The sequence below is a fragment of the Mytilus californianus genome, unplaced genomic scaffold (assembly GCF_021869535.1).
Source record: "Mytilus californianus isolate M0D057914Y unplaced genomic scaffold, xbMytCali1.0.p SCAF_1, whole genome shotgun sequence".
In the NCBI taxonomy this organism is placed as follows: domain Eukaryota; kingdom Metazoa; phylum Mollusca; class Bivalvia; order Mytilida; family Mytilidae; genus Mytilus; species Mytilus californianus.
In genome coordinates this window covers 11,164,996-11,230,560 of record NW_026262581.1, presented here as the reverse complement: position 1 = coordinate 11,230,560, position 65,565 = coordinate 11,164,996, and the positions used below count along the sequence as shown (strand labels likewise).

General features: G+C 32.3%; 2 protein-coding genes across 2 annotated transcripts; one reads left to right on the top strand and one right to left on the bottom strand.

Moving 5' to 3' along the window:
- The first annotated feature begins 4,967 nt into the window (after nucleotides 1-4,967).
- On the top strand, nucleotides 4,968-32,789 carry LOC127698634 (histidine ammonia-lyase-like). Its single transcript, XM_052202233.1, has 22 exons — nucleotides 4,968-5,230; nucleotides 9,404-9,470; nucleotides 9,583-9,613; nucleotides 11,065-11,139; nucleotides 13,893-13,965; nucleotides 14,930-14,996; nucleotides 15,863-15,900; nucleotides 16,288-16,413; nucleotides 17,742-17,881; nucleotides 19,528-19,575; nucleotides 20,611-20,662; nucleotides 21,078-21,173; nucleotides 21,586-21,681; nucleotides 22,062-22,120; nucleotides 23,404-23,484; nucleotides 24,497-24,562; nucleotides 25,526-25,604; nucleotides 26,254-26,340; nucleotides 28,750-28,884; nucleotides 29,428-29,536; nucleotides 32,018-32,087; nucleotides 32,509-32,789. The coding sequence occupies exons 1-22, from the start codon at nucleotides 4,999-5,001 to the stop codon at nucleotides 32,653-32,655; spliced, it is 1,974 nt and encodes a 657-aa protein (XP_052058193.1). The 5' UTR covers nucleotides 4,968-4,998; the 3' UTR covers nucleotides 32,656-32,789.
- A 3,590-nt stretch (nucleotides 32,790-36,379) lies between these two features.
- On the bottom strand, nucleotides 36,380-44,534 carry LOC127698567 (uncharacterized). Its single transcript, XM_052202109.1, has 3 exons — nucleotides 44,362-44,534; nucleotides 38,537-38,797; nucleotides 36,380-37,992 (listed from the first exon to the last, which is right to left on the bottom strand). Exons 1-3 carry the CDS (start codon nucleotides 44,417-44,419, stop codon nucleotides 37,808-37,810), a joined length of 504 nt encoding a protein of 167 aa, XP_052058069.1. The 5' UTR covers nucleotides 44,420-44,534; the 3' UTR covers nucleotides 36,380-37,807.
- Between the last annotated feature and the right edge of the window lie 21,031 nt (nucleotides 44,535-65,565).

Genomic DNA, 65,565 nt, shown 5'->3' with positions numbered 1-65,565 from the left:
GTCTCAGGTTAGAATTTCCACTTCAGAGTTGATTTAGTGTATGACATATGGCTTAGGTCCTTTCTTGGAAGTTGTTACGACATGTCAACCGTGGATTTGACGGTAGATACTAATGAAAATAAAATGTTTATTACAAGTTGCAAATGTTTGGGTTAAGAATTATAAGGTTTAAACACATTTTTCTATAGGTTATTGATGTTGCCGGAGTGATTGATTAGTGATTTTAGTTTACGCCGAATCAGCACATAAAGGCTCAGATGGTGTGTAAACTGAGTCGCTGACTCAAAAACTTTACATAAAATCCTTTTGTTCAGTTTGTGAGTTAATGGCCCCAGTTTACATATCAATATTCTCTAGAAAATGTGTTTAAGTCAATAATTACGTTATCGGACAGACACCTTATACTTAATAGCATTTTTTTGGTGTCAAGTGAACAGCTATATCGAAGTCACCTGGGACTATCATACTTTAGTATAATAGTTCCAGAAGTAACTTAGTAATTTTAAACCAGAGGAGACTGAACTTTGAGCACCTACATGCTACCTGGGTTGTACATGGTAACTTATCCCCGGCTTAGTATATTTCTAGGATTTTGATTGGTTAACGCACGTCGTTACAAAACCCATAGCCCCTGGGTGTTGCTAACCCATATCCCCGGACGTTGCTACCCATTACAACGGGGAATTTCACGCGCGTTTTCCTTAATTCCATGGTTGTTCCTTATGAAATATCGAATTCTGTAGATTTTCCATGATGTCTGTATAATTAAATACTTAATCCACTAACGATTTTATCTTATTACCTTGCACTCATTTTAGTAAATGCATCACTATGCAGCCACATTGTCAATGAATGGTACTACTGACCTAGCTATGCAAATGTCCCACGTTGACGTCACACCCTTTATGATGTAACTCTCACAACATTGCGCGCCAAATTCGACCCATTTCAGTTTCTCTGTCTCTACTTTAAAAACGTCTTATATTTGTCTACCTGTAGGGTTCTACCAAAGGTAGAACCCTACACCCCGTTAAAAATATGTCAAATTCCCAAATTTCAATAAAAGATATTTAAAAAATGAAAAAAACGTTGCTTTCACGTTTCACTTTGTGGTCGAATTTCTCTAAAAATCGCCAGATTTAGACTAAAACCGGGGATAAATTCGTTATCTACGTTCATATCCGTAGAAATGGATATTTTAACACCCTTCAGTACCCTGTACACCCTTCGGCTGCGCCTCAGGGTGTACTTGGATACTTCAGGGTGTTAAAATATCCATATCTACGGATATGAACGTAGATAACTTATATTATTACGTCCACCAACAGTCCCAAAGACTATATGAATAGGTATCATAGTGATCTCAGGACAGCCTTGAGTCGACATGGCGCTTCTCTAAGGTATGAACTGTGTTGTAAAGAGTATAGTACGCGGATATTCATATAGTATGTATGAAAAATGGATCTTTTTTCCTTTATATATTCTTAATGTATTTATACATATCCGATGATTTCAGTGTCGAATTGACCTCCATCACCATTTTTCTGACTGCCAACTGACGAGTGATGTTAACATGGTTAAGTCCTGTTGTAATTGTTCGTAGTCGACTCGTCTCTGGGTGATACTACGAAGTACAAACGACTGGCATCAGGGAAAAGTCGTATGGAAGATGAAATGTTGTTTCTTATATCGTTGAATTACAACAAAAACATAAGAGGTCCTACCACGTTTCCTTGTTGTACACCTGATTTCACGTGTACTGAAGGCGATTCCTCTCCTTTCACAGGACTGTCTGCTGTATTATTCTTAGTCATGATTTCACCCATCCATTGATCCATAATACTAAAATTTCCTAAACAGTCTTGTATGTGACACGGTGTTAATGCCTTGCTTAAGTCTAATAATAATATCAATAAGTCTACTTGTTGTTCGTTGTCTAGACGTGTAATTTCTTTTATTGTTATCTACTGCGATACGCATGACCCCTCTGTTTAAATCCATGTTAAAATAGTAGCTCCTAGGTTTAAAGATGAAGAGGTCTAGATGCTTGCACCTAAGTATGTTCATTTTTTCTTATGTTTACCCGACGGTACCGTATGCGTGAGTATGTGTGCACACATGAACAGCCAAAATTAAATTGAAAATTAATTTTGCCTATTTATGTGTAGGGTATTGTTATATGTATAGCTATATATCCTTTTATGCTTATGATCAGTTATAATTTTATTGGGTATCCATAGTGCCAGTTGAAAATACATTAGGTTGTTGCTTAACTTGTGCGTCGTTTAATATTTCAAGGACGAGAAGAGAGACGCTCAATACGGGAAATTACCAATTTTGCTGTACAAGTTAGTGATGATGAGCTTATTATCAATTACTAGGCAAATGAGCTTATGGGTAATCTTGAGAGTTGGGCACACAAAGGAACTTCTCTAAATACAGAAAAAAAATTATACTTTTAGTTTTGGGACGAACTGTACTATTGACACCACAAGACACCAATCGTGCGTGTTGTGTGTGTGTGTGTGTGTTCTTTAAAACATTTTTAAGCAGGGAAGCTAAAAAAAAGCTTGTAAGTACATCTTTTTGAAAATTAGTTAAAAATAAAATATAAACAACACTTATTATAACTTTGTTTCTTGTTCCTGTATGTTATAGGAAAAACGTTTGTAATTGTTACAGTTGAAAAAAAGTGTGTCCCGAGAGAGAAAAAACTGACCTCTCTCTTCCTCCACACACATGGTAAATGGTTTGTGCCTTAGATTTGTTTCTTTCCCGAAGATTGCAATGACTCCATCTAAACTGGCAGATTTTAATTACAATGTCTCTTAACTTTAACAGATAGTCGGTCACTTTCTAAATACTATTTGTGCAAATGTAAGAAATCTTTAAGCATTGCTTTGTACTTGGTTATGTAGACCATTTCTTCAAGAATTTAGCTGTGCATGTTTGAAGACAAGAGACACATAGTTAAGAACAAATTACCACTAAGCACTGAAACAATACACCCACTGAAACAATACACCTTCATTGTTTTATCCACAATAATGTTCAAATTTCCCCGCATGATCTCTAAAAAATCGATGTCGAAAGAGTTATTTCCCAACCTCCCAATCAATTAATTTCTGATACGTCATTATCTACCTATTTTCGCTTGTTATCCTTGTACCTTTATAAAAATTTCTGGTATCTCCATTGAATTTTTGGTAGAGTAAAACTATTCCAGTTAAAAAAAAATCTGGTAAAAATGCACAAACGAGTTACAGACATTTAATAGTTATCTCCCTTACGCCAGACATAAGCAAGACCCTTAATTACCCCCTCGTATCTTATTTACCTATGTCGAAGACCGATAAGCTTATGTTATATGTATGCATTCTTCACATGTGTTTCACTTATGCTCCACTTCTGTTAATAATATAATCATTTACTGATAAGGGCAGGTTTATTCTGGATGGACATGAAATGACGTTTAATATACACTGAATATAAAAAAATATAAATAAGATAATTTATTAAGTAAACAATAAGTATACATGCAAGTATTCTCTGACCAAATACATTCATTTTTAATCATGAAGAAGAAAATGTGGTATCATTGCCAGTGATACAAATATCCATGAAAGATAAAAACAAACAAAAAACAAACAAACAAAAAATTAAAAAAAAACAAACAAACAAAAACGACAAGGATGATAACATATACATGTCACTTTACGGCCTTCAGCAATGAACAAATCTCAAAAACCGTATTATAAGCTACAAAAGACATCAGGATAAGAAAACGTGAAACAATTCATAAGAGAAAAATAACGATTAAAGCTAATACTATTGAACGGAAAATAAATATATCAGATTGATTATAAGTACTAAAACAACTGACAAAATGACATAAGTCAAAAATTACCAATCGAAGAGTACTCGCAGTTACTGAAAGCTAGTCCAATGCCCAATTACCACTAATAAATAGAATATGTTCTCATGACCCCAGACTAAATATCAATCAACATACCTCCAATGGATGTAAAGACCCCAAAAGCAGCCTGGAAAAATCACGAACTGTGCAATGTTAATGTCAAAATGTAAGTACCAACATGGTGCAGGATCAAACGTGTTTACATAAGTGGATAACTACATGATTAGTTATGTCAAAATGTAAGTATCAACATAGTGCAGCATTTCAAATTAAAGATTTATGTGTAATTATTTACATTGAGGCTTAATTATTTGAGTTTCTGTTAATTTGGCGTTCCATACAGGAGGGTCTGGGTGGGAGGTCCTTTATTTCTTTTTTCTTTATAGTTTCGAATTTTTTTCTCTCTTCTTCATTCATTTTGCCTATAATATTATTCTCTTTTCTATATATTTTACCACCCCATTATTCTCTATTCTCTTATTTTTTCCTTTTCTGCACGTTTTGCCGATAATTCTGTATTCTGTAAATACAGTCCTGACCTTCATAAAGTATGTGTTTCGATAACAATTTACACAACGCAAAGAGAAACTAAAAGTGTTCATAACAAGTTGTATGCGATTTTTTACTTATAATTTTAGGGACGTATTACAATTATTACACAGCCGATTTTCGTTATTTCAATGCATTACATTTTAAATATAAAAATCGATCAATAATTATAATAGGTACATCCTTTGGTGTTTTTTTTTGTATTGTTAGGTTGTTGTCTCATTGAAGTTAAATCGAAATCTCCCTATAATCATCACATTTACAAGGAAACACAACTTCCAGTTATGATATATTTCACCGAAAGAAGTATTCCTTAAAGATAAACTCAGTGCCACATATTGATTGTTCACGTAGAAATACAAAATATAATTCGCTTTCCTTGGTCGTATTTTGACTTAGCATATAATTTGATCTTGTCTCGATAACAGTTTAGTTAACAAGATAAACCACGAGTCCAGAACCTCACACCTGATACACTATAAACCGGTCAAACAGTCAACACTCTTATCGGATAAAGATAGAACTTCAAAATAATGAAACTATCTGCTCGAGTGAGAGGAGATTGGTTTGCTGTACCATGCAAAGGGGCCGAGAGTGTAAAATGGCTGGGAGAGGAGACATTAAGGAGATACTACAAAGCCAAGAGTTCCTCGGGTCATGCTATAGAAAAAGTATTCGAAGTGAGAAAAGCCAAAGGAGGGGCAATTTTAGATCAAGATGACGCCATTAAACATGTACTGGATGACAATGATTTTGTTACTGTGGGTCAGTGTCTTAATTAATGATAATAATGATAATTATAATAATGATGATGAATATCATAATGATAAAACTACTTATAGTAATGATTACAGCATATTTTATTGCTTCGCAAAGAAACATCTTGTCTAATCTAATACGAAATCATAACTACGAATATTGAAATTACGAGAAGCATTAAAAAATACAGCAAACTACATTTGATTTGTTGTATAATTAGTAAGCCTCAAAAAATGTAAGTGGACTAAGGAGTAACCTCGTTGTCAATTTTGTTGCGCGTACATGTGCCCGCCCATTTTCAATTCTCCGAAAATTAGTAATTAACAGTCAATATTGTGACTTGGTATGCAGGTTCAAACATGCATCTCTACCACCTGAGGTTACATTATCTATAGGTTGATCAGTTCCTGAACACCGTGAAGTCTTTAGTCAACAGCATGCATCTCTACCACCCGAGGTTACATTATCTATAGGTTGATCAGTTCCTGAACACCGTGAAGTCTTCAGTCATCAGCATGCATCTCTACCACCCGAGGTTACATTATCTATAGGTTGATCAGTTCCTGAACACCGTGAAGTCTTTAGTCATCAGCATGCATCTCTACCACCTGAGGTTACATTATCTATAGGTTGATCAGTTCCTGAACACCGTGAAGTCTTCAGTCAACAGCATGCATCTCTACCACCCGAGGTTACATTATCTATAGGTTGATCAGTTCCTGAACACCGTGAAGTCTTCAGTCATCAGCATGCATCTCTACCACCCGAGGTTACATTATCTATAGGTTGATCAGTTCCTGAACACCGTGAAGTCTTCAGTCAACAGCATGCATCTCTACCACCCGAGGTTACATTATCTATAGATTGATCAGTTCCTGAACACCGTGAAGTCTTTAGTCATCAGCATGCATCTCTACCACCTGAGGTTACATTATCTATAGGTTGATCAGTTCCTGAACACCGTGAAGTCTTTAGTCATCAGCATGCATCTCTACCACCCGAGGTTACATTATCTATAGATTGATCAGTTCCTGAACACCGTGAAGTCTTTAGTCATCAGCATGCATCTCTACCACCCGAGGTTACATTATCTATAGGTTGATCAGTTCCTGAACACCGTGAAGTCTTCAGTCATCAGCATGCATCTCTACCACCCGAGGTTACATTATCTATAGATTGATCAGTTCCTGAACACCGTGAAGTCTTCAGTCATCAGCATGCATCTCTACCACCCGAGGTTACATTATCTATAGGTTGATCAGTTCCTGAACACCGTGAAGTCTTTAGTCATCAGCATGCATCTCTACCACCTGAGGTTTCATTATCTATAGGTTGATCAGTTCCTGAACACCGTGAAGTCTTTAGTCATCAGCATGCATCTCTACCACCCGAGGTTACATTATCTATAGATTGATCAGTTCCTGAACACCGTGAAGTCTTTAGTCATCAGCATGCATCTCTACCACCCGAGGTTACATTATCTATAGGTTGATCAGTTCCTGAACACCGTGAAGTCTTCAGTCATCAGCATGCATCTCTACCACCCGAGGTTACATTATCTATAGATTGATCAGTTCCTGAACACCGTGAAGTCTTTAGTCATCAGCATGCATTTCTACCACCCGAGGTTACATTATCTATAGGTTGATCAGTTCCTGAACACCGTGAAGTCTTCAGTCATCGAATTGTATAAGACAAAACCATTTACGGACTCATATTTCACATTCTTTTGTCTTTGATTAACTTTTACATTCGATTTCAGATTTTGAACTTAAGAGATGGACCTTTCAAACCTTTTTTATATGATTTTTACAGTATTTTTTAATGTAGTTTTGTTTCACAACTTTCCCATGTTACGACTCTGCCTCATCGAGAAACCCTGCCACATTCATTGAGTGCCTGTCCCAAGTCAGGAGCCTATAGTCAAGTGACTGTCGCTGGTTGCCGTTTGTCACTGTTATTGTTATCCGTTTTCCTTTTTCCGTTTTAAAATGTTATTTGTTTATATCAGACAGTTGGTTCTCTTTTAAATTGTTTCACAGTTTGTTATATCGGAACCTTATATAGTTGATGAGTTTTGTTCGGCCGAACGGTGACCTATAACAGTTCACACCTATGTCATTTTGTCCATAGGGATAGCTGTCTCATTGAACATCATATCACGTTTCTTAATTTTTATATGTCACTTTAATAAAGCCAGTATCTGTTTGGTTCGACAACTTCAAACCCAAAGTAGGTCACTATGACGCAATTGATTTGTGTGATATGAATTTTAATTTAGATATAAAGAAGATGTGGGTATTCGCCAATAAGACAACAACTCACCGACACAAATAACCAAAAGATATCAAGAGGCATACCGTCTTCAATAACAGACAGTTGTATTTACAAAATGTCAAGCTCTAAATCGTCTTATAAAGTTGTGAATAAATTACTAGCAAATAGAAACTATCAAAGCCTGTGATAAGCTATATGCACCCGAGTAAAAAGTATTATTTCTTATGCAGCAAAAATACTGCAATTGCTGATTGGTTAAATACCACGATGCAAATAACACCCCACCCTTGTTCACCCCGGGATAAATAAAATTTTGCCAAAAAATTAAAAAACAAAAAATTTGCCAAAATAAAGAAAAAAAATAAAATGTAAAAAAAAATTAAAAAAAATAGATAAATAAAATGTCAAAAAAAAAAACAATATATAAAAAATAAATAAATTTGAGGACAAACATTTGTAAATTTTTTTTTTTTTTTAAATTTAAAAAACAATTTTTTTTTTCTGAATTTCCCAAAAATAAAAAAAAAAAGGACTTGACAATACGCAGCAACATCAACGTTGAAAAAATGTTACACTGGAAATTTTTCATTAGCATTTTTCAATTTTACATCCCGGTTTAAAAATGATTATTAAATTGGTTGCAATGAATTATATTGATTTCCCAGTGAAATAAAAACCGATAATTTCACATGTGAAATAAACGTGGTTATTTCACTCCTCTGACGTCATACAACAATAGGCGTTGTCAAGACGTCGATAATGTCGGATCAAAACAAATTGTGAATGCGTAGAAAAAGATATAGTTCCTTACGTTTTCTACTTTAATTTCATAAAAAAGCCATTTGCCAATGTAATAAAAAGAATAACCAATCAAAGAATTCAAATATCGAAAAATATTCAACTCGTGACCGAACAACACTGATAATTAACTCATGCGCTACGCGCATTCGTGAATTAATGTGTTGTTCGGTCACTCGTTGAATATTTTTCTCTATTTGAATTCTTCGATTAGTTATTCTATAAGTAAAGGAATTGTTCATAAGAAATAAATTCGTTATTTTGGTGTAATCAGGGGTGTACGGAATTTTACACCGTTGTTGAAAATAAACGTATTTACTATTTTGGTATTTAGCTATATTTTGCCTCCGAATGACCTTAGATCTACTCCGAATCACCTTTTGACGTCAGGCAACAATCACTTTTTAATTGTGACGTCAAATGTTTTGAATTATGATGTCAAAGTTTACGGGAACCTGTGTGATTTTACGTAATGGCGGACAAATTTGCATACAAGTGTAAATACGTCTATTCATACACCTATTCGACTGCGCCTCAGGGTGTATGAATTTTCAACAACGGTGTAAAATTCTGTACACCCCTGATTACACCAAGATAACTAATAATATTCCCTGAGCTAAACGTCGCGTGTTTTTTACACGTATGTCTGAAGTTTAATTGGTTTTGGTAAATAATAGTCATCAAATACATTGTTTTCTCTTGGAATATGGAATAACATACTGTCTTTTGTTTAGGTAAATATGTAGTTTAGCTGAATGCTCAAAAACTGATATTCACTTCGGCCACTGACCTCAATGAATACCAGTTTTTAAAGGCAAAAAAACCCACATATTTACCTCATCAAAAGACAGAAATTGTATAATATTATTCCGAATAAGAAATGCTTACAGTTAAAGAAAGCTCGACGCCTGAGGTCAGAGCAATCTCGGACTAACCGAAGGCAAGCTCAAGTACTTTTCATGCTGATATAAAATCATGCTATCATACACTCTAATATTGGTGACTGTAACTTCATAGAACACATTAAAAGGTTTTTAATGCAATGACATTGTAGATTCAAACTATAGATTTTTCTTATATCTGATTTCCACTATGTTTTTTTAGTTCTGGACAGTGATATGTCCAGTCCAGTGACAGGTCCAGCAGAACCTGTGTACGTTGAAGAAAAAATGTATCCTTCATTATGAATAAACAAAATCTGCAATATAAATTGGTTTAAAAAGATTTTTTCTAAGTTGCAATATCAAAATATCAACGAGAGAATTCTCCTTAACACATTCAAGACCAGAAGCCAGCGTGGAGACAGCGAGAGAGGTGAGTCTTTTTATATATATATCTAATGTTATCATCTTCATTTCGAACATTTAACAGCATTTCATTTCTTACCCCATGCATATGCATAGAATTATGTTTATTAAAAAGATTTAAGCATTTTGTAAATTCTCTGCAGTTCCGCCCTTTTGACATTTCTCGTGTAGTCTTCTTGCATGGGTATCCTTTTCCATTATTTGAATTTTATAACCATTAAACTTATTAGGAGCATTAGCTTTCAGATTGACTATCATTACGTTAGGTACTTTTTGGGGAAACTCTGAAATAATTGCGTGGTAGTATTTGGCAAGAACTAAAAGTATGCTGTATTTAATGCTTACCTGCCAAACAATAGGTTTATATTTTCCAATTAATGGGAAATTTATTAAATATTCTTTCTGAGAATCGTTAAGCTGATTTAACTCATATTTGACTGGAAGATTCCGGGTAAGGTACTATTTCAATGATTTAGTGCCCATTGGTAACCAATATGGCCTGCAGAGGGGATTAAGTTTAAAACGAGATAGTATATTCTTGCTAATATATACTTATTTTTAGAACCAATTACCACCCTAAGAACAGTTTCACCATAATTAAATGTTTTTTGTGAGCTTGTCACCGAATACTGTTAATGTGAAGTTGATTTGCCTAAAAGTATTGCCACTATAAATAAACTTAGTTTTTCATTATACATTATTTTACAGCTAAGGGAATTTCGTTTACAGAGACAACTTCAAACATGCGGTGTATATACATATACAGCAGGAAAAAAACTGGAGAACTTTGTAACATTGGAAGCTTAAGATTATTCGATTCCAAAGGGTGGTTAATGGTTAAACGTCAAGCGGGTTACCTTCCAACCATATTCAAGTAGAGAACATGTTAATGTGATATGTACATGCATCTTGCTTTGTACTAAATTCACACGTTTAGATGGATTTCGTATGTGCCATCTAACTAGGTAACAGTCCATAGGATATATATCGTTCGTGAACTGAATTTTTGACGGGGAAGCAGAAAATACCAGTTTGATGTCATAGATACTGACCTATTGTTATTACTTTAAAGCCAATTGCAAAATCCATGTGGTACTGTTGATCCCTTAGTTGCTACTTGATCAAATTACACTGCTTGTACACGAATCTTTTTGTTAAAAAAATGTGCATAGACTTTTATTATCAAATCCGATTAAAAAATACCAACACCACAAGAAAGTTCTATTCGAAGTTCTTGTCAAAACTTTAATGCAACAATGGCAATCAATATTGTTCTAATTTGAGATGGGGCTCCGCTTTATAATGTACTATAAATACAAGAGAATAATAACACATACGCTATCGTCATTGCAGGCACAGGCAGGTCTTTCATATTTTAATACACTATAGGTACTGAATGAAACACTTAATCAAATGAACTTTCACTCTTAGCTAAACCTTTTTTGTTTGTTTTTGTAGTATTTATCTTTGGATGGTAACAGCTTGTCACTGGATGACTTGGTCAGACTTGGAAAAGGACATTACTTAATAAAGGTGACTTTTCATAATGATATTTACATCTAGATCATCGTAGATATAAGAAGATGTGGTATGAGTGCCAATGAGACAACTCTCCATCCAAGTCAAAATTTATAAAAGTAAACCATTATAGGTCACAGTACGGTCTTCAACACGGAGCCTTGGCTCACACCGAACAGTAAGCTATAAAGGGCCCCAAAAAATTACTAGTGTAAAACTATTCAAACGGGAAAACCAACGGTCTAATCTATATAAAAAACGAGAAACGAGAAACACTTATGAACCACATCAACAAACGACAACTACTGAACATCAGATTCCTGACTTAGGACAGGTGCAAACAAATGCAGCGGGTTTAAACGTTTTAATGGTACCAAACCTTCACCCTTTTTCTGAAACAATAGTGTAACATCACAACATAGAAAGACACACTATAAAATATCAACTGAAATAGCTTAACTCAATCAAAGGACATATTAACACCATTGAACATACACTGAACAAATAAATTTGACCTATGACACAATGTAAATACAAAATAAATAAACTAAGGGAAGAATAATAAAAGTAACATATTATATAGGTAAGAAATGTTAAACAATTAAAGAAAAACAATATGCTCGAACAAAAATACCATCCATTTGCAATAACTTTAAACACAGGTAAATGAAAATAATTTTGTTGTTAGGTATACGTGTACAGTACCAATAGAGAAAGGAAATATTTTTACAAAATAAATAATTTAGAATACAAAATAAATAAACTAAGGGAAGAATAATAAAAGTAACATGTTATATAGGTAAGAAATGTTAAACAATAAAAGAAAAACAATATGATCGAACAAAAATACCATCCATATGCAATAACTTTAAACACAGGTAAATGAAAATAATTTTGTTGTTAGGTATACGTGTACAGTACCAATAGAGAAAGGAAATACTTTTACAAAATAAATATTTTTTGATGTTCATAGTACGAAGTAAAAATTTATAGTTATACCAAACACTTATCAAAGCTGGTATATAGACCAGATATAACCCTGAATAACATTAAATAACAAAAAAGCAATACAATTAGTATCAACAGGTCAAATAAACAAGAAAGTACGATTTGAGAGTACTCGCAGTTACTGACAGCTAGTTAAAAGCCAAAACAGTTAATAATAAAAAATCATGCATCAGAGACTAAAATCAACTAAAACACATCCCAGGGATTTAGTATTTTAACGTCATGGACAGTCAAAGAAGACATGACTAGTACAATGCCAAAAATAAATGTATCGACAGACAGTAGGATAGTTAGGAGTTTAACCTCTTTATAGATCTAAACGAACGTGGGTGTGTCTTTATACATCCCACTTGAAAAAAATACAAATTTAGTTATGTTTTAATTTGCTGATGACAAAATCGAAATTAGTGCCAATGTAAACTATATTCAAAGATCTAATTACAACATTGGTAAGATAACCTTTACTAATGAGCCTGTTTAAAGGTTCGATGAGTTTACACGGATCACATAGTGATTTCCACGCTTTAAGTACAATATTACCGTAAAATTTAGGATGTGAAATACCGTTTTTAATCAGTTTTCTACAAGTACAGCCAAATTTACTAATCAAATCTTTGTATCTATGAAAGAACTTCGTAAAAGTTTTACGTAATTTATGGTAACGAAATCCTTGATTTAATAATTTACCAGTGATGCATTGATTACGTTCGTTAAAATCTATGACATCACTATACACACGGGCATAACGAACGAGTTGGGATATATATACACCGTATGATGGAGCCAAAGGAACATCGCCGTCTAAAAAAGGAAATTTAACAATAGGGAATGAAAAATCGTCTCTTTTGTCGTAAATTTTCGTATGGAGTTTTCCTTTAGAGATTGAAATGTCCAAATCCAGAAAAGGACAACTACTGCTGTTTATGTTAGATTTAGTTAAAGTAAGTTCTATTGGGTAAATTTCGGTAGTATATTTAGAGAATTCTGGATTATTTAACGAAAAAATATCATCTAGATAACGGAAGGTATTGTTGAATGTATCAACCAAATGTAACAATGACGTGTCTTTACTGAGTTTGGTCATAAACTGAGATTCATAGCAATACAGGAATAAATCTGCTATTAAAGGGGCGCAGTTAGTGCCCATAGGAATACCTACTACCTGTCGATACATTCTATCGCCGAAACGTACATATACGAGAAAATTTAAAGCTTCAATCATATCTTCACATTTCCAGTAAGTGTATCTAGCATACTTTCCTTTTTCGTTACAGAAAAAGGCTTTAAACGAGTTACAGCAAATAAATTTGTAATGAGATTTTTCAAAAGACCATTTAATTAAATATGAAAACTTTTCCTTGATAAGATTGTGTGGAAGTGTAGTATAGAGAGTAGAAAAATCATAACTGTCAACAGAATTAAAAGGACCACCAAAAGCATATATTTTATCTAAAACCTCTAAAGAATTTTTAACACTCCAAAAAAAATTAATACCATTATTTACATGTGCTTGTTTTGATTTCTAGAATTAATGACCAGAAACACAATATTCGTTCAATATCGGTTATATCGGTAATATCGGTAATATCGGTAATATCGGTAATATACAAGATATTGATATATGACTGAATTTTTAATTAGTTTTCTAGTAGTATGTATTCTAATTTAAGCAGTGTAGTCAGTATGGTGACCAGTTTTGCATACACGCAATATATGGCATATAGGGCTCATTTTAACCCTGTTTTAACATGTAATTGTAGATGACAGTTGATGCAGAACAGAAAGTTCAGAAAGCCAGAGATCTCTTAGAAGATATTGTGGATAAAAACAAACGTAAGATTATTTTTAATTATTAATTATTTCATTAATTTTTGATTAATTGATGAATTGACGTTTGCTTAACGACCAGTGGCAAATATATCATGTTCCTTCAGGACAATAACAAATTGACCTAATTGATAGGTTCTTAAAAGTCGGTCAACCGAAATGAAAAACGTTCTGTAGTGTGCAGAGAGCATGAAATCAATTTAACGTCCCAATTCCAATTGGACGTTACTGCGTATTTATACATCCCGCAGATCCAAACGAACACCCCTCTTTAGTGTGGGTTTGTATTGCCGGATCTGAGAAGACCAGGTGGCCATTCACCCATTAGAGTAATTAAATTTCGACCAAATCTAGAAAACTCGGGATATCAATGGAAAATGGATACTTTTGATATTTACTGTTCGTTGCTATTTGGCGTTTTGACTACGTTATTTAGATATAAGAAGATGTGGTATGAGTGCCAATGAGACAACTCTCCATCCAAGTCAAAATTTATAAAAGTAAACCATTATAGGTCACAGTACGGTCTTCAACACGGAGCCTTGGCTCACACCGAACAGCAAGCTATAAAGGGCCCCAAAAAATTACTAGTGTAAAACCATTCAAACGGGAAAACCAACGGTCTAATCTATATAAAAAACGAGAAACGAGAAACACTTATGAACCACATCAACAAACGACAACTACTGAACATCAGATTCCTGTTGTTTGTCTGTTTGTCTGTTTGTCTGTTTGTCTCCGACTTATGGTTTATGATTGACTCCTTGGTGTCTTCTGCCTGCCTATTTTTACATTTTGCTGTGCTTTTACAAAAAATGATTCAAGTTAGGATTAAGGCTGTGTGCCTCAGTCATTTTAAAATGAGATAAAGATAGAAGGTCTGGTATTCTACTAGAAACACTAATTAATAAAAACACTCCATTGCTACGACAACTCATTTGTTTTTATATATAATGTACTTTTGTTTCAGTTGTATATGGAATCACAACAGGATTCGGCAAGTTCGCCCGGGTTAATGTAGAGAAAGATAAGTTAAAGTAAGATATTACTAAGTTCATCAGGGTTGATTAGAGAAAAATAGAAGTTAATGTAAGATGTTGCTAAGTTCGACAGGTTAATGTTGAGAAAGATAAGTTACTAGTAATGTAAAATATTACTAAGCTTGCCAGTGTTAAAGTAGTGGAAGGCAAGTCGATAAGATATTAATAAGTTCGACATGGTTCAGAAGGGAAAGATAAATTATTGCCGTAAGATAATACTAAGTTGGTCAGGATTAAGGGGTGTAACACCACTTATTCGGGCCCGTTCAGAAGGATCACATCGGAAAGTAGGTGTAAATAGTTCCTATACGCATAGGTACAATGTATAACTTTGAAAGCATGTATAATATTTTGGTTATTTTGGTAACAAATAAAAGCCGAAACACTGGTGATCTTTGTAGAACAATTTTTGAGTGATAATTTTGAAAAGAAAAAAAAAATTGCATGAAATTTGAAAAGCCTGGTATATTTTGCCTATATCTTAGAACTGAAGTGCCTGTTTTGTTATTTCCTAAGTTCCAGGATTTAATTAAAGGTATGTTGATTTTTTCAGCACATGACAATGCTGTATAGAAAAATGTTCAACTTTCATCAAAACTGTCTCCAAAACTTATGCATAGCGTTGAATTACGATTTTATTCATTTATAAGAATGTTTAAATTATATCATTCAGAATCCCTTTAAATTCTAAAAGATTGTATTTACTTTTGGTGAATTAACTTAAATTCGCGTATCAATTCTGTTTGTTTTTAGGTTTTTTTTTGTATCATTACCTCTTTTGTGGATATTCTTTTTGCGTATCTCCCCATTTAATTGCATGACAGTAAACATTTTACACTGCTACTTTTGTCTTTCATTTGCAGTGAGCTACAGGAAAACTTGATTAGATCGCATGCAGCAGGTAAGTCAGTTAAAAAAATACATATAACAAATTGTTGCTACAGATTTCCGCTCGCACAACACGTGTTTTTGGACTAACTTTCGTCATTTACGCTCGAAATCCAAAAATATAAAATGTAGTAATGCATCAGAGCCAAAAATAGCCAAAGTCACCCAAGACCAACTTTGCTCGAATGAGTCCCGACCAGTTTTAAAACAGTCGGTTCATAATTTTATGAAGTTCAAATAATGAAAATAATAACAATAACAGAAGATTTACATCAGCACCTGAATCAAATGATAAATAGTAAACAAAAACTGATCTGTTATTACAAAGTTACAAACACTGGATGTGCAAGAAGCTACTTAGTAAATTTGTCTTATTTGATATGTCTGTTTTTGTTTGCAGGAGTTGGACCACCGCTGTCGCCAGAGAGGACAAGGATGTTATTGGCCCTTAGGATTAATGTTTTAACCAAAGGATACAGTGGAATCTCGATGGCAAATCTTAAAAAATATATTAAGGCGTTTAATGGTAATATCTTTTTGCGGTCAAATTGTTATAATAAGAGGCTTACATGAGCAAATATAACCACTACAATGTAAATAGCGTTAAGTACGGTGACCTATAGTTAACTGCTATGTCATTTGGTCTCTGGTGTAGAGTTGTCTCATTGGCAATCATACCCTGACATCTTCTTTTTTTTATATTAAGTATTCACTAGAGTCTTGCACGAACAGCGAGAAATTGTCGTTCACCATATAGCTAATAGCTTTGTCTGACGTGTAATTACAACGAACTTTTCAGTAAATTATTTTCCAAACTGAGCGTACATTGTAAAACAAAGTTCTTTTAAACTTGAGACGAAACGAGTTAGTTGGTAAAATGATAGGTTGTTCTATGCTTCAAATCCCAAAATAACTTGTACGACGAGAATAAATTAAACTGCCAATTCAAAGATAAAAAGAGGTTCGACAAAGATGGGGGCTGGAAATTTTATTTGCCACTGGAAAAATCGAGAGTGTTGGTTAGTGGCATTAATTTTAACATGCAACATATAAAACTGGCATAAAAACCAATACTTTGTTACATCGCAAACTACCTTACGATATGTCTTTAAGGTCATTTAATGGTTCTTGAAAATTATTTTCTATCTACCTCCACATCCAATCCAGGAGATCGTCTTTATTTGTTGATCTGTATAGTACCGAGACAAAGTCAAGACATCAAAATCTGTATCTGTAAAATTTAGTTTTGCAATGATGCAGTAAATTTTGGGACATAATGTAAAAACTACATCTTATAGATCAATTTGTTGAATTATAACCTTTTCGGACTTTTGAGATTGCAGTATGTCACTAAGAAAACCAGATGCATAGGGATGGCAAGAACGCCATCTCCTGCTGGAAAATACAATTTTCGTGATTTTTTAAGGTTTATGGGTCGTACTTTCATGAAAAGTTTGTCATCCGTAACGAAACGCCAAAAAGTCTGTACAACTGCTGGATTTCGGAATGATGAAAAAACATGGATAACGGGCCTATATATATTTTGCGGCCACAGAGTGGAGGTGGCATAATGATAAACATGAAATATATCACCCTTGTTATAAACGTTTTTGAAAGGTTCTACTTAAAATTAATGCTAAAGTGTGACGAGAAAAGTATAGCACTTGCTTTGTAGACCAACAGAGGAGAACTTTTATTTGATTGCATCTTGACCTACATATATGGTATGTTGTTTTTCAATATAATTCATTGTTTTTAGGTATTTAAAAATATCCGACGATGGATAATATTATGTGTATTAGTATTTTTTAAAATTTTCTTTTACTGAATATTTGTTACATTTTTTAAACCTAGCATCCTGTTTACCGTGGATACCAGAAAAAGGAACAGTTGGTGCCAGTGGAGATTTGGCACCACTATCGCATCTAGCACTGGGAATGATGGGGGAGGGTAAAATGTGGAGTCCTAAAAGTGGATGGGCTGATGCAAAATATGTAAGTTCTCTTTTTGCCTAATAAATAGTGGAGATAAAAACTCTTGTTTCATTATTGTTACTACTTTAGATATCATATAAATATTGGTATCTGATGTTCTCTTGAGTCATCTGCTTTGTAAGAAATCACCTTATTTGCCTTATACAAACATTGCCACATGTTCTTTAGGTGAAAGATCGTTATTGTCATTTGTTTAACATATAATAAATGCGTATGTTATCATAGTTCTTCATGTAGGTGTAAAGGACACCATCCAGCATCTGCTCTCAGATAAGACCCGCTAAATGTTGGTAAAATTCCCACAAGACATTGTCCTTGTATATAGGACACGAAGAGGTCTTGTGCAGGTGATTGGACTCAATTTTAATGTCTGTTTTATTTATAGAACTTCGATGACATGGTAACTAACCTTTTAGTATATAGCCTTGATATCAGCTACCAAAAGGCAACTTTTAATATATACGGAAATTTTTTATAAGCAGTAGGTAAAAACACATAAATTATAAGGGAATTTGTGGTATACCTAAGTTAATAAGTCAATATGAATGACAAAATAGATTAGAAAGTTGAGAAAAAAAAACATATTGGTGCCAACAAACGATCTTTGACAACACCCAGTTGTCTATGCAGAATATATCTTTTTGAATGATAACTGATAGTTAAATTAACATCTAAAATTTTTTATATTTTATATTTTGATATATATATGTTAACACATACGTTTTTTTTCTTCATTACTCTCTTTTATAATTTATGTGTGATATATGCTTTGTCGATCTCCATACACTCATTATAACAGTGGTGCATGTTCCTTATAAGACCCTTTTTTCTGACAATAATCTATTCTATGTCTGACAATAATCTATTTTATGTCTGAAAATAATCTATTCTAGGTCTAAAATATAAGTTACTCTCTTATTATTGTTATTTATAATAATCATCAAAGTTAAACTAAAAGATAAAAATCCTAGAATTTGTTATGTCTAGCACGAGCCTTCACCAGGTTACGTCAGTTACTAACTTTTCAAATGTCAAGAACCACCAACTAACTCATAAATTATTATTTTTTGAAAATAACAACAAACAAATCAGAAGCCTGTAATTCAGTGATTGTCGTTTGTTGCTGTATATCCTATTTTTCGTTTATTGTTTTAAAAAACAATCTTTTTCATTTGAATTGTTTTACATTTGTTATTTCGGGGCCTTTGTATGGGTTCTGCTCATTGTTGAAGGCCGTCTTGTGACATATAGTTGTTAGCTTCTATGTCATATGGTCTCTGGTGGAGAGTGGTCTCATTGGCAATCATACACCGCATCTTCTTATTTTAATACAAAAAAAAAGAAGAAAAAAAAACAACAAAGATAAGCAAATGCCCTAGCAAATCTTCCCAAATCCGACATGTGTAAGTTTTTGCCTATAGAGATTGGATCCTTAGTTTTATTAAAGTTATGATTTCATAAACCGTAGATTTTAGATAGAAATGTACAAATTGTGTAAGTGCTGAATATTGACTACATGACTGATCATATATCCGGGTTCTACAAATAAACAGCAGTGGTATCAGCCCAGTGTCTTTAAAATGGTTTAATATCAGCTATGCTTAGATATGATTACATTCAAAACAGTATAACATAACTATTTGTAGGTTTTAGAGTTCAACAATTTAGAGCCAATAAAGCTTGGACCTAAAGAGGTAAAACCTTTATTTCATACTTATGCAGTTAGTCTATTAATTAGTCACGATAATTGAATCATTCTTTATAACTCAAATAGACAGAAAAATATACAAAAAAAGAAAACGATAAACTAACATAAATGAATTTCACGCTCCATTTTTATAGCGGATGACCTTGAGGGCACTCCGGTGTTATGTTGCCGCAGACATTTCTACCCACGTGACTTGCGTTTTTGACTGATAACCGAACGTATTTCGTATAAATACGCGGATATGATCGAGTGCAAAATAACATTCCTTATCGCCTGTTATAAATTCATTTCTTCAATGAATACTCATGAAAATATTTTTTAAGAACATAAATAAATAATATGAAAATGTTTTGTCGTGAGAAATATATATATATATATATAAGTAAAAAAATCATTAATATCTATGCACACGTACCGAAAAATTTTGCGGATGATTATCTCTTATCGCTTGTTATATATTAATTTCATCAATACATATTAGTTAGCGGGAGAAATATGAATGCCTACTCAAATCAAAACTATTAGAAAAATGAATTATTACAGAAGAGTGTCCACCATGCACTTGCACTGCACTATCATTAGAATAGTAGAATAAAATGATGGTATAAATGGATGAAAATTTGCCGGTAGAGTTATTAAGATGATCTTCTATATATATAACTCATTGTACAAATCTTAATAAAATATATAACAACAAACCAGATTATACTGATAACAAATGATTGTCCCATGATTATATCACTACAATATAATAATTATTACGGTGAGGTTGAGTTCTCTGTCATTTATTCATCATCCACACAGGAACTTGTCTCCGAAAAAAAAATCTATGTACCTAAACCTAACTTTCAGGTATAGAGATATTTTATTTTTTCTGAGACAAGTCCCTGTGACTATCCACCAGAACTTGCGGTCATCCGATGTTCAGTACTTCAGTACTTTAATTATAAATGCTAATATACAGCTATCCCTGTATAAGTTTTAAAACTATCCTGTTTTATCAAATGCATATTTTCCCTAGGGACTGGCTCTTATTAATGGAACTCAGCTGATAGCAGCCCTCGGGGCGGAAGGTAAGGAGACATTTAAGATGCGTTATTATTAAAAGCGTGCTTAAAGATTAGACGCTTGATTGATTGTTTCTTGTTTAACACCCAGTTACAATTATGTTATGCATATTCACTATTCTGGACCAGCAACTATTAACAATAGTTATATTCTGCAAGGTGAGATGGCAGAGAAGAAGGGCGGAAATTTGAATGCCACTGGAAAACAATGGTTTGGTGGATAGGGAAAGACATTTTTCCTTGCAACTGGCACCTTTGTACCAAAGATCAAATGAAATTTACTTGAAATGTTTGTAGATATACAGCAGAAATTCAGACTGATGAAACAATTTAATATACATATATCTGTAAAAAATTGAACTAGGTTATTCCAATATTTTCTCCAACACAGTTTCATTTAAAACGTATATTTGATATTTAGCTGTAGAACGTGCCGAGTCAATAGCAAGACAAGCTGATGTAGTAGCTGCCTTTACCTTAGATGTTCTGAAAGGGACCACCAGAGCTTTCGACAGTAGTAAGTATAGATTCAATATCATGCATCATTGCACGATTTTAGTTATACAAAAATCGTAGAAAATCGAATCCCCAAAAATGTACAACAACCAACAAACTCATGAAATTAAAAAAAAATGTCTTATAAACAGCAATCTGATTAAAATTCATATCTTGTGTTTATGCTTTGTTTACACAGAATATGTATTTCAATCAGATGAATAAACTGTCAATTATATAATGTTACTTCAAATATTTTAAGAGCAAATTATATGTTCTTTTTGCATGTTTAGTCAACATAAATTAGTAATTAATATTTTATTTTAGAATGTATATTTCATCCTATGTTTGATAATTCATTATACAGTGTATGTTTTATTAGTCCATATATAATATATAGACCTTACTATAGAACGAATCCTCATATTTTAAAGATATTCAGAGTATACGACCCCACAAAGGTCAGATAAATGTGGCCAGTAGATTGAGATCTCTATTGCATTCGGATACACATCCTTCAGAAATAGCAGGTAACATAAATTTTTAACTAATTACTTTTCATATAACTCGATATAGAATCAAGTTCAACTTGATATATTATTTAAAAGTTGTAAGCGTAGTGCATATCAATTGGGATATACTTCATTGTAAAAAGCTGTTGTTATTCTCGTTGTCTAGTGATTTCATTGATCAGTTAGGGGTATCTTCCTGGTGTGCTACTGCAGTGAATTATTGTTGGTTTTATATTGAGTAATAAGTAAACATATTTATTGATATATGTGCACTTAATTTCTTTCAAGGTTTTTTTTTCGAATTTAGACAATACAAGTTTAGAAATCTTCAGCTGAATACAAATTAATATCGATCAATTTTATTAAATACGTATTTCTTTGTTACTTTTACTTTGTAGAAAGTCATCGATTTTGTGATAGAGTACAAGATGCTTATACATTAAGGTGTTGTCCTCAGGTAAGAATACCTTCCCCGTTCAATACATATCATTGTAGTTCACATTTTTTGCAGCATTGCATTTTCTTTTTTTTATCTCCGCCTATGAAAGTATAGGAGAATATGTTTGACGGTCTGTTCAGCGTTCGTTCGTCCACCACGTATCGGGTTAACATTTTGGTTAAGGTAGCTTACCATGAATTTGCGGTAACATCAACCTGAAACACATTACAAAAAAGGGGCAACGATGAGTTTGTTTGTACCTATTAGCAGGTTTTCAGCCAATCAGATAAAAATATAGATCCTGTGTCAACCCTTCGCTAACAAGTATCTAACATCACTCCTTTATACTGTTCTGGTAATGATCAAATCAACCAAAGAAATGCCTCAAAATGTTTGAAGGTGTGTATCATTACAACAAAACCAGAGTATCCTGAAAGGTCTTTAAAAACAATTATAATGTAGTAGGAAGGCTGGAGCGTTGTCAGATCCTAATAAGCGAAGCGTTGATACATAATCTGTATTTTCATCGGATTGGTGCTCTGATTTTTGTTAGTGTAAAATATCAGCTGCAAGTTACACTATTAAGCTTCTGGTGGAGTGAGGGGAGCCAACGAGTCAAACGCTTCATGTGTCAAGCAACTGATATTTTACATTGTCAATATGATGAAAATCTGACAATCAATTAATCGGATTGAATTTACGTGTATTTCATTATAGAAACAATAGTTTTCTTCTTTTTTTTATCAGCTAATCAGAAGTCGACTTGAGAAATTTGGGTCAAACTTATCAACATCGGGTCAAACATTATGACGCCGGTTATAAGTCCGTGTCACAGTTTTAAGGCTGGGTCAAGCATACTGTCGTCACAAAGCCGTGATTTGCAATTTTTTTAATGATACAAAAACAGGGAAGACCGATTATAATACCACAAAAAAAAATCTGATATTTTTAAAACCTTATTCTCTAGATTTTTTATTCGAATGACAAGGTGATATTTTGTAGGTCCATGGTATTGTTAATGACACAATAGATTTTGTGAATGACACGGGGATATTTTGTAGGTCCATGGAATTGTTAATAACACTATAGATTTTGTGAATGACAAGGGGATATTTTGTAGGTCCATGGTATTGTAAATGACACAATAGATTTTGTGAATGATCGACATGACGATATTTTGTAGGTCCATGGAATTGTTAATGACACTATAGATTTTGTGAATGACAAGGGGATATTTTGTAGGTCCATGGTATTGTAAATGACACAATAGATTTTGTGAATGACATGGGGATATTTTGTAGGTCCATGGAATTGTTAATGACACTATAGATTTTGTGAAAGGAATTTTAACCACAGAAGTTAATAGTGCAACAGATAACCCTGTATCCTTTTTACATTGACATATATACAATATACTGGTAAATATACCAATGTATCATAATGTAAGTACCTTTTCTTGGCCTTTATCTTTTAAATTTTAGTGATCATGAGTATGAAGCACGCTTGTTCAGGTATGCATTTAATATAATATGTGTATATAGCTTAATAATTCGGAAATGATTTGCATATCTACAAATATATGAATGTGATTGGTCCGTTAGAATTATTTCCCCCTTGATTTACACTTTGATAGTCCATGTTGCCGAATCTACTTTAGTAACCCATGTAATCACTATATAAATAAAAAGATGTGGTATCAGTGCCAATGAGACAACTCTCCATCCAAGTCACAATGTATAAAAAGTTAACAATTATTGGGCAATGTACGGCCTTCAACACGGAGCCCTTGCTCACACCGAACAGCAAGATATAAAGGGCCCCAAAATGACTAGTGTAAAACAATTCAAACAGGAAAACCAACGGTCTAATCTATATAAAAAACGAGAAACGAGAAACACCTATTAACCACACCAACAAACGACAACCACTGAATAACAGGCTCCTGACTTAGGACAGGTGCATAAAAATGCAGCGGGTATAAACGTTTTAACAGGCGCCAACCTTCACCCTAACCTGAGACAGTAGTGTAACATTACAACATAAAAAGACACACTATGTCTATTTCATTGTGATATATCCATGCACGATACGCATGACAGGAATCCTGTGGTACCAAGAAAGTTGAAATTGAAAGAAAAAAATAACAAATATTTTGGTTAAGAATTATAAGGATTTTCAGAGGGTTATTGATTTGAAGTTAAGCTGCTGTCTCGTACACTTTTCATTACATGTTTAGTTTGTGAGTTAATCGCTCCATAACCTCTAGAAAAAATGTTTAATCCTATATTCTTGATGATCCTCCAGCAACTTTCAAAACAACTTCTACTTATGATTATTCTATACCAAGTAGTTTAACTTCAAACAAGAATTAAGTTTATCCTTAACAAGTTCAAGATGGTATTTGCAGACAGGATGGAAATTATATCTGGAGGAAATTTCCATGGAGAATATCCGGCAAAGGTATAGTGGGAAATGATTTCAAACACAATTTGAGTATAACTGTTACATAGGCTGATTACCGGCATTTTGTTATATGTAGTACAACTAATTTTATACTGCTATACATTTTTTTTTGTTTTTCTTCCCGTTTATAGAGCGAGAAATTAAATCATTACATTTACTTACATGCTGACTATAAAGAATTTGGCTTAGTATGCTGTTTGGTATGTGGCTATTGGTATTTTGAAGGACTAAATTACTTTTTTCTAGAGAGGTTATCATATATGACTAAAAGGAGTAAAACACTGGGGTACACATCAATAAAACAAAAACTCAACGACAAAAAAAGACATCTTGAGGTAAACGTCTTCAACAAAAGACAAGTGTTTTTACATTTTGTCATGCTCATAATTGCTTCAAATTTACAGAGCCATCAAAGTTCTGCTTTCAATACCTAGCCCATAAAAAGTAATGAAAAATAGGATATAACAAAAGACAACCTTTGACGAAGTTATTTGTCTTTTTACAGGCATATGAATACCCGTATGTTTTATTAGATATTTGCAGTCCTCTTTCCTTTTCATCTCGATTTAAGGACTTTTCAATTTATATCTCAAATATAAAGATGTTATTATATAATCAATTATAAATAACAAAATATTGTTTATTTGATACTCTACGCTCACCCTTACAAAAATCTTATATTGTAATTGTAGTTAATACAAAAAAAGAAAAACGGCAGTCTGGAATGTCAATTTTTGTCTTTGGAACTTTTTAGAAATAAGAAAAAACGAATTTCCTTGACAAAATAACTCAATGGACTTATTTACCATGTACCATTTTTTCATGTAGGCCAAAGAATTGAGTACACAATTAACAAAAATGGCGAGTGTGTACATGCTGAAAAGACAACTATTTTCCTCATTACCACGTTTCGTATATGTTACTTTTCTGCTTTCCGACTTCTTTATTCTTGCTTTACAGGCTTTAGACTATTTAGCTATAGGTGTGCATGAATTAGCCAATATGAGCGAAAGAAGAATAGAAAGACTTGTCAATCCAGGTATAATTTTGTATTCACCAAGAACTCTCAAGCTAAAAGTGTCGAAAAATTAACAGACTAAAAAATGGCATATCTTATTAACAAAAAGAGGCCTACGGAAATAATGATCTATAATATAATAATTGGAAGTAAAACTAATGTTGACATAAACATACTATATTTTTGCTAAATACTAATGACAAAATATAATACTAAATGAGTGCACAGGGGCTTCTATGGAACATAAAATGACAACATAATGCCAGAAAAAAGAAATACTAATAGTTTCCTGATAGGAATCAGTTACTGTTAAGATATGACTAAAATGAAACAATAAATCCGAAAAATTATACCCACAAAATAACCTAAATAAAACAGCATTGGACAAATAAAAACATAACAAAATAATCAAAAAGAACAATAAAAACAAACAATAACGCACCACAACGTTTTCAGTGAAAATAAAATTGATCTAAGACAAAAACAAAATATGAGAAAAGGGCAAATGGAATAAGGCGTTGAACTTCATGTTTCCTGTCTTTTTCTTCACCTTTTACCTATAAGTTTCCCATATTTTGTTTATTAAAAGATACATTTTAACGTCCGTTTCTATGTATTCACACTACATATAAGAATTTTTGTAAATATTTATTTTCAATATTCTGATTAGCTTACAGTGAGCTTCCAGCTTTCCTTACACCTGAAGGAGGTCTCAATTCCGGATTTATGATTGCACATTGCACTGCAGCTGCTTTAGGTAATACTATACTGCTACATGAAAGGTAATGACAGAGTACTTTAAAAACTCAGTCACAGCAACATTAGGATTTTCATGCAGTGTAAAATCACCTTATTGTTGCACAAAAGGAAAATGGAATTATTAGCATTTAGATACAAAAACGAATGAATATATTGCTACTGTTCCAGTAAACCGCTTGTTGGCTGGTTTCTTCTGAGTTATATTAAGTGCTCCTTTTTTTAGAATGACGACAGATATTACTAATAACTGACTATTTTAAGTCTTGGCAGTATCATTTGATTAAATATTTCCGCCTGACAAGTTTATTTAAGTCTTAAATTGACAAGATGTTAGGAATGAGAAATATCATGTAATCAAATAATCTCGTACGACATGATTTATTCTTGTCCGAAATGACCGTTAATCGTTTTCGAACGATTACTAGATTTTGTAGTCTTGCATTCCATTTTACGTTTAATCGGATTGAAAGGAGAACGTTTGATAAGGCCACTTATTGGCCCCTTGAATTCGAAAAACAAAAAGCCTGATTAATCTACCAAATAATATCCTTAATATTTTTGGCAAAACTACAGAACTCCCAAAATAGCCTAATTTGAGATCTTGTCATCGATATTTAGATATATGCCAAGACTTTATCACTAAATATTATGCTTAAAGATGCAGTTTACAATTTTTTTAGTTTGTGTAAAATTTATTTTTGGGAAAGTCATGTGATCATATCTATTTGTTCAAAAAACAATGTGTAAAATGGCCACTTAAGGTCAAATATGTCAAATCTGTCAATTTCAATATCAATATGTTTATATGGCGTCCATTCGCTGAACCAGTATAAATTAATGTTTAGGGACCAGCTGAAGCCCATCTTGGGGTGAGGGAATTCTCTTGCTGCATTGAAGACCCATTGGTGACTTGGGGCTGTTTTTTACTCTTTTGTCAGGTTGTTGACTCTTTGACACATTCCCCGTTTCCATTGTCTATTCTATTATGACATTATAATGACATCAAGAGTGACCTTTCTGCAATAAAGTGTCTATATTATATCAATCTGTTCATTTATCAAATAAATTAACTCAATTTTCAAAGACTTGAATACTATCACAATGTTTTGTAATATTAGAGACCAAACAACGGCTCTTATCATCCTTTGTTCTAAAGTCGCGATAAAAGGAGCGTGCATAATGGTTTGCACATAACTTTAACACTGTCAATATAATTTAGGTCAATAACAACTATGTAATAAGAAATTGATAACAAAATCATCAATGAGAATGACTGACCCATATCTTCTTCTGTATACTTTCTGGATGGGCGGCTGCTGCTGACAACATATTATGTAATCAAGGGTTTCATCACAATCATGTCCTAACGAATTTGTTCTGCTGGTCTATAACTTGACCGACATTGTTTTCTGGACTTGATACTTTGTACACTTTTCACTTTTGTCTTACCAGAGTAATGATACTTTTAATATTCGAGAAATCAGCATTTTTGCACATGTCTCACTTATTCAAGTATGCCTTCAGCGACCATCTTTCAACTTAACCATCTCCAAAATGAATAAGGATGGTAGTTCGAGGCTCTGTATACTCTTTGACGACTGTATTATGTCCTTCAAGAGTTCTGGGACTTAAACCTTCGAAAAATTGGCAATTTTAAAATGTCGCACTATAATTCATGAATTTCTTGAGTGAAATTCAATCTCATACAATATGGTCTTTATACTTTTTTTTAATGAATTTCACCTTTATCTTTCCAGAGTTATGGGACTTAAATTTTTACAAAAATAGTATTTATCCATTTGTCGCACACTTCCTCAAGTATCCCTTGAATGCCCAACTCTGAACTGTATAAAATTATAAAGGATGGAGGTATGAAGGTCTGTTTACTTAATTTGACTATTTCCACTTTTGTCCTTCCAGGGTTATATATGAGTTTTATATTAGAAAAATAAGCTATATTTCAAATGTCAATATTCAAGTATGCCTTGAGTGATATAAATCGAACTCTACCAAATTATATAGAATGGTGATTGGAGGGGATGTACACGCTTTGACGACGTTTTACCTTTTGTTGTTCCAGAGTTATAGAATTTTTATCGCAAAAAAACTAGAGAATTTTAAGTGCTTTCATTAATCCTTATGACGGTTTTTTGTGTTCATTCAATAACCTGTATTAAATTTGCATTCAATGTTTACTCCTATCTATTTGTAGGTCAGGCATAGCATGCACTCCAGACGCAGCTGTTCTTTTATATTATGGATAATATTTAAAAAACCTTCAAATCGTTAAAAACTTTCGAATGTTTTTAATAGATTAAATATTTTTTTACATTCAAAAGATAATTGTGAATAAATATGTCACTACATCGACCATTATATAAATATCATTTAAAATGTTTGTTTTTAGTCAGTGAAAATAAAGTTTTGTGCCATCCTGCATCAGTAGATTCCTTGACAACAAGTGCTGGAACAGAAGATCACGTGTCCATGGGTGGATTTTCGGCAAGAAAGTGTTTACGAGTGGTAGAACATGTTGAACAGGGTAAGAATATCACAGGCTTATGTAGACCTTAATGTTTATGTTTTTTTCTGGATTTTTTCAATATCTGTTAGTCATTTGTTTCATTCATTAATTGATATTGGTTATTCAATGTTATTTTTCGAAGTTCGGTACACATCTGTTCAATCAGTAAACAAACTCAAAACCATAACAAATAGCTAGTTATCTTAAATTGTACTTACTTATATCTCCATTACACAAGTTTACATCATTAAATCGCGACGTGCACAGTCTATGGAAAGTGCGAATCGAGAAAATGTTTCTTATGTGGACTAGCGAGATTTTCTTTAATAAACGAGATACATTGAGGAAAAAGTCGCAGACAAATGTTTACATTTGTAAGAATAAAAGAAGATTTTTTGGTGCATGTGATTTGTAAATCGTAAATTGTTTAATTTTTTTCATGGTTCAAGTGAAAAAAAAGACAATGCCTTTTCATGATTACACTATGCAAAAAATGTATATTTTGCAAACTATATCTTGAGATAAATACAACTTTCTTTAAATCGTGCTTTTGAATTTTAGTTATTGCTATTGAACTGTTATCAGCTTGCCAAGCTATGGAATTTCTGCGTCCTTTGAAATCTACACCACCATTAGAAGAGGTCTATAAATTAGTAAGGAGTGTAGTAGGGTACGTATACAGACATTTAGAACTGGCCTCTGGAAGAGTTGCACAAATTACACAAGATGAGTTATCTTAACAAAACAATCAACAAACATGATTTGCGTACGGAAAATATTGTAACTATTACAACAAAGTTTCTAAAGGTAAACTTTAAGTCTCGAAAGTTGTATTGACGCCATCTTGATTTAATTGATATTTATTGAATATCTTGGTCACCGCACGATAAATATAAATTACCAATTCTTTAAATATATATTAGTGTTTCGACGATAGATTAAAACTGGCGAGGAAAGGTAACACCCTGCCACCGAAAGCTTTATTATTTGTAAAGCCTAGGTGGTCGAGTGGTCTAACGCGTCGGATACAGTGCAGGCGATTTGGTGTCACGATATCTCAGTAGCATGAGTTCGAATCCCGGCGAGGGAAGAAAAAAAATTTGCGAAAGCAAATTTACAGATTTAACATTATTGGGCTGATGTTTAGACGAATTGTATATACAGAATGTACACAGCCATGTTTCACCATCACTGCTGGTGATCCGATGGATAAATCTGTTGTATAGTTGTTATTGGTTCAGACGTACTTATTAATATAATTATTTCTGTGACTGTATCTTGCATTAATTTGGAGGATCCTTTACAATAGATATTTCAGCTGATCTGTAACAATTCCATCTTCATGCCTTATATATCATGTACTGTATTACGACGCTAGATTAAAACTGACGAGGAAAGGTAACACCCGGCCACCGAAAGCTTTATTATTTGGGAAGCCTAGGTGGTCGAGTGGTCTAGCGCGTCGGATACAGTGCAGGCGATTTGGTGTCATGATATCTCAGTAGCATCGAATCCCGGCGAGGGAAGAACAAAAAATTTGCGAAAGCAAATTTACAGATCTAACATTGTTGGGCTGATGTTTAGACGAGTTGTATATAATTATAATATATATATATAAGTACGTCTGAACCAGTGACAACTCTACGACAGATTTTATCCATATTACCAGTGATAGTGATACAAGGTTGAAAACACATTCTGTATACATAGTTCGTCTAAATAACAGCCCAACAATGTTAGATCTGTAAATTTGCGGAAGAATATGTTTTGTTCTTCCCTAGCCGGGATTCGAACTCATGCTACTAAGATATCGTGGCACCAAATCGCCTTGCAGTATGCCCGACGCGCTAGACCACTCTACCACCTAGGCTCGACAAAAATCAAGCTTTCGGTGGCCGGGTGTTACCTTTCCTCGTCAGATTTTTATCTAGCCTCGAAACACAGTACATGATATATAAGGCATGAAGATGGAATATTACAGGTCAGCTGAATTATCTATCGTAGAGGATCTTACAAATTAATGTAGGATGCAGTCACAGAAATAATTATATTACAAGTACGTCTGAACCAGTGACAACTCTACGACATATTTTATCCATCGGATCACCAGTGATGTTGGTACAAGGTTGAAACATAGTTCGTCTAAATAACAGTCCAACAATGTTAGATCTGTCAATTTGCGGAAGAAAATGTTTTGTTCTTCCCTAGCCGGGATTCGAACTCATGCTACTGAGATATCGTGGCACCAAATCGCCTTGCAGTATACCCGACGCGCTGGACCACTCGACCACCTAGGCTCGACAACAATCAAGCTTTCGGTGGCCGGGTGTTACCTTTCTCGTCAGTTCTTATGTAGCGTCGTAACACAGTACATGATATATAAGGCATGAAGATGGAATATTACAGATCGGCTGAATTATCTATAGTAGAGAATCTTACAAATTAAAGTAGGATGCAGTCACAGAAATAATTATATTATAAGTACGTCTGAACCAGTGACAACTCTACTACGACAGATTTTATCCATCGGATCACCAGTGATGGTGATACAAGGTTGAAAACACTTTCTGTATACATAATTCGTCTAAATAACAGTCCAACAATGTTAGATCTGTAAATTTGCGGAAGAAATTTTTTTGTTCTGCCCTTGCTGGGATTCGAACTCATGCTACTGAAATATCGTGGCACCAAATCGCCTTGCACTATGCCCGACGCGCTAGACCACTCGACCACCGAGGCTCTACAAAAATCAAGCTTTCGGTGGCCGGTTGTTACCTTTCCTCGTCAGTTTTGATCTAGCCTCGAAACACAGTACATGGAAAATGCCACTTATAAAAAGTACCAATTCGAAGAAATAACCTTTATTTTCCTACCACGCCTACATATTTTGTATGTTTTATATTTATATTTTTAGCAACATATGTATTCATTAGAAGTTATGATGTGCGAATCGTGTAACTCTATTTTCTTATTCAAATGTAAAATGCCACTTATATAAAGAACCAATTCAAAGAAATAACCTTAATTTTCCTAACACGGCAACATATTTTGCAAACAGAGGGAAATTAGCTTTAACCAGATTATAAAAGATTACAGTACAGCAATATATGAATAAAAGAATTTGTCATTATTGTAATACCTTTTTTTTCAGCCCATGGACTAGAGACAGATACATGGCACCGGATATAGAAGCTGCGACCAAACTCTTACAAGAGGAGAAGGTAGATATTACCAAATATTTGGCATTTTTCGAAATGAAAGGTTTATAACTGCTTCATCTGCTTCACCCTGTCGACGCACTGGGTCTTGCATCTTTTGGAGTTCATTATATTCCCTCAGTATTTGTTTGTTTACTTGATTATTATCTTCTTAATTGATTTATGAGATTTGAACATGGGTAAACTACTGTTGCCATAATTTTTTACCATAATGGCAGCAAATAGGCAATGGTATTAGAAATAAGATGATGTCACAGTTTAAATGTTTTAACGTCCGAAAGTTATTTGTCCAAGTGACTATCTTTTAAAAACTTAAAATATAAAATTTGCCCGAATATTTTGTTATAATGAAAAAAACAAACATTAAGCAGTATATCTACTATATTAATTTTCTATACCAACATAAAATTATTGTTTCTTGTAGGTCTGGTATAAAGTAAAGCCTTTTATAGACAACTATCATTCACAACAACATGTCGAGACTCGTGTATTTTCCCCTACTTCCATTGGTCGCCCAGAAGGACCAGCCCCAAAGAGAAGGAAGACAACTAGTTTATCACGCCGGAACTGAACTGGTCATAAAAGCGGATGTCTTTGTTAAAATTAGTATTTTTAATACACATAAGTCTTATAATTTGACACCTGTGTTATTAATTTTGTTATTACATGTAAATAAAGTTGGGAATTAGATATATAACCGTGAAACTGAGTTTTGTCATTATCAAGCTTTCAACAACTAGTTTATCACGCCGGAACTGAACTGTTTAGAAAAGCAGATGTCTTTGTTAAAATTAGCTTTTTTAATACAATTTACACAAAATTATATAACCGTGAAACTGAGTTTGTCATTATCAAGCTTTTATTGCAACAATATAATTTAATTAACTAATTATATACTTTCCAAAACTTATTGTCCAAATACTTCAGCAGCAAAACCCTTTTATTGTAATAACAACCCTTAAAGGGGCATTAGCTACGACTTAGAAAAAAAAATACGATTCTTTTCGTTTCAAGTATTAATAAAAGCGGAATTTTGAAATAATGTTCCGTTATAAGCAATCAGTTTGGCCGAAATTTGTCAACATGAGCTCAAAAACATCGCTGATGCATTATTGACTTGCAAGTAAATAATTCAACCTTAGTTGAACCCGTATTCATGTTACCTTCAATTTAACCCCTTAGCTGGAGATGGATAATGCATGTACTAGGCGTGCTTAGCTATTAAAGGGAAAGAAATGTGAAAAGTGAAAGTAAAACAAGGGTGGACCATTTCGTTGACTTGATTCGAATCACAAAAACTCATTCTTATACATGTTCAAACGACGAACATCCCAAAAACAGTGATCGACCTTCGGTGTTCCGTAAGCGTTAGTTGATCCTATTCAATATGTTGCGCCCGTAATGATGCTCATCTTTAGTACAAATCCGGTGATAAGTCTCGTTCGATGACGTCACAGAAAAAGAGGACGAGGTTACGACAATAGGACAAGAGCTAGGGTATTTTAAAATAAGCGAGCAATAGCTCAAACTTCAACTTATTTTTTAATGATATAATTATAACAAAATAACAAAAACAAACATTTTCTATAGACATGATATAAGAATACATTTTTGTAAGTAAATAAACAGAAATGAAAAATTACAGGTAATTCAATGTCTTCCTCTAGTATATTATCAGTGGTACTATCAACAACCAAGACCCCAAGTGATCGTATTTAAAACACAAGTTGCCATTTCTTCCAAGTTAAATACTACAGTAATTTAGCGAATTTAGGTACCAACATTAAGCAGCCTCGCTATTTCTATAAGAAACAGAATACCTGTACATAGGCAAACGTTTGCATGCTATGTAACGCACAACATACTCGGTTAGGCATAACACTATATAGTTAATTATTAAATAACCACCCTGACTTTTTCCGAAAAAATGGAAATGATACTATTAATTGTACGTTTGAAGCGCTTTTCTGTATTTAGCTGTATATATACGTTGACGAGTTATATAACAAAACGGGACCTACAAAGAATAACAAAGAAGCATCCAAGATCAACTTTGCATGAGAGTCTTGAACCGTAGTTTCTACAAATTCCTTTATTTTTAGAAAAAAAAATCAATAAATGTTTTGCCCTGCCTCTCCTACAATTTGGTATGTTATAAAGTATACTCTTCTGATAATGTATTTTCAAATTCTTGATATTTTACTGCATCTTCTAGATTACATTCATTTCTATTCATACACACAATAATGCTGAAAATTCTCGTTTTCATCATATATTTGTATCAGAAGCAACACAACCATGCATATATTTATATATATAAAAATATTCTCTATTTTTTCTGCTTGATACATTCTCTATTGATTTAAAAAAAAATATCCAAAATTCATAATGAAGAGAAAAATTAACAAAAGGTCTATCATAACCCATTAGTTGAAGAAAAACACAGAAAACAACATGGTCAAAAGAGAACAAACGAACATACAAACAACAGCCACTAAGAAAAACACAGAAAACAACATGGTCAAAAGAGAACAAACGAACATACAAACAACAGCCACTAACACACAACACAGAAAACTGAAGATTTAGCAAAACAAACCCAAGAAAAAACCGTAGACGAACTTTCTGCCACGGAAGGGTAAGCTAGTTCCTGATTAACTTGTGGTCCTCAGCGACACCGCTATTTATATAACGCTCTACGAAAATCATGATTTGAACTGTACCTTTAAGTATTGTTGGTTCAATTGCAACAGCACTCTGATATATACTCCACAAGCAAGTGCTGCAGGAATATTTGAATATTGTTAAATAGAAAAGGAAAGTGGTAAAATTGAAAACATCTACAATTGGGCCTATTTTTAAACAGACACTCACAGTCAATTTCTAGATGTATTTTTAGATAAGTAAAGATATGAAGCAAACCCAAATATATTTGTAGTATCCTTTATTTCAAGTTCAATGCGATGAATACAATTAACATAAAAGAAGTCATTAAACTTTGAACGACTAAGTGAGAGGACACCAAACGAGAATTAAATGGTTTAACAGATTATATTCATTCTTATTGAGAAGACCTAATATGAAGGCTACCACATTCGAATAAAGGAACTCATTATTTGAAAAAGAAAAAAAAAGGAGGAATATTAATAGAAAAAAGATATACTAGAAAAGGGAGAAGATAATGGGACAATCATAAACCATGATAAGTCGAAGAAGGAAAAAACGCACAAAAACACAAACGCAAACCATCATGGCCACAGGAAAGACATGAGAGAAAACCAACATTCCACAAAACACCAGAATGCTAATTGTTGAACAATAATTATCTATAAAAACAAACAAAACATAAAAAAAGTTATGCTAAGTAACCCGAAAAAATGTTCCAATTCAATTTGGTAACAAGTAATATCTATTATAATTAAATAATGATATAATGACAATAAAGAAAAATATAAAATCCCCTCGCTCCACTTTAAAAAATGGATGTTTAAAAATAATTAAGAATTGAAAGCTATTTTTTGTTAATTTCGCAGAGTGTCGGAGTAGCGTTCATAAAAATAAATGTGCGTTCAGTTAAAGATTTTAAAACAATATGAAGCTATATTCAATAACATGTATAGCAAAAATATGATATTAAATAACATATATGCAAAGTTGTTTTAAAAAATACAAAGACAACATATAAATGTATAACAAAATAAAATATTCTATATTCACAGAGGGGATACTGGCGTATCACAATAAAAAACTATAACAAATTAAATAGTAATTGTCTTAGAAATAACATGATATCGTTCAAATTCGATTGTACAAATACAATTATGCAATGAAACCCTCAACTGACATTTTCCATTTATTATTATTTATTTTAAATTGGTATTAAGAGATTTTAATAGTGGTACTAGATAAAGATTTTTCAAAATTTGATTATAGAGCCTACGTCGTGAAGGAATGTAATAGTTGCAAAAAAAACCCACTTTATACTGTAAACGCTGTTTGCTTCTAGCACAACATTGGTTTGTCCAAAGGACAAATGATTCTCAGTCACTAATTTACAAATCTATTTTACAATGTTTTATTTAGCATTTATTACTTCGATGAAATGTAAATGAAAAAAATAAGTATCAGTGGTTGATCACTGAATGATCAAATGTATGTGTATAGATCTGGAATAAAGTGAGGTAATGTAAAAGACAATTATCAACAACACCACCAAACAAACGAAACATAACGAAAACAAAAATATGCGTTTGTTGTATTAACACCTAAGTGTATTACTTCAGCGTGTTCAGAACACCGCTGCCAGGCTAGTAACCCGCAAAAAGAAGTTTGAACATATAACCCCAACACTTATGACTCTTCATTGGCTACCATTTAAATTCCGATGCCAGTATAAACTGTTGCTTTACGTATTCAAAGCCTTGCATGGACTTGCACCTGCGTATCTGAGTGAACTCATACATTTTTACAAACCAGCACGATCGTTGCGATCTGAAAATGCTGCTTTAATCAAGATGCCAAAAAATGCACGGACAAAAATGTATGGTGAACGGAGGTTTGATGTGGCGGCCGGGACTCTGTGGAATAGCCTTCCAACAAATCTTAGAAATGAACAATCGCTAGAACTATTCAAGAAAGGACTAAAGACGCATTTATTCAAAGTTGCATTTGTGGATCGCTTATAGTTAAGACCTGGAACCGTGATTGATTGTATTTGACTGATGTTGATTTGCTAAAGTAATATCTTACATTTTAGTCTGATTTGATGTGTTTCTGTATTTTGATATAACATTTTATTATAAGCCTATGTCTTTTAGTAACTTATTTTTAAATACAAAATAGTAGTAGCATTCACCAATTTTAGGAATATTTAATAGATAACAAGTATTGAAATTTTTACTTATTCATTAATAATTCTTTTATTTAATTTTTAACCAAGTTGATGAAGTTTTAGAGTCTTAACTTTTGATAGTTGATTTGATGTTGTATGCTTTTAAACATATTTTGGTTTATTTTTAACTTTGTAGTTTCGTGTTTGTACGAACTTGTGTATATTTGTTTTAACATGTAAAGCGCTTAGAGTAATTGTAGTATTATATAATGCGCTTTAAAAATGCCTTGTAATAATAATAATAATAATAATAATAATAATTACAGTGCGAACTAACCGATTTTATAAATTGTTTCTTATTCTAGAGTCAATTGATAATATCAAACTGCAAATTGTTTTTCTTCTAAAATGGTATATAAATCTAAAAACGCAATATCATAAAACCTAAGTTTTTTAACACTTCACAACTCTATAGAAAATATACCTTCTTTGACTAAAGCATTCACCTTATTCTTATGAACATATGAACATTCATTTTAAAAAACAGTTAATTCCATATTGAGTCTAAGAATAAAGACTATCCTGGACAAAAAGGAATAGTTCAACAGTGATTACTTACGATTTGAAAATTACTGGTACTAAAATCTATATTAATAAAATTGTTTAAGACATTTTTTTATCAAAGTTGAAATTAATTATTTGTCCCGAGAAAAAAATCCCATGCCCTCCCGAAATGTGAATGGTCTGTACTTAAAGAATGTATCACTGAAGATTTTTTTTTCATTTTCCAAACCTTTGAACATTTCTTGACTTGAAATCACTCATTTTTACCATTGATCAAATTTACACATAATATGTCATATCACAGGAATACAAGATTAAACATCTGTCACTAGCTTACTGTTGGCGGATATCCGCCGTTGTTATTACTCGGAGAAGAGCCTATTCCAGCTGCTGTCCTGTACACGACATCATATGCGGGAGGTGGACCCTTTGGTTGTATTGGCGGTTGGTTGTAGCAGTATTCATATGGTGGCGGATATCCCGGTAAAGCTGGACCTGCTATTGTTGATGGACCTATCGTACAAAACAAAAATATTTATAAAGATATGAAAACAATCACGGATATAATATATAAAACTTATAAATAAACAAAGGGAATACACAAAAATGTTTGACTAGTATAACTATTTGATGAAAATAAGACTGCTCCACTTGAAACAGACTGCGACTGTCTTCCATTTGTCGGTAAATCCAACTGTTTCCCTAACCCCAACCCTAACTCCCAATTCAAACCATATAGGCAATTAACCAACGATTTCCTGATTTTTGGAAAATAAAGTAGTGACAAATGCATCAGACTTGCTATGTACTTTGATATTGTTTCTTACCAATGGAAAGTAAAAAAATAGACAGGTAAAATGCTAAGTTTTTATAAAGTGTAAATTATTTAAGCCAGTACTGTTACTCCACACATTAACATACATTTTCAAGAGGTGAAAACTATTATCATCACTATCAAATTCATATTTAAAACTGCAAGAGTATTTAATTCATAATTAATTTCTTAATGAAAACTGTAATGTTTTGAAACAATGTAATGGAAAAATCCAATGCATACCTCGATTTATATTATTTACAAGAGGAACAGGTTGTCCATGTACAACCGGTCTTAAGAATTGCGCATGTGTGCGTTTCCTGTTTCGATGCTTTAAATAACAGTAAATAACAACAATGCCTGTTATAACAGCTACACAAACTACTATGCCAACAATTAGTCCTGTATGTGAACAGCAGTGATGGTCTCTGTATGAGCCACAGCAGCCACTACTACAGTAAATAGCTTCTCCTTCATCAATACACACATCACCAGCAATACATTCTGTAAAAATATCAACATAATCTTTGTTAAATTTTCATACAAATTTTATGCAATACATATGATCTGATTAAGACGATATTCTAGACATTTTGTCAGTTTTAATGGACTTCCTCTTTTTAAATTTGCCTTGAAGTTCAATATTTTTGTTATACTTTTTTTGGATATCCTATCATGATTTCCTTGATAGAGGGTCGCTGCTTAAAATGAAGCTAACAAAGCAAGGGTTTCAACTGGTGAAGTTGAAGTCATTCCTACAAAAAAATTTTGACGGACACAATCATGAGTTGGATGAACATTAGGTTATATCTGTCAAACAGATGACGGCATATATATTCAAATTTGTCGTACCCATAATTCCACCCTCTTTTCCACGTATGTGACATCACCAAATAAGACTTATTACTGAGTTAGCGTCGCTGATGAGTCTTATGAAGACGAAACGCGCGTCTGGCGTATTAGATTATCATCCTGGTACCAGTGATAACTATTGTACTTGCATGAGCAACACAACGGGTGCTACATGAGAATCAGAACCTGCTTACTCTTCCAATGCACACACCCCGGTTTTTAGTGGGGTTCATGTTGCTTTTGCTTTTCTATGTTGTGTTTTTTTTTATATATTTATGGTTGTTTTTCCTTTGGTCGTTTTTCATTCTTGGTTATGGGGTTGTCAGTTTGTCATCGACTTATGAGTTTGAATATACCTTTGGTATCTTCCGCCTCCCTTTATAAATGCATTTCGATTCCCTCGGCTATTTGATCCACATAGTATTTTCAGTTACAGGAATTTGCCGTTTTTATCACAGATTTGAAAAGTGGAAGAAAAAATCTTAAGACACAACATTTAACCCTATAACCAACCAATTCGATGGTGCAATGGTTTGGAACTTTAAAAACGAGTTTTTGTTTTATCATTGTGTTGCTTTGAATGTTTTGGAAGATTATTCGATTGAAATAAACATTGCTTGCTTGCTTTATTCATATATCTATGTAAAACATTAATTAATGAAACTGCTCAAATCAAAATTAATAGTATCTGTCATGATTTATGAAAAATATTTAGAAAATTTTACTTCTGTAATTGGAATACTTTGACTGGTTGTCTAAAAATACCCAGTTAGAAAAAAAAGCTGTTTAAATCGGACCGAATACGAAATATAAAAATAATATCAGGTCGAAATAATATTCATAAAAAATTAAATAAATTCATTCGGCTTATAAGAAGAGCAACATAAAAAAGTGATGCTGTGAGACGTTATGATGTCACATGATACCCCAAAGGCAAAACAGTTGCATAAAAGTATAACAAATTCCGAACTCCAAGGCAAGATATTTGCATGTCATTAGGCATCGTCCATTCATTTTATGTGTGAGTATGTTTTTCTCGCTCTTGCCCGAGACATAAAGGAACAAGAATTCATTTTTAAAACATCTTTTTTTTTAAAATATTTTCAATAGAAACAAACTAATGTATAATTTCACTCTACTTTTTCAATTCAAGAAATACGAATCAAACAATTGATTTAAAAAAAAATATATCCTCCCGCAAAGATGAATATTCGGTTTCGAAGAGAAATCGTACAAATCCTCTATCCAACAATTGTTTTTGCCAATTTAAATCAATATCCATCATATTTATTTCTGCTTTAAACATACGATAGCATAAGCATATATTGGATTTTTATCAATTATACTTATTCTATTTTTTCTCTTATTATACAATTGACTTTCTGAATGTTTAATGCAATAGATCGGGCTTATTTTAATCCGTTGTCATCAAGTACATAATGCATGACAATACATTTAAAGTAAGAAACAACAGTAGTTTAGTTGAGTATATTCACTCTAAATACATTTCAACCATATAAACAAAGAAAAAACTCGAGGTAACTCCAACGCTCATTTACAACAATTAAAGTGGATTTTTTTTCTTTTTTTTATTATCTCGGGGCTTATTCTCAACTAGTTGTTATTTGATTAGCTCCTAATCACTTGCCGTTTTCTTACCATTTAATCTGTTTATACTTATGTATAAAATTCAACCTATGCCAACATATTTTTTTAACACTTTATACCTTAATTTTAAAACGTTGACATGTATTAATTGAACCTTTTTATTCGACGTTTTGCATTTGCGCCTATATGTTTTTTTCCGATTCCGTCAAAATATTTGTGCCAATAAGATATATTATTCCATATTGAAAGAACTTTAGTCGGTTTTTCTAGATGAATGGGATTTTGAATAAATAAGCATATTCACCTGCGGAAAAAGTATATTCACCGCGCAAAACGTCGCGTGCTTTTACGTGTATAATAACGATACAATGTATGACGTTTAGTTGGTTTTGGTAAATAACTGTTATTTTAAACATATTTTTCTCTCTCGGAACATGGAATAAAACAATTACTGTCTTTTGTTTAGGTAAATATGTGGTTTAATTGACTTTTGAAAAACCTAGTGAAATTCACTTCGGCCGTTGGCCTCAGTGAATATCAGTTTTTCAAAAGTCAATAAAACCACACATTTACCGCATCAAAAGACAGTAATTGTATTATACATTTTTGCCAATTTACAGGTACCACAAGCGAGATGCAAATAACTAAAAGCAATCCAGACGCAGGTATTTATAAAGTGTTATTTTCATTTACTAGTACTAGGTCGACATAACTGTCAGTCCCCGAGGCTATCAACAGCTCAGTAGTCGATGATTCAGTACTGACATGATTTCAACATATTTTCTAAAATTCCCCGTCGATAAATTAAAAAATTCTTGAATGAAACTAAGGTTTCATCTCCCTCATACCAAGTTGACCTTAGATTAATTTGGCTATTTTTATGTCCCTTTTGCTCATATAGTTCATATCGTTTCTACGTATCTCTGACTTTCAAATGTTTAGGTTTGGCTGTTCTTTATGATGGAAAATCAAGAAAGCGCTTCGAACGCATGAAATTTATGAAGCGTTATGTTCATTTGTTGGATGTATTTACAGATAATATCTCTTCCGTCAGCTCTGTGTACCCTGCTAAGCAAGCGGAGGCTGATGCGAGAACTTGAGCAAGATAAATAAATAACAACTTTAATATCGAAAGGTAAAATACCACTTATTGTTTGTTTGTTTACGATTTTAAAGACAAGATATTAATATTTTAAAGAGTTTGCTTTGACAGAGTATTATAAGCACCACTGCAATGATATAAACGGTACAAATTTTACTGCAGCAGATCCGCATTTCGCAAATAAATGGCTCTTCAGTGATGCTCGAGGACAAACAATTTGAAAATCCAAAACTTACCAAAATATGGAAAAAAAGTAAAATAACAAAAATACGAAATTCTAAGGAAAATTCAAATCGGAAAGTCCCTTATCAAATAGCAAAATTAAAAGCTCAAACACATCAAACGAATGTGAAGAGCTTATAAACCAAAAGGACAAAAGTATAACCAAAGCCGGGCAAGGAATCATAGTTTTGCATGAGGGAGATATATTCCTTGATAAGACTACTAGTAATTTCCAAAATTTTGTAACAGTAAATTTTAATAACACAATATCCGTATTTTCTGCTAGTACCAAAGTACTGGTTACTGGGTTGGTGATACCCTTAGGGACTTACAGAGGTATTGACCCAGTGGTAGTAATAATATGAACGGTACCAATTTTTCTGCACCAGATGTGCATTTCGACAATAAAATTTTCTTTAATGATGCTCGATTTCAAATTATTTGAAAATCTAAAACTTATTAAAAATTTGAAGAGCCTTTATACCAAAAGGACAAAAAGTATAGCCAAAGTACTGTAAGTTACTGTACACGAGTATGTTCCCTTCATCTACCATAAATGTCATACTTTTAAGAACAAAGTCTATTAATTACAAAGGATGACCTTGAGAAAACTCGAAATAATGTTATCCACAAAAATTACGCACTTCTTTTTGATATCTTAAAACACGTTTACAACCAAAAAAAAAATGTAACCGTACGCTTGAAAAAAATTATCATAAAGTTTCACGGTGTCGAATTTGCAATGAAGCAAAGAACACAACATTGTAATAAATAAGTGATTGTACTTTTGCTAAAGTTTAACACGGAGTCGAATTTGCCATGAAGCAAAGAACACAACAGTGTAATAAATAAGTGATTGTACATTTGTTAATGTTTAAGTTACATAATATATATTGTTGAGAAAATATCTAATTATATAAGATAATGTAATTCATCATGCGGGCGGTTGAAGGTGAATACACGGCCATATTCATGTTACATTATCGGCCGATCATATAACACTTATTATAAGGGACTTGTGTTATTTTATAATGGATAACGCTAAACTCTCATATTGATTCATTATGGTTAACATCAATTTTTAAATCATATATAGATGCATTTATTGTGAACAAAAGATTTTAAATAGAATAATATTTTCATCACTTAATATTTTTTGTGTGCTTCCATTTAAAAAAAAAATCATTATAGCAAAAGCGGGTTTTATGAGTATTGCCCAGCCCACTGAGAAATACTTGGATTACACGGGTTCTAATGGGTTTTATTGGGTAATACTAGGCCTGAATTTTAAAGAGAATTCCGTGATTAATTACAAATGCAATACATAAATAAAAAAGATGTATATAAGACAAAGTATTCAAATTTATAACCTCACTTGTTTGAAACTCTTATTTTAAAGTGTTTAAATCTGAGTATAAGTCATACATGAAAGAAAATAAATTTCCTTTCTGTCAAAATTGGTCAAACTGTTGACATGTAGCCAACAAATTCACTTTTTTTTTATTTTTAAATATACATATATAGAAATAATATTAAGAATACGCAATTAATCATTTGTAAGGAAAATGACGTTGCAACAATTTTGTTTTCATTGCTAAAAATATTTACAAACTTTTAGCACACTAAGATGTACATAACTAATTAAGCAGCCATTATTCTAATGATAACGGTCAACCAAATCGTGACGGCGTCGTAAAATTTTGTCTTTAATTTCACCACTTGGAACTCTTTGTTTCATAGATTCCTTGTAATCAGCAATCCTCTTTCAAGGAATTCATGATCAGGAAATGCAAGCTCTGGAATATTTTATCAACTAAGAGATATATACACGATATCAAAAGTTGCCAATAACATTTGATATCGTTTAGATGATTCGTTCACTACACCATCAATTTTCCTTCTTGATTTCGTGTTTAAGTAATGAACACACAGTAAAGGACAGATTAAATGCTTTTAAACATGATTGCATGAAAGACAGAAATCTCCTTAACATTATTTTCTATTGTAAAGTTTCTTATTTTTCAAACTTCACCACCTTTTCCTTCTACCTTCCTCACTTTTTAACTCGACTCTCGTCTCTTTTTGCTATACGTTTGGTGATATTCCGAACATTCTGATCAGTTGTTTTCTGAATTGTGCGTCTGGCCATTGTTTCAAAAACTAACTAACTTTATAGTTAAATTACGTTTCATTTAATCAACTAAACGATGATATAGAGAGGTATGGTTTTGTCTGATCATAAGGAATTTCATATTTGTTAGAAAAATGTAATAATTTCAATTACCTTTTAATCCTAAAAACAGATATATCAGTCCAGAATATAATGTTTGAACACAAGTCATTTAGATTTTTTCATAAACCCTGAAAATTGTCCTCACAGTAGTATAAATCCATTTAATTTAAAATTAACAACGTTTTCCATTGAATGCCAGCATTACATTTTTAATGCCAACATTGATCCGGTAAAACAAACTGTGGAACTTTATAGCTAGAACAATTAAATTGTTCAATGTATTCAAGTGTAGAAGAATCGATGAACTTCATTATAAAATAAATATTACTGACAAAAGCCTCATTTATAAAATATCATACAATAGATATTTCGTGTAAGTCATTTGTCTATATCCAATAAAAAGTGAAAAAGAAATATAAAAGCAAGTGAATGAAGCGGACGAATGTAATACATTGTCTTATGCTTCACACACTGCATGACGCATTTCTTTAAAATGCAATGATTGAATTAAGCTGTGGTTAAGTCACTTTTTAGCCTGGTGATAATAATCGTCATACCGTAAATGGAGATTCGATACAACACAGAAGTGAGAGAAGCGATGGAGGACACGAGGGTACATATGGAAAAGAATGATGCTTGTCAAATGAAATATCAGCATTGAAAACTAGAGAGCAGAAACTCATCAAAGTTACGAAGCTTATTATTAAGTACGCCAGAGTTACGAAAAATTATGATGGAAGACACATACTAATAAATAAAAAAAAAAACAAAATAAAAACTTTAATAAATTTTGTCCGAAGCGATTTTACGGATTTAAGGCTTTGTAAACATGACATTTAGTATTTATTTCATTTACCCTCATCAGGAACTCTCAAATCCAAACATTTTAAAGCCAAGGATGTTTGACTACTTGATTACGTTAGGAGATTAGGACCAAAGGGGCATTACGAGAATAGCCAAAATAAATCAAAGGTCAACCATGCCTGAGGAAGTTGGACTCGTAGTTTCTCAATAATAATATCAAAATCGAAATATTAAAAAAAAATATATGTCTTTTTATGTTGTAATGTTACAATACTGTTTCAGGTTAGGGTGAAGATTGGCGCCTATTAAAACGTTTATACCCGCTGCATTTGTATGCACCTGTCCTACGTCAGGAGCCTGTTGTTCAGTGGTTGTCGTTTGTTGATGTGGTGCATAAGTGTTTCTCGTTTCTCGTTTTTTATAAAGATTAGACCGTTGGTTTTCCTGTTTGAATTGTTTTACACTAGTCATTTTGGGGCCCATTATTGCTTGCTGTTCGGTGTGAGCCAATGCTCCGTGTTGAAGGTCGTACTTTGACCTATAATGGTTTACTTTTTACACATTGTGACTTGGTTGGAGAGTTGTCTCATTGGCACTCTTACCACATCTTCTTATTTCTATGTAAGATAAAATGTCGTTTAATTTAATACTTAGGATATTTTTTAAAAGGAAGAAATATGCGTAATACTTTAGCAATATGATGTAAAGTAAGTACTTTTACAGCATAGTATGAATGAATGTCATTGAAAAAAAACTGATTTATCATGTTTTATAAAGGTGAAATTCATCATGATTCCCTCGAGCTCTAAATCATTGAAAAATACATAAAAAAGGATTATAGGAATCATAGTCAATAAATATCTGACAGTACAACAGATCACAACAACTACCAAAAACACGACTACTTCGAAAAATAGACACACAAGCAACAACAAAAGACACATGGTCAAGATAGCCCGACTTTGTACATGCACATAATGTGGGGGTTGAAACCATGCAGTGTTTATGTGTGCACATACATCTTTGCGTCTTTTAGACTATATGTCCTAAAAGTAATACACACAATTAAAAAGCAGCACAACCCAGCTACTAACAGAATGATCACTTACTTGAACAAGAAAATAAAAGACGGCACATGATTTGGAAAGCCATTCAAAATGTGATCGCTACTGCAGGAATCTAGCTAAGGTAGCCACATCTGTTGATGGAATACTGTCGCTGAAGAAAACAATAAAACATCAGACACAAAACTTCTAGTGGGTTTCGTGAAGTCTCATTATAAAATATAATTGATCGGCCGTGTTTGTTTGAGGCAAGTAAGCATTTAAAATCATCATACCATCTAGCCTAGTCAATTTAGCTCTAAAATCACCCAACCTGCAACTAATTGCAACACAAGGTTTTTTTGGTACAAATAAGAATATAGACTTGTACAAACATTAATATAATATGATGAAAAGGTTTTTTTGGGGAGAAATATGTGGTTTTTAGAGAAAAAATACTGAAAACTGGAAAAGAAGAAAAAGTTTTATTTATGGTTACATTTTTAGACTGATAGCTTGGTGAAGACCACTTTATCTTACTAGTGTATAATCGGAAAAAAAGTATCTTAACCAAGTCATCATTTTGAATTAGCAATACAATCTTTGTTTCAATTGCAAATGATTTTTGTTTTAAGTGCCTGACCTTTAAGATAAAGAAAACTATCATTAATATATTTAGAAAAAAAGCAAAAATTGACATCTTTGATCACCAGTCTTAAAAAAGATCCCAGAATCTAGTTTAAAAATTGGCAAATAGTCGATTGCGATTAATATTTCAGAAATACGACCCGTATTTACAGTTATCTTTACAAATAAAAGAGCGATATCATTAACACATGGAAAAACACTGAAAAATTAAAAAAATTCACGTAAAAGGGCATTAATTGTCAAATTCATGTTCACTGATTTGACCCAATTTCTCATATTTTCATTCTAAAACATATATTCAAATTAAAAAAAGTCCCAAAAGAAAAAAATTACAAGACATGGACCTGTTATAATGTACCAGCATTTCGTGCGTGTTTTAAACTAGACGTAATCTAATATTATTCGTCGAGATGACCTCCGTAGGCTGCCGACGGTCATATAACGCGATATGAATTATAAAACATATATACACATGCATGTGGCCAATATCGTCTGAAGCAATATAGCGAAAAATTAGGCAAAATTATGATTTTTAAATAAGAGTGTAAAATAAAGACGTTTTCATGGAATTTTAGGGCAAGTATTCACTCTTTGTGAACTTACGTCTTTCTTTTTTTTACGGTCCCCCCTTTTTTCTGTGTATTCCGAACTTTGATTTGGTCTGTGACGTTATTGTATTGTGACGTCACAAAACTGACAATACTAGAACCTTGTAAAAATGCAATACAAAAAATATAAAAATAAGGTTTGGTAATGACACTGTACTGCTGATACGAAATAATTATGTTTTTTTAATGTTCTATTCATCAGAACATTTAAATAATACAAATTTGGAAATTTAGCCAATTTTCTTTTGGCCATGGCACATTATTTTATAACCCCATTGGGTTCTTCTACCTTATTTTCTGTTGCAAAAAATACCGCTTTTAGAAATCCTAAAACCCAATTTTGAGTCTAATTTTCTAGAAATCACATAAATAAAAACGTAATGTGAAATTGTATCAACTTATGTTATTAAAAGTATGTTTTTGGGTACCATTGTTTTACTTCCCATGCTGTATATCTTTTTCAAAAATTCATGAACACATGGTAAATAAAATACCGAAACAATTAAAAAAAAAACCACTCAGTTCATTAAAAAAAAAGAGAGTATAACGTAAAATATTTTTTTTTAAAGCACAACAAATAAAGCCACGTCTTTTGGATGTACGTTTTACGGCAAAACAATTAATCATTCTATTAACAAAATAAAAGTGAAAGTTCGAATTAAATATAGCCATACTAAATTTGCTGATAATATCTCCTTCTATGAAACTTGTGGATTTTGCATAAAGAGATGATACTGTGGTTGTGTTTGTAATTACCATTCATTTCTCTTGTAGATACTTTAAAATGTCTGTTTTTACTGAAATTTAATGACGGATTTCCTTTCTTATTTTTATTTTATCAATTATATTCCATATTACTTTTGATCAAATAGGGATTTATCAATTTTATCCAAACAAGTTAGAATTTTCCTTTTTGTTTCATACCAATTTTGTTACAATGGAAGTTTTTATTTTTGATAATCTTACTTTCACTGCCATTTTTTTTATCCGAACCACAAGTTTTTATTCCACTTTGATTATTTTCTGAGGGAAGTCTTCAATGGCCAGCCCAATAATTGAAAAAATCATTGGTGCTTTGAGTATGAATAGGTTCTTTTTATTCACTTCATGATCAAAACTTAGAATTTGGACCATTTACTCAAATAATCTTCTATCATATAAACTTGTTAGACTTCTACAAAATGTTATTGAAGTCGGAGATTTTTATGAAACCTCTTTGAAAATACTATACATTGAATCAGCTTTACATATTTGTCAACTGCCGGCACGATATTACACGATATTACACACATTTGAAAGATGGTCGATGTATAAAGGGACAGCATTCGATGGATACAGGACTGGTATCCTTGAAACTATGCATAACTTTATGAGAAATAGAACATACATTACAAAGAGGCGGAGCTTGAATGATTGAAATTATCTGCAATGCATTTACATACTACCATTTACATAATCAAATAATACACTAATAATAATCTATTTCTTGTCGTAGCACAACCCAAAAACATAACCTTATTTGTTGTAGTGGTATTTAATTTTTTTTTAACTCAATCCACAACTGCCTGGGACATAAAACCATAACTTAGAAGTTAATTATTCATGGATGGATCAGAGGTTTTTGGTTACTGGCTGAACTATTGATAGTCTTCGTCATATCATTTGTTCGTGTAGAATTCAAAATGAGCGAAATGGACACAAACATGCGAAAAGCAATGAACAACATGGAAAAGGTTTATAAAAAAAAACCATAAATGCTGTGAGAGATGAAATGAACGAAATAGAAATTCGATTCAACATGTTCAACAGGGAAGTAAATAAAGTATTGATCGATATTCTAGAATTAGAAAAAGTTTATATTGACCACAAACACGATGTTAAAGATAAAATGAACGAAATAGAAAGTCGATTCAATAGGGAGGTAAGTAAATTGAAAACAGGTAAAATCAATCTTTTTATGAGCTTTGAATGTTTCAATGTGGATGTTATGATATGAGATGCTGCGAGAGAAATCGGCCTTATGCAAGTGCGCGTATACATGTGCATGTATTAGACTTTGATTGATTTTCGAATATTCTAATACGAAATAAAATATGAATTTGAGTCTGTTTTGTATGGTTCTTGTATAAACCCAATTTCCAGTTACAGACTTTGCATATATATTATTTCGAAATTGAATTGTTGAAGGAAAGTACAATTAAAAACCATATTGTACGTTTTTTTTTTTACGTTAATACGGTGTCAGTGCTTGTCAACTTCAACAGGACTAGTACTCAAACCACTCTCGGCGCTAAAAAAAAACAAAATTTAATCACGTAATTAGTAAATCAATACAAAAAAGTGTTTCAACTTCTCTAAAATAACTGCACATGATAAAAACGGATTGTGATTTTAAACAAAAAAAGGAATGTTTCATTTGAAAGGAATTAAGCTCTTTACATTTGTTAATTGTGATTTTTTTATCAATATAAATCTTTATTCTTTTTAAACAACTTGTCGTATTATTCACAAAATATCCTTTTGCATAAGCTTAAGCTGATATGCAGTTTTGTAAAAATATCATCGATCAAGCACTGTTCTATGTTTTCTTTCAAATTTTATTAAAATATCCGGACAATGACTGTCAAATTATGGTTAATATTTTAATTGAAGTCAGACTTCTTACGATAAAATGAAGACATAAAATTTCATTATTATATTTCGAAAACAAGGTAAAATGAACACTTACGATCATCAGTCCTACAATAATACTCGAAATTAAAGTTTGAAACTGGAAAATAGTTGATTGTGATTACTATTTCAGAAATACGACCAGCATTTATAGCAACCTTTCAAATGAAAGGACAATACCATTTACACATGGAAAAATACTGAAGTTTGACAACAACCATTTGAACATCGGAGAGGGATACGATCAAACGACGGATTATTTTACAGTTCTAAAAGCCGGAAATTATTTAGTTTCCTTTACGATTCGATCAATCGAAAATAAACATATTCACGCTTATCTCTGGAAAAATTATGACAGATTATTGTTAGCATATGGAAGAACCTGGAACACTGGAAGTTTTAGTTTCCCTATTAATTTACAAAAGGGAGATTAACTCTTTGTTTAACATGATGATGGACCTTATATTGTAAACGAAGAAGTTCATGGAGGGTCGGCATCATTTTTTGCAGCAACATTCATCAGCAATTTCAATTCCGGAGATACGAACTTCAACTCCACCCTAAACAAGCATACCTTGATGGTTACTAAATTTGAAGAGGATACATCAATTTAGTTTAACACTAAACATAATATCTCTTACAAATGAATATGAAATTCTTTTGGTCCGAGGGCACAGTTATCGTCCTTTGATTTTCGTTGTCTACGAATATAGTCCCTAATGTGGACAGTGTATAACTTGCTAATTTTTTTCATACACTTTTCAAATTTATTTCTTTATATTGTATGCATGAAATATTTAGTAGGGGGTGAAATTACATGTTAAAAAAATTTTGGTGATGAATTTTTATGTAAAGTAGTGATTTGGTCCAGTTAAAAAAGGTCAAAAATTAGTATGCCTGAAGCTGTCAAACTGAATTATAGACCCCCTTAACATAGAATTGTCCATATTTTGAGTTAGAGCTGGTAGACTTTTCTATAATTTTGATATTATTTGTCCCAAAAGTAGTACACTACACTGTAAACATCTTTTTGAGATAGAGCAGGTGCGATTTTTTTAATTTTAATTTATTGTTTAAAAGAAATGCACTACGAAATAACTGTGTTATCGGGCCTATTTTATTGAATTGTTAGAAAGGATAAAATTAAATGTAAAGTTTGCAGGTTTGCTATGCCACGTAAGACTGTACATGTTTCTTCTGTACGTTTCTAAATTGAACTCTGGAAACCTTCTATACGTACTTTAGGCACCTCAAAATTTTGAAAATAAGCTGCGAAGATTGACCTAACCTTATTTTTGGCACCATAGAAAATATCACCGTGGAGTTTTTGGGTAGAATGAAAATAGACGAAAAATTGAAATGTAACAACTCTTTCTTTAGTTGTTTTTCATAGAACATTTCTCTTTTAACAACAAAAACAAAGATAAATGTGTTGTTTCTTAGGCATTTTCAATGATATCATTGATATTGACTTCTTTAATGGCACAACACTATTATTTTAAAACATGCATTTTTGTTCTCAGTATGTGAAATTTCTTGTCTACGTTATTGAATATGATGCACATGTCACTTGGTTCAAAAATAAACAAAAACAATGCGTGAACATCCATGACACAATAAATCATAATTAAATTTATCAAATCAGTTTTATAGTTAAGCAGCAATTGAAGACCCGTCGCTGCTATCACACAAAAAGGATCGTAGTAATTTCATGGAAATATTACAGTCATATGCAGTCATACTTAGCGTGACTTGATAATCTGAAAGTAGAGTACATGTCGATGATCGACAACAAATATTTGACAAAATAATCCATGATTGTAATAACAGTAAGTTTTCCTCACTATTTGCAGACGAAATTACTGAAAAGTGGATGATGGAGCAAGTGTCCTTATGTTTGCAATTTGAGGGTCATTTAATTATTGTGTTGGATGTCAGCGAAACATTTTTTGACTTTAACATGCAAAAAGAACTGGAGTTCTTGCTATTGATAATTTAATTTTATATACCCTCGATAACTATATATGCGATAGATGGTGATAATTTTAGAGTTCAAAGTTAAGATAATAGACTTCAAAACATTTCCCCGACGCAGAGTTGTATTGTAAATCGTATTATATAAACCTTCATTTGTTCATAGACGAAACGCGCGTCTGGCGTACAAAGTTTTTTTTTTTAAATTGTAGTTATGACGCTAGTGTACGAATGCTTAAGGGAACGGCAGAGAAAATAGCTTTTTTCTTATTCTTATTCAACAATAGTGTTCAATGCTACCTGGATTAGATTATCGTCCAGTTGGATAGACTTATAATGACAAAAATCGCCTCTCATGAGGTTCTCGATATACGACTCCATTCCTTAAAGTATTTTCAGCGTCCACCGTTTCAAAATGAAAAATTTGGCAATTATTAAAGTTTCTGAAATTAAGAAATGTATTCCCCTCATTCATTATTATGATTCCTTGTTTGACGTTGCTTTATTTTTGTTAAAAAAATGGATAATAGGAATCACCAACCAATATCGGACAGTACAACAGATCAAAACCCGATTCTTTCAAAATATAGACGCACATGCAACAACAGAAGACACATGGTCAAGATAGCCCGACTTGATACATGCATAAAATGTGGGGGTTTAGACCAGTGTGTACGTGCGTACATACCTCTTTGTCTCTTTTAAACCACATGTTCTAAAAGTAATACACACAATAAAAAACCGGCACAATATAGCTACCTACGGAATGACCACTAACTTGAAAACGGAAATAGAAGACGGCATATTATTTGAAAAGCCAGTAAATATGTGGTCGATACTGCAGTACTGCAGGGAGCTAGCTTAGGTAGCCACAGCTGTTGATGGCATACTGTCGCTAAAGAAAGTAATAAAACTTCTAACGGGTTTCGTGAAGTCTCATCATAAAAAAAAATAATCAGCCGTGTTTGTTTGAGGGAAGAAAAACATTGAAATTGTCAAACCATCACTTTTATCATTCAGAATTAGCCATACAATCTTGGTGTAAATAGCATATAATTTTTCGTTTTAAGCGCCTGAACTTTAAAATAAAGAAACTATATCAAAACTATATTTAGAAGAAAAAAACAAAAATGGACACTTTTGATCATCAGTCTTAAAAAAGATCCCCGAATCAAAGTTGAAAATTGACAAATAGTTAATTGCGATTAATATTTCAGAAATACGACCAGTATTTACAGTTACCTTTATAAATAAAAGAGAGATATCATTAACACATAGAGAAACACTAAAGTTTGACAAATTCACTTAAAAGGGCATAAGTTGTCGAATTCATGATCACCGATTTGACCCAATTTCTCATATTTTCATACTTAAACGTATATTCAAATTACAAAAAGTTTAAAGAAACAATTTAAAGGCCTGGAGGGACTCGTTATAATGTACCAGCATTTTGCGTGTACCTTAAACTAAACGCAACAGATGTTTTAATATATTTTTTCACAAAAAGTTTACTTTAAATGCTGAAGTTGAATTTCATAGAGTTTTGGGGCCAAAATTGACTTTTTTGAACTCACTCATATGACCCTTAATGATTTTACTCATTTCAATTTTTCTCGGCTCCCCCTTTTTTCTGCGTATTCTGAAATTTGAATGTGTCTGTGACGTTATTTTATTGTTGGCTAATATAAAAATAATGTTTGGAAATGACACTGTACTGCTGATACGAAATACTCGTGTTTTTTATATAATGTACTATTAATCAGAACATTTAAATAATTGCAAATTTAGAAATGCAGTCGTTTTACCATGCCGTTTCCTTCGACTTATTATTTTTAACTCCTTTGGTATCTTTTCCACCTCTTTTTATTGCCAAAAATACGGTTTTTAAAATCACTTCATGATCAAAACTGAAAATAGAAATTTAACCATTTACTCTGAGTCTCTAATGATTTCTAGGATATATACGTGTTTGATTTAGACAAAATTTCACGGAAGTCGAACAGTTTCACGAATACTATTTGAAAATACTATGTATTAAAACAACTTTACATATCATGCAACTGCCGACACAATATCACATTTAAAAGACGGAAGAGTTATGAAGGCAGTTAATTCGTTGGATATAGAACTGGTTTCCTGAAAACTGTGCAGAAGTTCAGGAAAATTAGACAATATGTTATGTAGAGGCGGAGCTTGTATGGTTGACGTTAACTGTAATTCATTTACAAGCACTTACATATATTAACATAATCAGATAATCTATTTTCTTATCGTATCAACCCTCAAAATATAGTTTTATTTCCTGTAGTGGTATAAGCTTTTTTTTTTAAAACACAATCCACTATTGCATAGGACAATACATCATAACTTAGTTGTTTATTAATCATGTGTGAACCTGTGGTATGGTTACTTTCTGGACTAGCGATAGCTTTCGTCGTTTCGTTTAATTTTGTTCATGTAGAAATCAAAATGAACGAAATGGAGATTCGACACAAGACTGACATGCACAAAGCAATGCACGACATGGAAAAGGCTTATACAAACAAAATTAACACCGTGAAAGATGAATTGGAAAAAGTTTATGTTAACAACATAAATGCTGTGAGAGATGAGATGAACGAAATAGAAAGTCGATTCAACAAGGATGTGAATAAAGTAGAGATCGATATTTCAGAATTGGAAAAGATTTATAATAATCACGTACACGATGTTAAAGTTAAAATGAACGAAATAGAAAGTAAATTCAACAGTGAAGTAAATAAATTGATTGGAAGCATAAAAGTATTCTCGACTGAAAAGGACAACAAGATAATTAAAATAAAGAATGGGATAGAAAATCTGATTAATGAAAAAGACAATGCTAATAAAGAAGAAATGACCGATGTGAAGGAGAAAATATTGATCTCGCTGACGAAAACGAATATGAGTCTAGAAACCATGAGGGCAGATTTAAAATTGTCCATCCAAATAACAAATAATCGTTGTATGAATAGTATATATAGAATGAAAACAGGTAAAATCAATATTATTTTAAGCCTAGACAGTTTCAATACGGAAATTATCATACCTTAAAGGTAAACATCCAATACCTGATTACAATAAAGTCTTTCAGGAATAAGTTAAAACATTTCTACACACATGGATACATTTAATTTATTCTTCATGTAGACCTTTGAATTAAATTCCATGAATGATAAGGTCGTATTGCGGCCAACTTGACTTACCGAATAATTTTTTTTACTGATGTTGGGCAGCGCAATCATTACACTTAAGCTTCATGTCATTGGTTTCCTTCTTTCTTTGTTCATATATATATATATACAAAACCTCTTTTATTGTGAGTAAAAGTAATAATATTTGTATAATGGAAAAGACAGTTCTAAGTTGTATTACTTGTGTCAGATCCTTTTGTGTCGATAATAAAATATGTTTAGACAAGTAAATAAATTTTCTAAAACAATTGACAGGTATTAGGTCAAAATCACCGTGTGTCTAAAAGGGTGAATGAATTTTAAATAGAATATAAAAAAAAATTGCAAGTAACACCAAATTCCCTAAAAAGGAAGAAAATGTTATTTAGATACTAGTTTACCAAACACAAAAACAAACAAACATAGGTCAAATAGACAAAAAATTCTGATTATTCGGTATGAATATTGCTCATTGTTGAAGGTCGTATAGCGGTCTACAGTTGCTTACATACACATTATTTGGACTCCGGTGAAAAGTTGTCTCATTTGCACACTTACAACAACTTTTGATTTTTTAATAAAATAATAAATCATCTTTTTTTCTATATCAATAAAAAAATCTTTTTTACCTCTCAAAAATAACTGCACATGATACTAATACAGAAAAAAAACAGATTATAATTTTTAAACAAAAGAAAGTTTAATTTTAAAAGGAGTTACTTTTATGTACATTTTTATTTGTGATTTTTAACCCTTATAGACCTTAAAGATATTTATCGTATTACATGTAATCACAAAATATCCTTTGGGACAAGCTTCGGTTGATATGCAGTTATGTAAGGATATTATGGATTAAGCATTGCTCTATGTTTTCTTTCAAATTCGCCAAAAATATTCGAACAATGACGTCACTTTGAATTATCTTTTTAAATAAAGACATAAAATGTCAAAATAAGATAAAAATGAACACTTATGATCCTCAGTTCTAAAATAAAATTCAATATCAAAGTTGGAAATTGGAAAATAGTTGATTGCGATTACTATTTCAGAAATACGACCAGCTTTTTCATCTACTTTTACAAATGAAAGGGCGATACCATTAACCCATGGCGAAATTCTTAAGTTTGACAAGATCCATTTGAACATCGGAGAGGGATACGATGCAGCGACGGGATATTTTAACGTTCCAAAAGCCGGAATTTATTTTGTTTCCTGTACGATTCGATCAATCGAAAATAAACATATTCACGCTTATCTCTGGAAAAATTATGACAGATTATTATTAGCATATGGAAGAAATTGGAACACTGGAAGTTTTGGCTTCCCTATTGATTTACAAAAGGGGGATATACTCTTTGTTAGACATGATGATGGGCCTTATGTTGTAAACGAAGAGGTTCATGGAGGATCGGCATCAGTTTTTGCAGCCACGTTCATCAGCAATTTTTATTCCGAAGACATGAAGTTCAACTCAAATCTTAGCAAGCATACCTTGATGGTTACTGCAACTGAAGAAGATACATTCATTTAGTTTTATACTCACTCATAATATCTCTTATTTTTGAAAATGGAATTATTTTATTGGATTGTTAGAAGCATTAACTTAAATGTAAAGTTTTCAGGTTTGTAAGAATGTACATGTTTCTTCTGTACGTTTCTAACTTGAACACTGGAAACCTTTTATAGTACTGTGGGCACCTTAAACATTTTGAAACTAAGATTAAATTTACCTCATTTTTGGCACAATAGAAAGTATCACCGTGGAGTTTTCGGGTAGAATGAAAATAGACGAAAAATTGAAATGTAACAACTCTTTCTATAGTTGTTTTTCATAAAACATTTCTCTTTTAACAACAAAAACAGAGTTACATGTGCTGTTTCTTATGCATTTTCAATAATATCATTGGTATTGTACTCCTTTAATGGCACAACACTGTTTATTTTCAAACATGCATTTTTGTTCACTAAGGATGTGAAATTTCTTGTCTACGTTGTTGTATATGATGCACATGTCAGTTTCTTAAAAAAATTAAACAAAAACAATGGATGAACATCCATGACACAATAAATCATAACTATATTTAGCAAATCAGTTTTATAATTAAGCAGCATTTGAAGACTCGTAACCTGCTATCACCCAAAAAGGATCGTAGTAATTTCATGGAAATATTACAATTAATAGCTTCGGATGATGCAGTCAAATTAGCGTTAATCTGAAAGTAGAGTACATGTCGGAAAAAATCCAAAAACGTTTGCTGTCGATGATCGACAAAAAATCTGTGACTAAATGATCCATGATTGTACTAACAGTAAGTTTTCCTAACTATTTGCAGACGAAATCACAGAGAAGTGGATGATGAAGCAAGTGTATGTAATTTGTGGGTCGTTTAATCATTGATTTGAGGTCAGCAAACAATTATTGATTTTTACATGCCAAAAGTACTGGAGTTCTTGCTACTAATATTTAATTTTATATACCCTCGATAACTATATATGTGATAAATGGTGATAATTTTATAGTTCAAAGTATTGATAAGAGACTTCAAAGTATTTCCCCGACGCAGTGTTGTATTGTAAATTGTATTATGTAAACCTTCATTCGTTCATAGACGAAACGCGCGTCTATGGTACAAATTATAAGCCTTGTATCTGTGATGAGTTTTTAAAACAAATGTAGTTAAGACGCTAGTGTACGGATGATCAAGTGAACGGCAGAGAAAATAGCTTTTTTCTTATTCTTATTTTACAAAAGTATTCAATGCTACCTGGATTCGATTATCGTCCAGATGGAAAGACTATGACAAAAATCGCCTCTCATGAAGTTCTCGATATATGACGCCATTCCTTAACAGGTATGCTATTATAAAACTTTTTGAAATTAACAAATGTATTTCCCTCATTCATTACTCTGATTCCTTATATGGCGTTTGCTTTACATTTGGTAAAAAAGGGATAATTGGAATCGCCAACAAATATCGGACAGTACAACAGACCAAAACCATATTCCTTCCAAATTAGACGCTCATGTTACAAAAAAATCCATATGGTCAAGATAGCACGAGTTGATACATACACAAAAATGTGGGGGTTTAACCAATGTTAACGTAAATAAAATTGAGAATGGAAATGGGGAATGTGTCAAAGAGACAACAACCCGACCATAGAACAGACAACAGCAGAAGGTCACCAACAGGTCTTCAATGCAGCGAGAAATTCCCGCACCCGGAGGCGTCCTTCAACCGGCCCCTAAACAAATATATATACTAGTTCAGTGATAATGAACGCCATACTAAACTCCAAATTGTACACAAGAAACTAAAATTAAAAATAATACAAGACTAACAAAGGCTAGAGGCTCCTGACTTGGGACAGGCGCAAAAATGCGGCGGGGTTAAACATGTTTATGAGATCTCAACCCTCCCCCTATACCTCTAGCCAATGTAGAAAAGTAAACGCATAACAATACGCACATTAAAATTCAGTTCAAGAGAAGTCCGAGTCTGATGTCAGAAGATGTAACCAAAGAAAATAAACAAAATAACAATAATACATAAATACCAACAGACTACTGTATACATACCTCTTTGCCTCTTTAAAAATGTTATGTCTTAAAGTAACACACACAATAAAAAACCGACACAATCTAGCTACTTATGGAATGAATCCGTAACTTGAAAAAGGAAATAGAAGACGGCATATTATTTGGAAAGCCAGACAAAAAGTGGTCGCTACAGCAGTACTGCAGAAAGCTAGCTAAGGTAGCCACATATGTTGATGGAATACTGTCGCCAAAGAAAACAATAAAAAATCAGTCACAAAACTTCTAACGGATAAGTCTCATCATAAAATTCAATTGAAATCAGCCGTGTTGTTTGAGGGAAGAACAAATTTGAAATTGTCACACCATCGAAAAAAAAAAAATATTTTAATTAAGTAATCATTTTGAATTAGCAAGACAATCTTGGTGTAAATTGCACATAATTTTTGTTTTAAGCGCCGGACCTTTAAGATAAAGAAACAGTATCATAAATATATATATATATAAAAAAGAAGCAACAATGGTCACTTTTGATCATCAGTCCAAAAATTAGATCCCAGGATCAAAGTCGAAAATTGGCAAATAGTAGATTGCAATTAATATTTCAGAAATACGACTCGTATTTACAGTTACCGTTACAAATAAAAGCGCGATATCATAAACACATGAAAAAAAACCACTGAAGTTGAACAAAATTTACTTAAAGGGGCATTAGTTGTCAAATTCGTGTTCACTGATTTGACCCAATTTCTCATACTTTCATACTAATGCGTATCTTCAAATTTCAAAAGGTTCAGAAGAAACCATTTACAACGCATGATACTGCTATAATGTACCAGCATTGTGTGCGTATCTTAGAAAAGACTACATCTAATTATCCATCGAGATGACCTCCAAATGCTGGCGACGGTCATATAACGCGAAATAAATTATAAAACAATACAATTGATCATACATTGTAACAATTTAAAAGTGAAAATTCGGATTAAACATAACCATACTAAATTTGCTCATTAATATCTCCCCTGAAACTTGTGGATATAGCATTGAGAGATTATACTGTGCTTGTTTTCATAAGAAAAAAGGGTTGACCAGTAATTTCTCCTGCAGACACTTTTTAATGTTTTTGTTTCTGCAGTTTGTTAACGGATTTCCATTCTAATTATTATTTTATTAATTATTTTTCATCTTACTTTTAAGAGGAATTTATCAATTGTATCCAAACAAATAGGAATTTTCCTGTTTTTCATACCAATTTTTTACAATGGAAGTTTCGATTTTTTATTATCTTAGCTTCACTGCCAAATATGTTATCCCAACTGAATGTTTTCAGTAAACTTCGTAGTCTCTGAGAGAAGTCTTGAAAGGCCAGGAACAGCGTTGAAGAGATCAATTGCATTTTGTGTATACATAGGTTCACTCTATTCAATTCATTACTAAAACTAGAAATAGAATTTGAACCATTTATTCAAATAATTTTCCCATCAAATAAACTTATTAGCTATAGACTTCCACAAGACGTTATGGAAGTCGGAGAGTTTCTTGAATCAGTTGAATAATATATATTAAATCAGCTTTACATAATTTTTATTTGCCGGATGGTCGGTGTATATAGCGATTGCATTTTTTGGATACAGAACTGATTTCCTGAAAACTGTGCAGAAATTTTTAAGAAATCGAAGATAGATTACATAGGGGCGGAACTTGTAGAATTGACTTTAACTACAAGTCATTTACATGCAACAACATGTATTTATATACTATACAAACAGAAGAAGAAGTATACTTAACAACAAAATTATTTTCATTTACCCGTGTATAATATGACGCAGGTTTCTTTAAAAGTGATGATTTTCTAAACATTGTTTGACATTTCACAGTGATACATAAAGGCAACAGTAGTATACCGCTGTTCGAAGAAGAAGTATACTTAACAACATAAAGTATGATATGGTATCATACTTTAACTTTGTTTTAACCTGTTTATTAACTTTTGACTTTAATTATTTATCCCTTGTAATTTTTTATTAACTGTGTATTTGCATTCAGGTGTCACAGGTCAAATTTATTCGTTCATTGTGTGTTAATTTACGTTTTTTGATTGAGTTAAGCCTCCCAATTGATATTTTATAGTGTGTTTTTCTATGTTGTGATGTTATACTATTGATTCAGAAAAGGGAGAAGGTTTGATACCATTAAAACGTTTAATCCCGCTGCAAGTGTTTGCACCTGTCCTAAGTCAGGAATCTGATTACAGTAGTTGTCGTCTGATTATGCAGTTTATACGTGTTTCTCGTTTTTCGTTTTTATATAGATTAGACCGTTGGTTTTTCCGTTTGAATGGTTTTACACTAGTAATTTTTTGGGGCCCTTTATAGCTTGCTGTTCGGTGTGAGCCAATGCTCCGTGTTGAAGGCCGTACCTTGACCTATAATGGTTTACTTTTATAAATTGTAACTTGGATGGAGAGTTGTCTCATTGGCACTCATACCACATCTTCCTATATCTATCAGATAATCTATTTCTTATCGTATTAACCCTCAAAACATAGTTTTATATGCTGTGGTGGTATTAGATTTTTTTTAACTCAATTAACAACTGGCTGGGACATTAAATCATAACTTAGAAGTTAATAATTCATGGAAGAATCAGTGTTTTGGTTACTGGCTTGACTAGTGATAGTCTACGTCATATCGTTTGTTCGTGTAGAATTTGCAATGAACGAAATGGAAATTCGACTTAAGACAGACGTGCGAGAAGTAATGCACGACATGGAAAAGGCTTATACAAACAAAATAAATGCCGTGAGAGATGAATTGGAAAAGGTTTATATTAACAACCTAAATGCTGTGAGAGATGAAATGAACGAAAAAGAAAGTCGATCCAGTAAGGAAGTGAATAAAGTAGAGATCGATATGTTAGATAAGGAAAAGGTTTATATAAACCACATCCAGGTTGCGAAAAATGAAATGAACGATATAGAAAGTAGATTTAACAAGAATTTGAATAAAGTAGAGGACGATATGAAATTATTAATGTTAGAGATGAAAAGGGTGTTTACAAACAACATGAACTCTGTGACAAATAAAACGAATGAGACAGAAAGTAAAGTTGACAAAGAAGTGAATACATTGAGGAGAAACATACAAATATTCTCGACAGAAACGGATAAAAAGATAAATGAAATCGAAACTCTGATCGACGAAAAAGAAAACGTTAGTAAAAAAGAATTGTCTGGTGTACGGGAGGAAATGTTTATATCGCTGAAGAAAAATGACAATAGTCTGAGTACCATGAGGGCAGCATTTAAATTATCACTCCAAAAATCAAATAATCGTTGTATGAATAGTATCAATAGAACTAAAACAGGTAAAATCAATAGTATGAATTAAAGGTTTCAATGTGGAGGTTATCTTGCTTTTAAAGTAGACATTCAAAGTAAATATTTATTTTGAAAAAAAAAACGGTATAACACAATATCGCTTTCATAAAAGATATTCTTACAAAATCTAATCATTGAATATCATAAAACTAAATTATGGGGTTAAATGTGAAAAGTATTGAAGATTAATTTCTTAATTATATTAGTATTAGAACATGTGAATAACTGGAGATGTGAAATCTTTTCATCTTATAAATGTACTTTCCACAGATATAAACAAAAGGATCATCACTTTAATGGGAAGGAAAATAAAAAATAATAAAAAGAAAAGTTCCATTTGTCATTGTTTTATTATGAGAAAGCCGTAAGGATCAATGACATATTGGGTGAAGGTCATTTCTATAACATAAAAAATATTGACCTAAAATCTGCTTACATTGAAAATATGGTCTTCTTATAATTTCATATATCTATAAAAGTACCTAAGTATTATGGTTCATCGCATCTTGATGATATATAGCAATAAACCGAAATTGATTAAAGTAGAGAATCGATTCTGCGATAACAACGATACAGTTAAACCCATTGGAATATCAAACACTTGATATTGTAAACCATATTTCGAACAGAAGTAAATAACCATGATTTAATAAAGGTTTTTGCGTTAAAACTGATGTTGCAACTGAATCAGCCAAAATGTTCATTAACCAATGTTGGTTGTTCTGTTTCATTTTGGTTATTATGTTCTCTAACATTTTAGAAAAAAAATCAAAACTTTTGTTCTCTATGCCTGATGATGGTTATTTCAGAAAAAAGTGTTTTGTGCATAAAAATCATACGCAAAATTCTAAGTTAGAATATGAGACTTCTATTGTGCTCATCATCTCACCCCTTTGTCTTCCTTGTGAAACTGAATAATTCAAAAAATTAACAATTGAAATCCCAATTGAACAATTATATGTTACGTTAACAAGGTCTCACTCAGAATCGACGTTGACTCCTGAAGAAAAAACATACAACAACATAAAATCAGTACGATTAGACACTTATTTCAGTGGCTTCAAGATTTATATTTTTTTAATTTATTTTAGTCTCAAATTTTCATCTGAATGCAGTTATATAATAAACTGCTAATACAAAGTTCGTCGTTTAAACCTGTCAATCGATTGAATTATTGACTTTGCTATGAATATAAGGAGCAAAAGTAACATAGATATTGAGATTCTAAAGAAACATAGCCGGATTTTTCTCGTACGTTGTCAATAATCTTTATAAAATCTTAAGTTCGATACAATAATTATTCTTCAATATTATATTGACCTGTCAAATTATCTCTGTGGAAAATATATCTTCCTGAAGTAGGTAAAAGCACTTTGGACGCACGAAATTTAAAGAGTGTTATTTTTATTCAACTACGAATGATATGTTGTTTTGTTAAAATATCCCGGAAAAGCAGTTTTACACGGTTTCTTTTAAATTTACACAAAAAAAAATCCGAACAATGATGTCACTTTGACGTCGGAATTTTAAAACTGTAAGATTATTATCTATCGTTCAGTATGAAATTTCACCTCATAAAATAGAATACAAATATCATTAGTACAGTTATAAAAACAGAGAGGAAAGGATTATTTGTGCAAGTCCTAAATTAAAACTAAAAAATATCAAAATGGAAATTGGAAAATGGTTGATCACAATTACTTTTTCAGAAATACGACCAGCTTTTTCAGCAACCTTTACAAATGAAAGGGCGATACCATTAACCCATGGAGAAATACTGAAGTTTGACAACATTTACTTAAACGTCGGAGATGGACACGATCCAGCGACGGGATATTTTACCGTTCCAAAAGCCAGAATTTATTCAGTTTCCTGTACGATTCGATCAATCGAAAATAAACATATTCACGCATTTCTCTGGAAAAATAGTAAAAAAATATTGTTAGCATATGGAAGAAACTGGAACACTGGAAGTTTTTGCTTCCCTATTAATTTACAAAAGGGGGATTTACTTTTTGTTAAACATAATGATGGACCTTATGTCGTAAACGAAGAAGTTCATGGAGGATCGGCATCATTTTTTGAAGCAACATTTATCAACAATTTGAATTCCGGTGACGAGAGGATGTATTCCCCTCTAAGCAATAAGTCCTTGATTGTTACTAAAACTGAAGAAGATACATTCATTTAGTTTAATACTAACTCATAATATTTCTTACATTTAAATATCGAATTCTTTTATTGGAATGTTAGAAGGATAAACTTAAATGTAAAGTTTGCTGATTTGCTACGCCACGTAAGAATGTACATGTTTCTTCTGTAAGTTTTTACCTTAACTCTGGAAACATTTGTTATACGTACATTAGGCACCTTACACATTTTAAAAATAAGCCGCGAAGATTGAAAATATCAACGAGGAGTTTTCGGGTAGAATAAAATAGACAAAAAATTGATAACTAACAACACTTTCTATACTTGTTTTTCATAAAATATATTTCTTTAAAAAAAGAGTAGATAAACGTGCTGTTTTTAAGCCTTATTCTTAATATTGTACTCCTTTAATGGCACAACACTGTTATTTTCAAACAGGCACTTTTTTCCTCGGTATGTGAAATTTCTTGACTACGTTGTTGAATATGACGCACATGTCAGTTGGTTCAAAAATAAACAAAAACTGTGGATGAACATCCATGACTCAATAAATCGTAACTAAGTTTATCAAATCAGTTATATAATTAAACAGCACTTGAAGACCCGTAGCTATTACCCAAAAAGGATGATCTACATCAAATATGAGGCAAAATTATCCATGATTGTAATAACTGTAAGTTTTCCTCACTATTTGCAGACGAAATCACTGAGAAGTCGATGATGGAGCAAGTTTCCTTATGTTTGTAATTTGTGGGTCGTTTAATTATTGGTTTTGAGGTCAGCGAAAAATTTGTTGACTTTTACATGCCAAAAGTACTGGAGTTCCTGCTATTGATAATTTTGTTTTAGATACCCTCGATGACTATTATATATATATATTCGATAGATGGTGATAATTTTGGAGTTCAAAGTTAAGATAGGAGACTTCAAAATGTTTTCCCGACGCAGTATTGTATTGTTAATCGTATTATATAAACCTTCATTCGTTTATAGACAATATGCGCGTCTGGTGTACAAAGTTATTAGCCTGGTGTCTAGGTGAGTTTTAAAAAGGTGTAATAAATACTCTAGTACACGGATGCTTAAAGGAAGTGCATAGAAAATAGCATTTTCTTATTCTTATTTAACAATAGTGTTCAATGCTACCTGGATTGGATTATCGTCCAGTTGGATATACTTGTAATGACAAAGTCGCCTCTCATGAAGTTCTCGATATTTGACTCAATTCCTTAACAGGGTAACGAAG

Bases quoted from the DNA above. Each gene is read 5' to 3' on its own strand.
- LOC127698634 (XM_052202233.1), top strand. From the start codon at position 4,999: ATGAAACTATCTGCTCGAGTGAGAGGAGATTGGTTTGCTGTACCATGC. The intron at 19,576-20,610 runs GTAAAACCTTTA...TATTTTCCCTAG, and splicing joins TAAAGCTTGGACCTAAAGAG to GGACTGGCTCTTATTAATGG. The intron at 29,537-32,017 runs GTACGTATACAG...CTTTTTTTTCAG, and splicing joins TTAGTAAGGAGTGTAGTAGG to CCCATGGACTAGAGACAGAT.
- LOC127698567 (XM_052202109.1), bottom strand. From the start codon at position 44,419: ATGACTTGTGTTCAAACATTATATTCTGGACTGATATATCTGTTTTTA. The intron at 38,798-44,361 runs GTAATTGAAATT...ATATTTTTACAG, and splicing joins TCTGTTTTTAGGATTAAAAG to AATGTATTGCTGGTGATGTG. The intron at 37,993-38,536 runs GTATGCATTGGA...TTTGTACGATAG, and splicing joins TGTAAATAATATAAATCGAG to GTCCATCAACAATAGCAGGT.